Raw genomic sequence first — 72,089 nt, 5'->3', positions numbered from 1 at the left:
GCTAAACAAGTATGGTCTCAGCTTCTTCAAGGACCAAACCACAGCAAAGAATTTCCTCTCAATTGCACTCCAACACTGTTCCCTGGAAAGTAACCCAGGCTGGCCATGGCCATTGTGATTGATTTGGGATAGGACATCTCCTATTCCTCGCTTAGGGGCATCAGTTTGCACAATTAACTGTCTAGAGTAATCTGGAGCTTTGAGAATGGGTGCTGAGCACATTGCCTCTTTCAGGGTGTTAAATGCCGTTTGACAACTCACTGTCCGGCTTACCTTTTTTGGCATCTACTTGGGGGTATGGTCTGTGAGCGGTGCCACAATGGTACCATACCCCTTCAGAAACCTCCTGTAACACCCAGTCAAGCCAAGGAATGCCCTGCCTTGGGTCTGAGTGGTTGTAGCCTCCCAGTCCAGAATTGTCTGGATCTTTGGCTGTAAAGGGTGTACTTGGCCTATACCACAAGGAGGCCCAAATTTACAACTGTGCCTTGCCATGTCTGGCATTTGGATGCCTTGATAGTGAAGCCTGCACTATGCAGGGCCTTCAAAACCTTGCCACGGTGGATGAGGTGATCCTGCCAGGTGGAGTTATAGACAGGAATATCATCAGGATATGCTGCACTAAAAGCTTCAAGACCAGCCAGGACGTGGTTCAACAACCTGTTGAAGGTGGCAGGGGCATTCCTTAAACCAGTGGTCTTCAAACGTTTTAATGCCACGGCCCCCAGTGTAAAACTAAATCATTGAGGTCCCCCTCCAGAATATTTTACATTTATTCTATTTAATTTGCAATGTTTAAGTATGTCTAGACTTATTTAAACATTAGTTATGTTACATTTTTTTTAAATGGTCCATTACAGAGTTGCTGACTGCTGATCGTTTGTTTTCAGATTTAAACAAAGCACTGCTATCAGCATGATGCTTCTTTTGGCCAGAGCCTGGTACCCCATGGGATCATTTAAGGCCCTCTAAATGGACTTGCCACCCAGTTTGAAGACCCCTGCTTTAAACCAAAGGGCATAGCAGCCAACTGATAATGCCCATCTGGGGTCAATAATGCTGTTTTCTCTTTGGTTCCATGGGTTAGGCCAATCTGACAGTACCCTGGTGTTAAGTCAAAGATCCTGAGAAACATAGCTGATCCCAATCTGTCAACCCATCAGCTCTTGGTATGGGGTGACAGCATTGAGACCTCTGTAGTTCACACAAAACCTAATTTCTGGTTTCCCACCCTTGGTGTGAGGCTAGGGGACCAAGACCACTGGACTAGCACAGGGACTGTCAGAGGGTTTAATAACCACTAACTCCAGCATCTTGCTTACTTCACTTTGATGCTCTCCTTAACATGGTCAGACTGTTGATAGTTTTTTTTGACTGGCATGCTGTCTCCAGTGTCCACGTCATGGGTACACTAGTGTGTCAGTCCGGGGATTAAGGAGAAGAGCCCAGCATACTGCTCTAGGACTTGCTACTTCTGACCCATCTTTGGGGATGCCGGAGAGGAGGTCAGGGAGAGGTTCTCTCTCTGATTCTTGATCCTCATCAATGACAATCAGTATAGTCACTTCATCTCTGTCATGGAAAAGTTTCAGGCAATTAACATGAATGAACCTCTTTGGGTTCCAGCTAGTGCCAAGGTCCACCAGATAGGTGACCTCATCTTTCCTCACAAGGATAGGGTAGGGACCACTCCATTAGTCCTGGAGGGCCCTAGGTGCCACACCCATACCTTTTTGCTCTGGTCGGAAGCCTACCATGGCATCTGTTTGGTCATACCAGAGTTTGTGAGCCTCTTGGCTGGCCTCTAGGTTTTTGGTTGCTTTACCCATGTACTCTGCCATCTTAGAATGCAGGACTAGTACATAGTCACAATATTTTGTTTAGTCTCTTTGAGAGGTCTCTCACACCCTTCCTTAACCAGGCAAAGTGGTCCATTCATAGGATGGCCAAACAGAAGTTCAAAAGGGGAAAACCCTACTCCCTCTGTGGCACTTCTCTGCATGTGAAACACAGGCATGGCAAAAGGACATCCCACCTCCTTCTGAGTTTTTCAGGGAGTCCCATGATCATGCCTTTTTTTTACCATTTCAACAGGTCCAATAGTTTGTGGATGATATGGCGTAGTGAACTTGTAAGTCACTATACATTCAAACCACATGTGTTTCAGGTAGCCAGGCATGAAATTTGTACCTCTGTCTGACACCACCTCCTTAGGGAAGCCCACTCTGGTAAAGATACCAATGAAGGGCCCAAGCCACTGCAGGAGCAGTAGTAGTCCTAAGAGGTATTGCTTTGGGGTACCTGGTAGCATGCTCCACTACTCCCAGCATAAATCTGTTACCTGATGCAGTTAAGGAGTCAAGGGGACTGGTAATGTCAATCTCTATCATTTCAAAGGGTACCCCCACTACTGGATGTGGAATTAGGGGGGGCTTTGGATGGCCACCTGCTTTGACACTGGCTCGGCAGATGGCACGGGAGTTGTATAACTCCTTCACCTTCTAGGACATGTGTGGCCATAGAAGTGGCTGACTAGCCTACTCCAAGTCTTGCTCTTGCCAAGATGCCCAGCCAGGCAGATGTCATGTGCTAATGTGAGGAGAAGCACTCTGAACTGCTGAGGCACTACCACTCCCCTAGTGGCACCAGGTTTGGGGACTCTGGCCTCAGTGTATAGGAGCCCTTCCCCCAATAGGTCCTGTGGGAGTCACTGACATCTCCCTTTTACTCTAGAGAAGATTGCTGTCTAAGGCTTTGAAGAGTAGGACAGATCTTCTGCCCTTGGCACAGTTCTTCCCTAGAGGGTCACCCTGGGCTTAGGAGCTCAGCCTTGTAAGGCCCAAGTTCCCGAGACTCAGTTCCCTCTGGGACTGGCAGGTCATCTCCCTGAGGAGAGGGGACCTGAGCTCGTGGCTGCTCAGAAGTTGATTGTTTCACACTCCAACCCTACGTTTTCACCCTGGGCCTTGCTTTGTGCTCAGATTTTTATGCATTTCCATTCATGAATTCCCAGCATGGCAGCATGGGATCTTAGTTCGACAGCAGCCCAAGCTGATAAATCCAGATTATTCTCTAGCAGACATTCTACTGGAATTGCAGAACAGACCACTACCTGTTTCAGGCCAGTAACCCCTACCCATTCTAAGGAAACCATAGCCATGGGATGAGCCTTAGTAACATTATCAGTATTGGTTACTGGATATATCTGCCCAGCCAAATATTGTCCTGGAGATACCAGTTTTCAGTCACCATAGTGACTCTTGCACCTGTATCTCTCAGTGCCTCTACTTTTATCCCATTTATTAAGGGCTGCTGTTTGTATTTTTCCATGTTAGTGGGCCAGACTGCTAAGTTTGCAAGATCCATCCCAACCTCAGAGACTACTGTAGCTTATGTGTGCACTCTGATTTGCTTAAGGTATGCAAGGGATCCTACCTGGAGACTTGTCAATCCAGAGCTAGAGACAGACACAGCATCCAGTTTGGTGCGCACTCTGTTTACAGTTGTGATACCATGCCTTTTTGGGATCCCAATTCTTACCTTGGTACCCAGTTTGTGGATGTGAAGAGTTTTGGGGCCCACACACCTGAGCAGGTTTCTGGGGGGCTTAGAAGACTCTTTACTTTTATCCTTAGGATGTTTGCCCTCTTTTCCATGGGGAGGTTTAGTAACCCCTTTCTTTTGGTCACCGCCACCAGTGGTACATTTGGTCACCCTAGCCTTGACCCGGTGGTGTGCCTTCTTTCCCAATTCTTGGGGAGAAGAAGTACCTAGGTCCACCAAGTATTGATGCAACTGTTTAGAAGCAGAGTTGCTCCACTGGTGTTCTTTCATAATACAATTATACAGCCCATCATAGTCTTGCCCCGGCTTCATTTTAACCAATCACCTAGTGTATTTACTGAAAAATCACCAAAATCAACCCAGGACTGGCTCACGGTTTTCCGAATCCCCAGAACTTAATTCTATGCTCTTAAGTGATGAGCCCAATGCCCTCAAACAGAGTACCCTTCATGTGGTCATAGAACTCTGCGTCATTCGGTGTCAGGAGTCTATCCCTGCACTTACCAGAGGACAGTTCCCAAAGTAGAGAGCCCCAATATTTCTGTCTGAGTCTCATTCTATGGGCTCTCTCGATGGCTGTGAACCTTTTGATGATGTCATCACCCTCTAAATATTTGAGAATAATCCCTTTGAGGATTTTAGGGTCAAATAATTTCCTCTCTGTCCCTAAGTATTATGTTGCTGCTACCATTTATGGGTGCTAAACCCATGCCCAGCCCTCTCCCTTCTATGGCCAGTATTCTGTCCTCCAGGGATTTCTGCGGGCCAATCTCTCCAGAAGAATCTCCTCCTCAGTGAGATCTTCCTTGTACCTTGAACGACCTGAGCCATCCTCGCTAGAGGCTGGTGCCCTTGGCACATTGGGCGGTTGCCAGGTACAGGTACTGCAACCTCTCCTTCGAGTGGGGGACGGTCTAAGTCATCCTACTCACTCACCCCACCCTGGTTTTCAGGATTGGGGGCCTAAGCTCATACTCAGCCATACTCTGCCAACAGCTCTGAAGCGCTGCACTGGTAGGGTGTGAGGCAGTTTTTATCTTGTACCCTTTACAGAGGGTCCTTAGCTGCGAGTATTTAAGCTGCAAAGAAGGGGTCGAGCTCCTAAGCCACACCATCTGAGGTACTCATTATTTGACTAAAGTTGGGATCTTTATGGAGAAAAATTAAAAATGATTCTAACAGAACTTTTAGTCCTAACTAAAGTAAGTTTTCAAATTCTACAACAGTTTAAACTCAGGGACTTAATCAAGGCTGCCACATTTAATTTTAGAAATTCAGAGAAATCAACCTATTGAAAAAAATACAAATTAACTAAAGGCAATTTTTGGATGTACTTGTGTAGTCAATTATTGACCAAGCGATATCAGCACTGGCAAAGTCGTAGACCCCACCTCTGATCCACCAATGTAGGAAACTCGGTCTTTATATAGTGCATTAAAAAGAAGTACACTGTGTAGAGAGTCCAGTGGGTCGCCAATTGTCTTACAGAGGCTAAAGCAGATAATTCTAACTCTCTCTTTTGTGGTGGTGTGGGCGAGCAGTTAGGCTTATCAGAGGGTAGTGCTAACAGTTTGTTGTATTAACAGAGGCAATAAAGGAGACAAACACTCAAAGAATAAATCCGAGAAAAATTAGAAAAATAGCACTTCTTTTAATATATTTTGTAAATCTAGAGCTTTGTTTGAAAGTAAGCATTGTTTTTTTAATAAAAAAAAATAATTCTTCCAACTTTTTATCCCTCTGAACTTGCCTCATTCGAATTAGCTCTGCTCTTGCCAATTCCCGTAAGTCCTTGGCCCAATTTTTCAACGTGGGGGGCACTGGCCCCATCCAAGTAATTGCAATTCTTCTTTTGACAAGCACCAGTCCCAGCTGGAGGAACCTACGTGTAAGCCCTTTCCCTTTAGGTCTGGTGAGAAGACCTAGCAGTACCTCCCTAATGGTTTGGGGTAGCGTCCACCCCATTACCTGCCGTAAGCGCTTCAGTATCGATCCCCAGTAGAGTCATAGTTCCAGACATTCCCATATCATATGTAAGAACTGGGCCTCATTATAACCACATTTGGGACAGCGAGCAGGGCGGTCTGGGTATATTTTGTGAGTACACTTGGAGTCAGGTACGTTTGATGAACAATATTGAACTGGGTACGTTTAAATCTGGTATTGGAACTAATTGGCTTAACCCCTTCATGTACCCTTTTCCATTCCGAGTCCGTTAGTGGCTCTTCCAGTACCGCATCCCATTTGGCTTGGAGTGGGTGTGCGGCAAGGTCCCCCCTTAGCGCCCTGTAAATATGTGAAACCAGCCTACGGCCCCCCACCAAATTCACAAGAGCTTGAAGAGTGGTAGTAATGGGCAGCTCCTCCGAGAACGCTGGCAACAGCTCACGTGCCACAGCTGAAATCTTTGCGTACTGAAGGTACTGCCCCCTGCCCAACTCAAACATTGATTCCACCTCCTCCCCAGTGAGGAATTGCTGCACCGAATACAGATCTCCCATCGTGAGGCAGCCTCCCTCCATCCATCTCATAATGGACATAGTTTGACTGATCTGTTTAAACGGCACCACTGCCCACAGTGGAGCCTCTGGGGCGTAGGGCACTCATTTCACTGCAATTTTAACTGTGTATTTCCAGATTGCGGCCACATGTCTAATAATATATGGGAGCCATTCGGGCACCCTCGCTCCCAGCATAAGGAGGTCAGAGAGAAGGGTCTCTCCGTGAGTACCCTCCAACAGCAGCTTCTCTCAATTGTCGTTCTCGTCTATCCACTGTACGGCGTGTTGAAGCTGTGTCGCCATATAATAGAAACCCAACCTAGGGACCTCCAGTCCTCCCCGCTCCCACGTCCTCTGTAATGTATCCTATTTCACCCTTCTCTTTTTGGACCCCCATAGAAGGCCAACCAACAGACTGTCCAGCTGGTGGAAATACACCCGTGAAATATGATAGAGGGAACTCTACATAACATATAAGCACCACGGAAGGATCACCATTTTTATTAGGGTTACCCACCCCATCAGAGATAAGGGCAGGTCTCGCCAGAACTTGATTGATTTGTGGATACCCTCCACACATCTCCCCATATTTCATTCTAGGTAGGCTACCTGCGTATGTGCCAGCCTGACCCCAAGATAGCGGACCGTGTCTCTGACCCAACTGATCCCCACTATGGGTAACTCGGCATCCTCCTTTTCCACCAGGCTTCCCATAGGGAAGAGTTTAGACTCCCCCGGATTAAGGCAGAGTCCTGATATTACACCAAAGCCAGTTAACTCCATAAGGAGCTCCGGGACTGCCTCCTCAGGATGCCGAAGGTAAACCAGTGTGACATCTGCATACATTGACACCACCTTGACCATTGACCTCAGCCGAATCCCCCATCGTTCCATCCTGCATCTAAGGGTGATCACCAAGGGCTCCATCACTCGGGCAAAACGGAGGGTTGACAGAGGGTACCCCTGTCGGGTACCTCTCTGGAGCGCCAAACTATCCAATACCTGATTGCAAAGGCAGACCTGAGCCGTTGGTTTAATATAGAGCAGTTTCAACCATCTCAGATATTGATCTCCTAATCCCATCCGACCAAGTACCATCCATATGTAGTCCAATTCAACTGAATCGAAGGCTTGCCGAATATATAGGAGACATAGAGCCCAATCCACCTTCTGTAAGTCCGGTACATGCCAGATATTTGCAAGTCTGAGCAACTTATGTGTGGTGTTCAGGTCTGGGATAAACCCAGCCTGGTCCAGGTGGACCAGTCGGGTCATATATGGTAGGAGTCGTGCCGCCAACACGCCACTTAATATTTTCTTATCAATATTCAGAAGATAAATGAGCCTATAGGAGCCCAGGGAGTGGGGATCCCTATCTGGCTTAAGAATTATGGACACTAATGCTTTCATCATGGTATTAGGAAGAGCCCCCTTGGCTAGAGCCTCGTTAAACACCTCGAGGAGGCGATCCACCAACTGTGGGGCAGACGTTTTGTAGAGCTCGGCGGGGAGGCTGTCACTCCCGGGGGATTTCTCTGACCTCAGCTTCTTAATCGATGTTAGTATTTCCTCTCTAGTAAGTGGCACTGAGTTGATGTTGGACCCCATAGGTAGTCCTCATGCAGACCCCTAATGACGACCTTTATTGCCTCCCACTCTGTGAATCTAATGGCTGTGGATCCCCAATGTTCCTTGAAGTAATGTCCAAGGGCCTGTGTCACTGTTTGTATGTATGGGGGGGTCCGTAAGGGCCTCTGCTTGAAGTCGCCATAGTGGAATGGGGTTTGTTCTGGTCCGCTGGATAGAGTCAACAACAGTGGCACGTGGTCAGATACGTATTGTGGCAAATAGGTAATGGCCTGTGTTGTAGCCAAAAGGCTGGCAGAGAGGCAACAATGGTCAATACGGGAGAAGGTGTTGACTGCAGGGGTGAAACAAGAGAACTCCTTTTTAGTGGCGTTGCGTGCTCTCCACTCATCACGTAGCTGCATACCCTGAAGGATACCTGTGAGGGATCTCACCATGCGGGGATTAGTATTCTCTCTAGGGGGCCCCTATCCAGTTTCCCATCGAACATGCAATTGAAGTCTCCGAAAAGGAGGATCTCAGCTCCCATGAACGGCGTCGCTGCCTTCAGGACTGCTGGGTAAAAATCGGGGCAATCCAAGTTGGGCGCATAGACATTAATCATGCACAGTTCCCTCCCTTCCCACCTCCCAAACAGGAAAACATAACGTCCATCTAGAACATGTTGAAGGTGTTGGAATGGGACCCCCGGTTCCACCCATACAAGTGCCCTCCGTGCAAAACCAGAATATGTTGTGGCATATATCTGTCCCCTCCATCTCTTACGTGGGCTCGCTAATGTGTTCCCCCATCTGCGTGTTTCTTGTAGTCCCGCAATTGCTATCCTGTACCCCTTCAGGAAGACATGTATTATGTGACGTTTATCTAGGCCTGCCATCCCTCGGACGTTCCAATTAAGAAACTTCAGGGTTTGTACTGTCATGATAATGTGGTATTAGGTGCCCGATGTGTATCCCCCCCTCTCCAGTGTGTCCACCTTGTCTTCTCCATAGCCTGTGTGTCATGGTGTAATCCTGTGTGACCCTAAAAGTTCCCCAACAAACAAACCAACTTCTAAGAACTAAACAATCACGTACCCTTCCCCCTCCAATGGGCAGCACTATATATTTGTACATGCATCTCGTGATCCCTGTAGCAAACAATACACACCGCCCTACACTCCCCTCTCTCACCCCTCCCCTTAAGCACTTCAATGTCAGTATATCAGGCTTAGGGCCCTGGCCCAGTCCAGCCTTGTCTAAAATGCCAATGTTTATGTCTATTTAGCGCTGTGCAAGAGAACTGGTGATGCCGGGTCGCGAGATTACTCTCAAGCTTCCCCAGCTGCCCTGGTCTTTAGTGGGGTTGTCGCTTCTCCTGCAGCTGCCCATGCTCCGAGCGTAGTTATTATTCAACCTGGCTCTTGACCTGAACTTTGGTTTAAATTAAGGATAGACAGAAAAACTGTAGTAAGAAGGTTGGGAGGCCATACCCACAATCCCAAATTGTAGGTCACCTAGGAACCCCCAAACTAATTTCTCTGACCAGAAGTACCGGGACACCTTCCTATCTACTATACATAGCGAACTTATCTGTACAGTACAGCATCTATTGTTCAGCACGAAGAGTTTATTCACGGCCACTGCCTGGTCCTCCGGCTCCCTGTTAAATATCTGGCGTTGTTTCCACTGAGTCCGGGACAACTTCCGAATCAGAAGCTTGTAGTGTGTCTGCGGCCCCTCAGGGAGGATTGCGAGGAAGGTGTCCCAGTGGAGCTCATAGAAGGAACCGGGTGTCTTCCATCCGGGGCCCTGGTATCCAACCAGTCTCTCGCTTCTCCCGCCAAGAAAAAGAACAAGGCACAACCCTCACATTCCACCCATAGTTTCACCGGGAACATAAAGCTATATTTTAAGTTCAGGTCTCAGAGCCGCCGTTTAACTGCCACGAAGGTCTTCCTCTGTTCCTGGACCCTTTGGGTGTAATCCGGATACACTATTATGGAATGTCCCTCAAAGAAGAACCGTTTTCCACTGCGAGAAAGCTGGATCAAAAGGTCCCTGTCCCTGAAATTAAATAGTTTTGCAATGATAGCTCGAGGAGGTGCTCGAGGTCTAGAGGGGGCCACCAGCGCTCTGTGTGCTCGTTTAACACTGAAGAACTGCGACAATTGTGTAGGAGCCATTTCTCGAGTGATCCAGTCCTCCAGGAACAGGCCCACATCAGGTCCTTCCGCTTTTTCAGGGAACCCCACAAATCTTAGGTTCCCCCTCCTTGAGCAACCCTCTGAGTCCTCTGCCCGGTCATCAAGCTTGATCACTTGTCACTTCAGCTCCACCACCGCGGCACTAAGGCTCTTGACTTCTTCTTTTAAGACATCAGTATCTTTCTCTGTGACCCTCACTCTGAAACTTTCCTGAGATCACATCTCAGTAGATTTACATCTATGGCCACTGCTTCAAACTTCCTGATCATATTGTCCCTAGTCGACTGAACAGCCCGGATAACGTCCATCAGTGTCGGTGCATCCTCGGCAGCCCCCTCCTATGTACGCTTGTCCATTACTTGATCCACGTTTCTGTTCTCTGGACCATGGGATATAGGCTGGGCATAGTTTGATATTTTGTTGGATTGCGCTTTAGCCGCTTTATCTTTCCCTATACTGTCCAGTCATTTACAACTGGGTATGTCCTGTATGATCCTCCCCAGCAACTGCAACCCCACCAAGCGTTCAGCTCTCTCACACGCTAAGTGATCTCCACCTTAGCCCTGGTATGTGTGGGATTTCAGTATTAGCTCGGGCTGCACTTATGTTCCTCAACCTTGGAGTGTTGAGCCCCTGCTCGCCGTAGCGCACCACTGTCTCTCAGTTCGACGAATCTGATCAGCCCGCCTGGAATCTCTCAAATCAGGCTCCCAGAGGGGACTCGTTCAAATCCTTCCATCTCTCTCCATATCTGGTGGCGGTTCCCGGGCCATCCCTCTCTTCCCCTAGCCCACCGTCACCAGACTAGTCAGATCTCAACCGGGCCCAGGCAGCTCTCTATCCAACCACCTCAGCAATTCTTCAGCATGCCACCTTGCAATAGTCCTTCAACCCCGCTGGTCCACCACATGGCAAACACACCCCTGCAATCGGGGGGAGGGGTCTCCAATCAGGTGAGTGCTCCACTGCCTCGAGGACTCACCGGCATTGGGCGGCCCGTGGGTCGAGTAGAACCGGCCATGTTCACTTGGATCCCTCTCAGCTGCTCTCATCTCTCGTGCTCCACCCCTCCACGGGCCATGTGTAGTGCGTCTCTGTGCGTGCCTGCCCAATTCATCCTCTGCTGTTCCGGTCGTGATCCGGTCACCGCTAGGGACGAGAAATGGCAACTCTGCCTCAGTGGGGGCCCGACTGGTCCTCAGATTGAGCAACGCCCTCCGGATACTTTACCGGATCTTAATCGGCAGCCGGCAACCACAGAACCAGGCTCCGCTTCAGCATATGCGGGGTCATCTGCAGTCTCGACCTCTTCAACGGGGACAGCGCCTCTACCTTCGGGGCCACAACCTGTTCCTCCCCACCCTTAGCATGGTCCAGCGAGTCCACAGGCCCAGTGTCTCCGTCCAACCTCGTCGGGCCAATCCCAAAATGGCGCCGGCTTCTCACCCGGATCGGGGCTCCGTTTCCTATGTCACAGGGTTTCGCGCCTCGGTTCTTTGCTCAGGTGGTGGCAGAGGGCCTCATGGGTCCCGGGAGACAAATTTTCGATCGTTTAGGAGCCAGGATTCTTCAGGATATTTACGCGGCCATGATGTCAAGCCACGTCCCGAAGCATTGTTTTTGGTTTCAATTTTTACAGGTAAGCAAATCTTTCAAACCTGTGCGCGTTTACACACAATACAATCCTATGGAAGGAAAAGTCATAAATGAAAAACGGTAAGTACAGTCAGTTTCAGGGGTTCACCTTCTGTTGTAAAGGTAACAGGTCCTGCTCGGTTTTCAACCGGAGCAGGGTGCTGGTGAGGTTGTAGCTGGGCGTGCTACGGTGAAGGGGGGCTACCGGAAACCAGGATGCACAGAGGTACTTGGGGACAAGGGTGAGAGCTCTCAAACGAGGGCTTGGGTCGCAAAGGGTCTTGGAGCAAGGAGGCAAAGCCAGTTCTTTGGTACCCGGGCCAGGCGGCTCAGGTGTTGAGTGGTTAGGTCAGCTGGGCTGGATGTGCAAAGGTGCTCCTCACGATTAGAGACAAAAAGATGGCAGGGCAAAATCAGGAGAGCTGGACCAGTCATGAAGTGGGTCTCCGTGATGCTGATGTCTCTCGACGGCTGCTCGGTCATGGTTCACTGAATAGTTCGATAGGACTCTTGCTGTTGGTTTTGATGCAGGGTGTACGGTACTCCAGGGTTTGGTGCTAAACAGCTCCGGTGACCCTGATATGTTCACACTTGGTGGGGAGACAGATCTCACCTTCCAGAGCATGGGTAACTTCTCCTGGTTGTCTGCAGTGTCTCTCAGGCCAGGGAACTGCAAAGCGGTGGAACGGACTCTGCTTGTCAGTGCCTCTGGGCTGCAGGAGAGTGACTCCTCTACTCCAAGGGAGACTGTAGGTGATTTTAGAATTGCTGACTGGCTACTCAAGGTTCTGGTAGATCCCCAGCTTGCAGGATGAGTCATTCTATCGCAACTGTCGAGAGAATTGGGAGTAGGCAGGGTTTTGCACCAAAAGTTCACAGTTCTTCTGCAGTTCTCACCAGGCAGTGACTCTTCTTTGTCCTTGTTCTCTTGATCCATCAAATCTAAGTTCTTGGGTTCAGATGTGCCATCTGAATACTATATGACCACTTCCTGTGGGAAGTGGGCAAAACCTTGTACCCTAGAAGGCTAATTCTGTCCAAAACAAGACGGAGGTATTTGAAAAGGTGGTGTTCACATCTCCTAGTCCACCTCAGGGGTGGTGCAGTCTTGATGTTGGTACACCTCCTAATCTTACTAACTTTCCCACCTGTCTTTCTGCCAAAAAGTGGGGCCAGGACAGGGGGGTGGCATCTCCGCTATCTGGAGAGGCTTGGATCGCATAACAAAAGTGGCTGGGCCTTTGAAGCTTCCCACCCTGGACTGCAGTTCCAGGATGCAGGATGTGTAAACAACTGTACCCAGACCAGGCTTTGTTCCCAACCTCTGAAATTGATGGATCTCACCTCATGAGGTCAGAAATGTGTCTAGGGAGGTGTAGTACATGGTCTAGTCTTTGTAGAATGCTTTGATGTAATAATCCTTTCACATTCCTGTTCTATGTTTCTCCTCGAATTGACGTTCTGTTCCAAGGCAGTTAGACTCCCGTCTCCTGCTTGGAAGAGTCCACTCTCACCCACTACCGCACTACAATAAAGGATCTTCTATTTTACTCACCCAGTCTGGACCACCTTATTTAATAAAGGAGGCTGGCTGGTTGAGGTCAGTCAGTCACCACACTAGTGGTCGTAGGTTTTTAGGGGGCACCTTCACGGTGCCCACTGGGTGCATTTTTTAATAAATCCAACATTGGCATTAGTGTGGGTTTATTAAGATGAGATGTTTGGTAGCAAATATCTACGGGTAAAATGAAGCCATCATGTAGCTGGGGAACTCGTGATTGCGAGTGTCCAGTCCATGTACTCGGCATGGCTTCTCTGTGCACTTGTAGTATCTAAGAGTGAACTTAAATATCACAGGAGCACATCCACTCACGCAGATATACCCACACATGGATATAGTGCACACTGCCTAAGGGCTGTAAGGCCTGCCGTTAGGGGTGACATACCTATGTACCACATGTAGTGCTTTGCAGGCATGGCACAAAGGAATGTGTGCCATGTCAACTCTTCATTTTTTCTTTGTACCAAGACATGCAGGTTGCAATGGCAGTCTGCATGAGCTTGGAGAAGGGTCCCTTGGGGTGGCACAATTCGTGCTGCAGTCTTTTATCCCTCTTTAGACCTAATCCCCTAGGTACCAAGGGTACCATTTACTATGGACTTACATGGAGTCTAAACTGGTGCCAATTGTGTAACAATGGCACAATTTAGGGTAAGCAACACTGGGTCTGGTTAGCAGGAACCTAGTACACTTTCAGTCAACGTTGCATCAGATACCAGGCAATAAGTGGAGGGTAACCATATCAAAAGGGGCCCTTTTCTACACAATGGTTTAAGCAGTTCTCCAAAATGGGCCTCTTCCTAGGAAGGTTTCAGGAGCATATTGAACTCCCCCAGTATCACAATCATATCATTGGAAAACAGTGTTCAAATCTGAGCTAAATCTCCTATAAAAAGAGTGACTTGATCCAAATTATAAAGTTTTTATTATTGAACAGATTAAACTTGGCAGCATGCAGCAATTTGCTGTTTATAGAAATCTCAGAAGCCTTTTAGCCATCTGGGTGGATATTAAACTAATTAATCCACCTGAATAGCGTCCTGGATTTTTCTGTCCTGTATCAGATCAAATTTGAATAAAAAACAGGAATAGTGGTGTTAGACCTGGCACCATTGGCGTAGGTCTCCCTTCCATTTTTGTCGTTTTTGTCTCCTTCATGGTTGCTGGCGTTAGATGGTCTGGGCGCTGTGCCACTGCCATTCAGTGACACAGTGCGAATGCTCCTTATTATAAAATAACTGATGAACCGGTGTAGTCCTAGTAGTACCAAGGAACATGTTAGGGAAGTCGAATTTAGTATGTTTCCGCTCCAAATATTAAAGGGCATCTGGTAGTAGTGATTGTCTTTATATTCTGCGTGTGCAACTGCCACTTTTGGAAAGTCGGTATCTTTTTGTCTAAGTCTTTCTGTGTGTTTCACTGGTATGTGTATTGGTCGTCTGGTTTAGAGGGCCAGGGCAGCCTGGGGCTGACCTTGGTCGAATGGAGCAATCTGCCGTTGAAGTATGGGGAGGGATGACCCCTTTGATCCGAGCAGGGCTGTGCCTGGCAAGGTGAATGATGGCTCCACCTCCCGCTGAGTGTCTGATGGTGGGTCCCCTCTCCCTAAAAGGGAGGATGCAGCCTCGTAAATAAAGTGACCCAAGTCGACACCAAACTGGTTCTGGCCGGGTCGAGTGATTTGTGACTTTCTCAAAGAACAAAGACTTTTGGGGTATAAAGATCTGAGCTGAAACCCCTTTGTGGTGTGTAACTTCGGGATGCAAAGACGAACCTCTGGCCATGGAAACGAGAGGGAAAGGACTTTGAAACTACTTTGAAACTTTCATCCATCCACTGAAGCAACTACCCAAGGGCCTGAATTGAGCTTGCCTCCTGCCGAAGTCTCAGGGACATTAGACTTCATTTATCAGCAGCCCGGATTCCTATTGAGAGAAATCCTACTCACAGGTGAGGCCCCTGTCAAGAAATCCTAGGCCTCTTGATCTACTTTGGGGAATGCCGCTTTCGCTTGTTTACGGAAACTATTGGTATTGTGGGCCGCTGCAGCTGAGGAGCTGTGCCGCTGAGTGCCCGCACTTGCCTTGTCTACAGAAAATATTGCTATCACCATTGCAGGCCGCTGCAGCTGAGAAGCTGTGCCGCTGAGTGCCCGCATTTGCCTTGTCTATGGAAACCATTGCTACCGCCATTGTGGACCCCTGCAGCTGAGGAGCTGTGCCGCTGAGTGCCCACATTTGCCTTGTCTACGGAAGCTATTGCTATCGCCATTGTGGGCCGCTGCAGCCGAGGAGCTGTGCCGCTGAGTGCCCGCGTTGGCTTTGCTACGAGAGTCCTTGCTGTCACTGTTTTGGGCCGCCGCCATCGAGCAGCTGTGCCGCTGAGTGCCCACCCTTATTTTGCCACAAGAATCATCGCTATCACTATCGTGGGCTGCTACAGCTGAAGAGCTGCACCGCTGAGTGTCCACGCTAGCCCCACATCGGGAACCTTGTCAACTTCCGCGTGCGCCGGTGGGTGCCGCTTTTATGCCCGTCCCAGGATTATCGTGAGTGCATGCTGCGGATCGCCACTGCCCAGGAACTGTGGCCGCTGGGGGTCCGCCTGCCATCCCGCACCTTTGAGGAGCTGTGCCCCGTGCCCCGTGCCCCTTTACATCCTAAGTATCTTGTACATTGTGCATCAGCGGGTCGCATAGAGCCCGGCCCCGGACTAAGGTCGTTTCACCCGCACGCACAAGTGCTTTCATCGTTCTTGAGACAAATCTGTAATTATGTGCATTGTGGTTCTCTGAGCATTTCTCAGTTTCGTGTTTCATCAATATAAAGATAACTATTTTTTATAACTGCTTGTGGTGTCTATTTTGTAGTGTCTTTCCTGCGTTATTTTGTATGGTCCTAAATGCTTCACACACTGCCTCTGAGATAGGCCTGTCTGCTCGTGCTACGTTACCAGAGGGTTGAGCAGGGGTTATCAAAGGGTGTAGCCCCCTTACTCTGACTTAGGAAGAAGGGTCTCTATTCGACATCGGCGCCAGCCACTGCCGACTAGAGAACCCCATTTCTAACATTGGTGGCAGCGGTGGGATCAGGACTTGCATTGGTGATCCACATACAATAACTAGTGTACGCTACTAGGTAGGGTAAACCACGTACGGTTTGACTTTGGTTCTATTACTGACTGTGATTGCCAGCCAAGTATTTTTTGTTGTTCTGTGCTGACTGTGATTTCCAGCCAGGTGACTTTTGCTCTATTGCTGACTGTGATTGCCAGCCAAGTATTTTGTTTTCTCGCTGTTCTAGTATGGACTGTGATTGTCAACCAGGTATTTTTTGGTTCTGTTCTATTGTTGACTGTAGTTACCAGTCATGTCTACACTGGGTAGGCCAACCTCCAATGCTTCTGAGGATCTCCTCTTTGAGGAAGATAGGTTAGAAACATTCACTGCCAAACAGCTAAAGTCTTTTTGCAAGCGATTCACCGTCCCTGTTGCGGGCCTCTCTAGGAAGGAGGAATATCAGAAGGCCCTTAAGGCCTGGATGGAGGCGAGAGAGTCCGCCAGGAATGAGGAAGGGGATGCTGGAGGGCAGCAGGATGAGGAAGTGGGTTTAGTGGGAGGTAAGGCACTTTCCAACCCAGGTACCAGTGTGTCCTCAAAGGGTCTGTCTCTGGAAGAGCAGGAGGACAGAGAGAGAGATAGGAGACATAGTTTGGAGATGACCAAATTGGAAGGTCAGAAGGACCTAGAGAGCAAGAAATTGGATATTGAGAATAATAGGTTGGCATTTGAACTTGAGAAAATGAAACGTGTGCATCAGAGAGTGTTGAGGGAGTTGGAGATCAAGGCTAAGAGTTTGGAGATCTCCCCCTCTGGTGGCAGCATACCTTTAGTACCTACCGAGAGTAGAGTGTACATACCCAAGGATGTCATCAAGGATTTCCATAAGAGTGAGGACATTGGTTTGCCCATATGAGATAGCCATGGTGTCCCACTGGGTCCCTGAGAAGGATTGGGGAGCGGGGTTGTGGGGACGCTTTGTGAGTGATGGGAGGGATACCCTGTTGGACCTGCCTGAGCAGAGCAGGATGGTATATGCCCATATGAAAGAGGCCTTGATGACGCGTTATGATTTGACCACAGAAATGTACAGGCAGAGATTTAGGACCTGCAAGAAGTTGGAGGGTACCACTTGGGTTGAATATGCGTCTTTTTTTTGCAGAGCATTGGATCGCTGGGTGAAAGGTAGCAAATTGGAAACCTTTGAGCAATTGTATGATTTGTTCGCATGGGAGCATTTATCTAGTAACTGTTTTCGAGAGCTACGCCAGCACCTTGTTGATAGCAAGCTCACTAACCCTAGGAAACTTGCTGAGGAGGCGGACCGCTGGGTGAGCACCCGGGTTCGCAAGCGTCCTGTGGGAAACTTCGCCAAAGGTGGGCAGGGTCCCCAGCAGAGGAGTGGAGGGGACAGGGGTAAACAGAGGGAGTTCCAGAGAGGGCCCCAAAATAATTCCCCAGGGAACCAAGGAATGGTGTCCCAGCCTCCCCTGAAAAGAAGCCAGTGCCCCCGACAGGTAGGCCTGTTCAGAGGGGGCACCTTACTTGCTTTAAGTGTGGTCAAGTGGGCCACAGGTATCATGATCCTCAGTGTCCCCTGAGAGACACCAATGCACCACCCCGAGCACCACCCCCGCCAGATTGCCAGTGTAGCCCTGGGAGGGGAAGAGATCGGTGTCCAAAGTGGGTGGGATCCCGTAGAATTGACCCTTGTCTCGCTAGGAGACTTTGAGAAGGTCCCTAACCCCGCACTGCCTGCTAACACTAAGAAATACAGGCAGTGGGTAACAATCAATGGCCATAGGGTGGAGGCTCTGAGGGACACAGGAGCTTGAGTGACTGCTGTCAGCTCACGGTTGGTGTCCAAAGAGCAGATTGTCCCCCATGCATTCTGCCCAGTAGTGTCAGCAGACAATTCTGAGAGCCAGTGTGAAGTGGCTCAAGTTCCCTTTGAGTGGGGGGGGGGGGTCTCAGGAACTCTCCAAGTAGCTGTGAGGCCAGCCATGCCTGTAGACTGTCTGTTGGGCAACGATTTAGAGAACTCCCCGTGGGCTACGGTGGAGAGGAAGTCTCATCTGGAAATGTTGCGTCTGCCTGAGTGGGCGTGTGCAACCACTCGGTCCATGGCAGCCAGTAAGGACGTTCAGAAGGACCTGGAGCCTGAAAGTATGGCCCAGGCCCCTGCCTTAAGGAGAAGGGGTAGGGGGCACGGGAAACCGGCCCCCATGGTTCCCACAGTCCAGGAAGGAGCAGACCTTGAGGGGGATGCCCTTGAACCTACAGGGGAGTAAGTAGCCGAACTGGGGGACCTACCAGAGCTGACCCATTGGCAGCAGGAAGGAGGGCCCACCAGGGACGAATTTTGTGAACAGCAGAGAACATGCCCCTCTCTTGAGGGACTGCGGCGGCAGGCCACAGCCTAAGCAGCAGGTGATCAGTCAGGATCACATCTGATCTATTGGGAGAATTACCTCATTTACAGCGAGCCTAAGGCTGCTGAGCCTGGGTCAGCCCGTGTGCTGGTGGTACCCCAGCGCTTCAGAGCCTTCCTACTGGTGTTGGCTCACGATGTGCCATTGGCCGGACATCTGGGGCAGACCAAGACCTTTGAGAGGCTGGTCACCCACTTTTATTGGCCCCAGATGCTCCCTGCAGGACATGTGAGACTTGCCAGGCAAGTGGAAAGAGCGGGGGGAAGATCAAGGCCCCGCTCCAGCCCTTCCCAGTTGTCAGTACTCCATTCGAGCGAGTGGGCATTGACATTGTAGGGCCTCTGGACCCCAAGACAGCCATGGGCAACAGGTTTATCCTGGTCTTGGTGGACCATGCCACCCGGTACCCTGAGGCCATCCCCCTCAGGACAGTGACGGCCCCCGTGGTGGGACGTGCACTGATGGGGATTTTCTCCCGTGTGGGATTCCCCAGAGAGGTGGTGTCCAATAGGGGTACTAACTTCATTTCCAAATATATGAAGTCTCTGTGGGAGGAGTGTGGAGTAACTTACAAGTTCACGACTCCTTACCACCCCCAAGGTAACGGGCTGGTTGAGAGATTCAACAGGACCCTTAAGGGCATGATTATGGGCCTAGAGGAGCCCATGAGGCGTAAGTGGGACATTCTCTTGCCATGCCTGTTGTTTGCTTACCGTGAGGTGCCACAGAAGTCTCTAGGGTTCAGTCCCTTTGAACTGCTCTATGGTCACCCGGTAAGAGGGCCTCTGAGTTTGGTCAAGGAAGGCTGGGAGCAATCTCCCAGGAAGCCTCCCCAGGAGGTGTTTAGCTACATGCTGGCCTTCAGGAACCAAACTCGGCGTTTCAGAAAACTTGCTGAAGCAAATCTGGAAGCCAGCCAGGAAGAGTTGAAACGCTGGCACGATCAGAATGCCACTCTGATCTAGTTTCAGCCGGGTCAAAAGGTTTGGGTCATGGCCCCAGTGAAGCCCTGTGCACTCCAGGATAAGTGGACCGGCCCCTTTGAGGTGGTGAAGCGCAAGAGTCCTGTTACCTACTTGGTGGACTTGCTGTCTCCCAGGAACCCTCTGCGGGTCCTGCATGTCAACCGCCTGAAGCCCCACTTTGAGAGGTCTGAAGTGGGCATGCTTCTCGCTACAGATGCTGGAATGGAAGAGGAGAGTGAGCCTCTTCCTGACCTCCTGTGGGCAGAGGAGAAAGATGGGTCAGTGGAGGGTGTGGTCCTCTCCACCACATTGACCCCTGAGCAGCAGAGTGATTGTCGCCAACTGTTGGGGCAATTCAGTGATCTGTTCTCCCTGGTGCCTAGTGTCACTGATTGGTGCGTCTATGACGTGGACACTGGGGATAGTCCTCCTGTGAAGCATAAGGCTTACCGAGTGACTGACCGGGTCAGAGCGTACAATAAAGAGGAGGTCTCCAAAATGTTTGCTTTAGGGGTGATTGAGTCCTCTAGTAGCCCTCGGTCCAGCCGAGTGGTCCTGGTACCCAGGGCTGCGGTGCCTGGTGCCACCCAGGAACTTCGGTTCTGCGTGGACTACCGAGGTCTCAATTCAGTCACCAAGACTGACGTGCACCCCATCCCCAGAGCTGATGAGCTCATAGATCGGCTAGGGGCTGCACGGTACCTCAGCACGTTTGATTTGACGTCTGGGTTCTGGCAAATCGCCTTTACGGATGGGGCAAAGGAGAGGTAGGCGTTCTCCACGCCTGACGGGCACTACCAGTTCCGGGTGATGCCCTTTGGGATGAAGAATGCCCCTGCCACCTTTCAGAGGTTGGTCAACAGAGTGTTGGTTGGGCTGGAAGATTTCAGCGCCGCCTACCTGGATGACATTGCAGTGTTTAGTTCCTCCTGGGAGGACCACCAGCGCCACCTCTGGGAAGTGTTGATGGCACTGCGAAAGGCAGGCCTCACAATCAAGGCAAGCAAGTGCCAGATTGGGCAGGGTTCTGTGGTGTACTTAGGACATCAGGTGGGGAGCGGCCAGGTGGCGCCCCTACAACCCAAGATTGAAACCATCCTGGCTTGGGAGCCCCCAAGGACCCAGACACAGGTGAAATCCTTTTTAGGACTCACAGGTTACTACAGGAGGTTTGTCAAGGGGTATGGCAACATTGTTGCACCCTTGACTGAGCTGACTTCTAAAAAGCAGCCAAAGATTGTGAACTGGACTGACACCTGTCAGAAAGCTTTTGATGCCCTGAAGACTGCCATGTGCTCCGCACCAGTACTCCAGGCGCCCAACTTTTTAAAAGGAGTTTGTTGTCCAGACAGACGCTCCCGAGCATGGTGTGGGGGCCGTTCTGTCACAGATCAATGAGGAGGGCCTAGACCAACCTGTGGCTTTCATTAGTAGAAGGTTGCTCCCTCAGGAACAGAGGTGGAGTGCAATTGAACGTGAGGCATGTGCTGTGGTCTGGGCATTGAAGAAGCTGAGACCATATCTGTTTGGGACTCACTTCCGGGTTCAGACAGACCACAGGCCCCTCAGATGGTTGATGCAGATGAGGAGGGAGAATCCAAAGTTGTTGAGGTGGTCCGTTTCTCTACAGGGTATGGACTTTACGGTGGAACACCGCCCTGGTACAGAACACGCCAACGCTGACGGTCTGTCCAGATTTTTCCGCCTCAGTGATGAGAACTCCCAGGGGGTGGGTAGTTCTCCCCACATTTCAGCTGGAGGGGAGGCGTGTTAGACCTGGCACCATTGCGTAGGTCTCCCTTCCATTTTTGTTGTTTTTGTCTCCTTCATGGTTGCTGGCGTTAGATGTTCTGGGCGCTGTGCCGCTGCCATTCAGTGACACAGCACGAATGCTCCTTATTATATTATTATTATTATTATTATTATTATATATATACAAATATTAAAGTGCATCTGGTAGTAGTGATTGTCCTTATATTCTGCGTGTGCAACTGCCACTTTCGGAAAGTCGGAATCTTTTTGTCTAAGTCTTTCTGTGTGTTTCACTGGTATGTGTATTGGTCGTCTGGTTTAGAGGGCCAGGGCAGGCTGGGGCTTACCTGGGTCGAATGGAGCAATCTGCCGTTGAAGTATGGGGAGGGGGGACCCCTTTGATCCGAGCAGGGCTGTGCCTGGCAAGGTGAATGATGGCTCCACCTCCCGCTGAGTGTCTGATGGTAGGCCCCCTCTCCCCGAAAGAGAGGATGCAGCCTCGTAAATAAAGTGACCCAAGTCGACACCAAACTGGTTCTGGCCGGGTCGAGTGATTTGTGACTTTCTCAAAGAACAAAGACTTTTGGGGTATAAAGATCTGAGCTGAAACCTCTTCGTGGTGTGTAACTTCGGGATGCGAAGACGAACCTCTGGCCGTGGAAACGAGAGGGAAAGGACTTTGAAACTACTTTGAAACTTTCATCCATCCACTGAAGCAACTACCCAAGGGCTTGAATTGAGCTTGCCTCCTGTCGAAGTCTCAGGGACATTATTAGCAGCCCGGATTCCTATTGAGAGAAATCCTACTCACAGGTGAGGCCTCTGTCGAGAAATCCAAGGCCTCTGGATCTACTGTGGGGAAAGCCGTTTTCGCTTGTCTACGGAAACTATTGCTATCGCTATTGTAGGCCGCAGCAGCTGAGAAGCTGTGCCGCTGAGTGCCCGCACTTGCCTTGTCTACTGAAACTATTTCTATCACCATTGTGGGCCGCTGCAGCTGAGAAGCTGTGCCGCTGAGTGCCCGCACTTGCCTTGTCTACGGACACTATTGCTATCACCATTGTGGGCCGCTGCAGCTGAGAAGCTGTGCCGCTGAGTGCCCACACTTGCCTTGTCTGCGGAAACTATTGCTATCACCATTGTGGGCCGCTGCAGCTGAAGAGCTGTGCCGCTGAGTGCCCGCATTTGCCTTGTCTACGGAAGCTATTGCTATCGCCATTGTGGGCCGCTGCAGCCGAGGAGCTGTGCCACTGAGTGCCCGCGTTGGCTTTGCTACGAGAGTCCTTGCTATCACTGTTTTGGGCCGCCGCCATCGAGAACTTGTGCCGCTGAGTGCCCATCCTTATTTTGCCACAAGAATCATCGCTATCGTGGGCCGCTGCAGCTGAAGAGCTGCGCCTCTGAGTGCCTATGCTAGCCCCACATTCGGGAACCTTGTCAAATTCCGCGTGCGCCGCTGGTTGCCGCTTTTATGCCCGTCCCAGGATTATCGGGAGTGCACGCTGTGGATCGCCACTGCCCAGGAACTGTGGCCTCTGGGGGGCCGCCTGCCAACCGGCACCTTTGAGGAGCTGTGCCCTGGGCCCCTTTACATCCTACGTATCTTGTACATTGTGCATCACCGGGTCGCATAGACCCCGGCCCCGGGCTAAGTTCGTTCCACTCGCACGCACAAGTGCTTTCATTGCTCTTGAGACCAATCTGTAATTACGTGCAGTGTGGTTCTCTGAGCATTTCTCAGTTTTGTGTTTCATCTATATAAAGATAACTATTTTTTTATAACTGCTTGTGGTGTCTATTTTGTAGCGTCTTTCCTGCGTTATTGTGTATGGTCCTAAATGCTTCACACACTGCCTCTGAGATAGGCCTGTCTGCTCCTGCTACGTTACCACAGGGTTGAGCAGGGGTTATCAAAGGGTGTAGCCTCCTTACTCTGACTTAGGAAGAAGGGTCACTATTCGACATCGGCGTCAGCCACTGCCGACTAGAGACCCCCATTTCTAACCGGTGGTTTACCCTCTGAAGCCAAGTTTCCTGGAGACAGATATCACCCTTCTCTTCAAGCATGTTTTCCATGGAGTCTGAGTGTGTCAAGGAATTTAACCCAAGAACATTTCAAATGAATATCGAGAGGGTCTCTTGGGGGATCTTATCCTAATATAGATCACTTAGTTTACTAAACTCCTCCCATGCTTCACCCTTTGAATTTATGAATTCAGATCTATTTGTAACACTCACTTTAAGGGTCATTTGTAGATTATCTTTGTCCTGTGCACCTGAGCTGTATGGAAGATTTCTACATGGTTCTTCTGCAGTGGAAAACATTGCTTGTCTTGACCCAAGCACTGTGTGAACATTTTAAAAGGGGCTTGTGTGCTGGCGTCAGAATGCCGAAATTGGTACTTTTCGGGTTCCCTTAGGTAGATAATTCTTTTTCGGCTACTAAAATGACTATCTTAATCACCTGGGAGAACAGCGTGGCTTTGTTATTTCATTAGACGATTGTCCCTCAATAAAGCCCTCTTGCTTAAGGTCACTTGATTCAATATCCTTTAGGGCAGGACAAAGGTTAAATATCCCCAGCAAAGTTGATCTGTTTATGGGTCTGGCCTTCTTCCCTTTCTTCCATCCTTTTGGCTTGTCAAAATATAATACTAATTGGTCCCCTTGCGTTTAAGAGCCCCCTGGGAGTTTAACCATCTTCCTTGAAAAATGTATTTTATGTGTAACCATATCTTCTTGAATGTTGTTTTGTTAATCCTGTTTCACTGCCTGCATTCTGTACTCATGCAACATTGGGTGGGAACTGCGAGGGGCCAACATTAGTAGACGACTTCTATTGCCTCTTCAGTTCTTCCTACCAATTGTTCAGGAACCATATATATTATTGGGAGGATCAAGGGAATTTCACGCCTTTTGAGGTTTCCCAGGATTTACATTTTTTTGCAGTAAATACATTCCCCTTTAACTGCAAAAGGGTTTTGGAGCTCTTTATAACTCTCTCTTGTCCCCTTTCCCCCAATATGCTAAATGTATTCTTTAATATTTTAGGGCTAATTCTTTAAACTTGTCTTTCTGTTTACTCTATAGTTCAGAGTATGTTTTTTAAAATAAATTACACAATTTCCTCTTTTTTGAGTAGCATTGGGATCTTGCGAATACAAATATCAGAAACTACTTCCATCTCTTTATGCTCATCCACACGACTTGTTCCTCCTTTCTACTATCCTTAGAAACCTCCATTGGATGAAGGAAAGAGGGCATACATGTATTAATTGCCTTAAAATTATCTAAAATGATTTTTGAGAACCATGTGTGTTTTTTGACTTATCATTATTCAACCGCAGATTCAAAAATGACATGTACATTTTTCTGCATAAATAATAACACATCCAAAATGGAGGCTCTGGGAACAGTTGAAGTGTCAATGTGTGACTTGAGAAGCTGGCAAGATTGGCTTGATACAGGATTGCCTTCAGAATTAACATTATCAGTAAACTTACTATTCCAAGCTACCAACCTATCGGTTTAACACTGACCTTCAAGAGACTTGGGGGCATATTATCAAGGGCCATATCGCCACTTTTGCGGCACTTTTTTCCGAAAAAGCAGCGATATTTCCATCGCCCTATTATCAAGCCTGCACTAACATGCGTTAGCGCAAGCTTTCACGCGTTAGCTGTCGCTTTCACTAGCACCTTGCATGTCAGCGATATTTATCGCTAATGACATGGAAGGTAGGCGTTCCTAACCAAAATAACACATAAAACAGTCGCTAACAGCACTTCGCTTTATTACCAATGTTGTCCCGCGATGACAGAATTCGCACTAAACCACAATGAATGCAGGTTTTTAACCCCTGATTAAAACCTGACTTAGCCAACTTGTCAATGGCAGGTGGATTGTCAGGATAAGTCCACTATGGCTTATTAGCAATTATTTCTCTATTGCTGCTTTTTTATCGCGGGATTTTCAGCGGCATATTATCAACATGCCGCAATTATTATCGCTAAGTGCGCTTAGCGCAATTTGAAATATCGCCGCTATCACTGGATTTTTTATCGCTTTGGAGTTAGGCGTTGATGATAACGCGCTAACTCGGCGATGTAATCCAGCGATAGCTGGCGATATTTCAAATTGCGCTAAGCGCACTTAGCGATAATAATTGCGGCATGTTGATAATATGCCCCTTGGATCCTCCAGACCCTGCAGACTCCACTGTGGAGGGGCATTCTAAAACAGGTGCTTGGGGAAGAAGGAAGACAAGGCGCTAAATTGCCTACAGGTAAAATATTGATTAGATCCCAAAGTATTGGACTTGCTTCCAATTGTTAATGGCAAACTGCCCAATGACTTGAGTCTAGATTTTTTCCCAAAATGGTTCCACACGAAATGTCTTATGGATGAGATCAACCGGGCAATGTTTTATACTAACGGGGAGAGCTGAATATCCGATGAGGATTTCCAGGCCTCTCACAGAAAGGGGTGTTCTTGCAGCTTTCACCTGGTTAGTCATTTTTGGGGGGACTTGGAATTCTGGCTGCCCTGGCACTACTCTTTTCAGCTGAGTGAAGCATTTCCCTATGTAGTTTTCTCTGTTCCTCACAACGCACACAAGTTCAGTGGCTCAACTCACCATTTTATGATTGTTGGTGGCTGCCTTTTCTCTCTAGTGAAATTCCTCGAAGACTACTTCCTCCTGAGCAACCAGACAATATGCTGCAAACGCAAGTCCAGAGCAAAATGCCGGGCTCCAGTATCCTTAGTGTCCATAATAGTCACCCACTCGTCTACCCATCTTCTCCCCCACCCATCCATCCTTTCATCCACCTTTCTATGTATCCTTTCACTCACATCCATCTATTCTTTCATCTACCCATCCTTTCACTCACTTATTTAGTCATCCTTTCACCATCCCATCCTTTTACCCACTCGCCCGTTAATCATTTTAACCCGCCCATCCATCCATACATTCTTTCTCCCACCCTACCATCCTTTCAACCACCAAGAATTCAGTCACTCATCAGTCCATCCTTTTACCCCCATTCTTTCAACAACGCACCCATCCACTCATCTTTCTTTCCCTGTTATATCACCCCATATTTTTGTTCTTTTTAGTGTGTATGTTGAGCTTGTATATTAAGTTGAAGTCAGAGGAGCCCATAAAGAACCCCATCCTTGTGGTAGCAGTTAAAGAAGGAGCGAGGGATGGGGGTCCTTCATGATGCCCCTGGAGTCAAATTTGTAGCTTTTGAATAAAGACTTGTTTATCTGTTGTGTTTCCTTTGATTCATTCCTGATCCCTTTCCAAATTCCTTGCCCACCTCCTGGTACAGTACCTACATAGTATCAGGTGTAAACAGTGGAATTGCAGGCGTTGGTGGTATAGTGGTGAGCATAGCTGCCTTCCAAGCAGTTGACCCGGGTTCGATTCCCGGCCAACGCAATCTTGAGTTTTGTTTTTAAATATACCATTTTTTTCATTTAAAACTTTGCTAGCAAATGTGCAAGCGGATTTCTTTAATTTAGAATATAATTTGCCGTTACGCATGCAAATTTGTGTTCAAGCTTTGCTTTTAAACATACAAAGTGATGTGTACTATCAATGCGAGGTATCAGCTGTAAGAGACAAGGGCCGTTTTGTAGACAGCGGGTTTCTTTCGGCTAAAATGAAGCAAGTTTTGAGCGTGGCTTTCCATCTGTCCGTCTTCTTTTGCTAAGGTACCCTTTCTCGACGCTTTGATGTCCATGGCCGGCTGTGTCTGTGTTTACCCGGTGGATGCTCAATCCATATTTTAGTGGTGCTCGTGAGGTTTAAAAAAAATCAGACTAGCGTGTATGTAATAACTCATTATATAGAGCCCAATGTTCCCTAAGCATGGAATACTGAAATGCGGAACGTGTACATGGTGCTGGGATGTCTCCCTAGAGGGCTACATAAGCAGGAGCTGCGAATACTGCTGATGTGTGTTGAAGATATTGGGGCAGATTTACAAGCCCCTTGCGCCACTTTTGCATTCCCATGTTAAAAGTGACGCAAAAGTGGCGCAAGGGGCTCATAAATCTGCCCCTCTGTGTGCAGCGGCTGGAAAGATTTGGGCTGAGGGGACACCTTGCAGAGATGCAAAACGATCCCTTTAGGTGAGCCACCACCAAGGAACCTGTTTTTCCCAACAACAAAAAATGCATACTGGAAATTGTAGTTTCCCTTATATAATTTTATATGTGTTAAAAAACTAATTTCTCAAATGCATAATGGATAAAAAGCCGAGGCTGACTAAAGGTACCACGCAGGTAAAAAGCCGTTTGCCTCACTGTGTTATGTGGCAGCTTAGTCTTGCACAATGTGTACAATAATATTAGCCCAATTAAGTTCAGAAGACATATCAAAACAGAATCACATCGGTTGCTTCGCTACATGTATTGTGTTTCACACACATAGTGAAATATGAAGCATTGGTGGTTCAGTGGTAGAATTCTCGCCTGCCACGCGGGAGGCCCGGGTTCGATTCCCGGCCAATGCAACATCGCATTTTTGGGATTTTTTTTGTAAAATTAACTATTTAATTATTTTTTTATATAAACCTAAAGACACGTTTATGGGAACAGAGCGCTCTGCATTAATTCTTTTTTATGTCTAACCTAGAACAGCTCACTTAAATCATTCATTGGAAGCAGCAGCAGGGTCTCCCGCCAGCGCCCCTGGTGTTTCATGTGGAAATGTTCAACCCATCATGCCACGTCTGTAACTCAGTGCTACAAACCTATGGTGGACCCGTTTACAAAGATGTGTTCCTGTTTATGATGGACTTGATATATGAATAATTCAGAGGTCGAAGTTCATTTAAAAAAAAAACGTATGGAAGAAACTGTGATGCTGTGCTCAATGGAAGCAGGGTGAGTAAACGTAGGGTGTGGTCAAAGGCATGGCTAAAAAAACAAAATATTCTGTATACTGTTTAGTCTTTCATCTTCAGGTAACTACTTCCGAAATAACACACAGTTTAAATGGAAAACTAATGTAAGGTAGGGTAATTGGTAGGAAATGCGCTATTGTGGATTATGAAACCTAAATTAGTTAATGAACTGCACCAGAGAGCGATCCCCAGAATGGAAACCTGGTTGGTGCTGTGGTGAACAGTGACTTGTGTAGATTTAGCACTACAAGGTCCTAGTCTGGGACATAAAGTGCTTTATACATGTAACTCATTATTTTAAACTTGTATTACGCAGAGCATAATATAGGTTGCTAAAAATGTGGGAAAAAGATAGAGCTAATAAAGTGGTTCCAAAATATAAATATTAGTAATACCGGGACTATATGCAGTGCAGTTTTTTTTATAACTGTCTTTTAAAAGCGCACATGTCACAGCTAGGCTGGTAGCTCCCTCACAATACCTCTCCAAAAACATAAATGTGTGTCATCAAGAAGCAGCTTTTTTTTAATACTGTCTTAAAAGCACACGGTTCATAATTTCGCTGGCAGCTCCCTTAAAATACCTATCAAAAAGAATAAATCTGAGGATTCAAGTGATTCCATCAATTAAAGTCAATACCGGCTTCCACTCACCCTTTACATTTGCAGATTGACTAGTTGCGCACATTTATATTTCTTTCAGGCAGCAGGCACCCTAGCAAGAGGGCTTGTTTAGCTGTCTGCTGCTCCCTCTGTTTCGCAGCACAGGAGACCCCCTGCGTTACCCTTCAGCTGAAGCATTAAAACATAAAAGAGGGTGGCTAAGCCAACTGTCTGCACATCAAATAAAAGTATCAAACTGTTTACAGAACAAGAATCAGTTTGTTGTTGTAACTTGTATCACAGCTAATGATCAGGAAAGAACATGACAGTCCAATTGTGGTGCTCAGGTGGTGACAACACCCAGCAACCCTACACACTGATAATCCGTACTGTGTGAACAGTAGGAATAAAACTTCAAAATAACACTGCAGCACTCACCAGTTGTTAAAAAAAAATCCCCACAGTCCTGGTGGGAATTTTACGCGGATGCAAGACGACATGTTGACGCATGGGCTTATCATGATCCGGATGTATTTTTTGAACGCATTGTGATTTTAGGAGCGTGTCACTTTTGTCCGCTCCTCGTGCGGCTTGGGGTCTTGATTGGGACCCCCTGACAGATTCAGACTTTTGGCGTTTTTCCTGTGGACTATTTCAGTTATACATTTTCCAACTTGGTTTTTGACTTCGGTGCAAGACAACTTCATTGTTCTTAATTAATTGTTTGGACTCCGCTTAGAAATCTTTCTAGCCTTGAAGAAGTCCTGTTGGAAAAAACATGTGTTGGCTGTCTCAAAATATAATCCAACTGTCTACGTAACGATGTACATGGAATAAGAAATGGAGACACTTTTTTTAATCAACAAAGAAGTGCTTGAACTTTGCTCTTATCAAGGGTTTTTTTTTTTTTTTAAGACTAGTGTGTGCTTTGGTGTTATTTTGAACTTTAGCTGAAGCAGTTCAACTTTCTGAATTAACCATCCCCGGGCGGTCGTCTTTTCACAAAAAGTAGGGAACTGTTTTTCTAAAATTAAAAAAGGATGGACACGTCGTGTCCCTCAGATCCCTCCCACTTCGACCCCTGGAATAATTACAGTAAAACAGTCATTAATACAGCAAACAAGAAAGCATTAAGGACAATTGCTTTTTGGGAATTTAATAAGTTATTATTACAGCTTCCTAAATCAATGAAGCCACATTATTAACAATAGAATAGAAGATAGGGTTAAAATCTGATAGGACTGAAATATATGTTCTTTAGGTCGCATGCAAACATTTTCGAGAGCACAAAAGCCTCTGAGTTTTTTTTATTATCATGATATGCAAATAATGGGTAATGCTGTTGAGCTATCTGACATAGAATACAAGCCTGCAACAAGCTGGCTGCATTCAATGCAATGAATAAGACAAGTTAACCCTTCACGTTGTTCTATCTTTCAAACCTACTACCTGAGACCTATTAACAGTATTATAGATCAGGTGACTCAACACATTAAACTATCTTAAAACATAGGGGCATATTTACAAGGGCTTTATCTCCGCTTTCTTGGCTTACAAAGTCAAAAAAAGCGGAGATAAAACCAGCGCCCCATTTACAAGAGGGTGCTAACATGCATAATCGCATGTTAGCACCCTTTTTCCCAACACCTGGTGGGTCATAGGCAAATTTTCATTGACTCTGCTCCTCGGGCCACACTTATCATGAGGGCAGTGTTTGCTCATTAGGCCACAGGACTTAAACTGCTCCTCACAGGTGTGCTCCAAGCTGAAACTGGCCCAGTTTATCCAGACACAGGCCCTCTCATTGCTGTGTCATAGCGCGACAACAACTTCTATACATCTATATATTCTAGACACAAGTAAGAAATTGGCTTCTGGTCACATACACACAATATAATACTATACCGCACGCAGTCTTCCTATAAGAACAACGCGATGCCCTCGCAGTCTCTGTGGCGCAATCGGTTAGCGCGTTCGGCTGTTAACCGAAAGGTTGGTGGTTCGAGCCCACCCAGGGACGCATTCTTCTTGTTTTTTAGGTGTACCTCAGCTTTAGATACGAACATGTTTTCTTCACATTTCCAAAGTATATTTAAAACTACCCTTATACTGACATCAAAGATGAGTACGAATGTAAACATTCACGTGATCCACTGGAATTTGCGTGAGGAGCAAATTGTCCATATAATATTGCTGCTGGGTGACAGCTCCTGGTTGCATTAGGAGACATATAGTGACAGTATGAGCAGTAACCTCCAAACTTAAATTATACATGTGTTTGTCTGTTTCCAGGCTGGTCTCTATTCTGTGCACTTCACCTGCCGCAGCAGGGCATGGGCTTTCAAGACATTGTTTATTGGGTGTAGCACAGCGACATCTCGAGGCCATTTATGGAATTGCCACCGGCTAGAAAGATAGCTAATTAAATGCAAAAATAGAAAGAACTGTAAAGGAAAGATTTACAAGTGAAAAATGAGTTTAAAAATAGACTAATAAAGCCTCAGTAGACAAGGAATTGAGGCCAGAGTGAAAAGGAGAAGATTAATTTGGTCTGCAGAGTATGCGAAAGGTTAAGATGTCCGTGGAAGGGATTGGACTGGTTGAATACACTGAACCCTCTTCCCCAATTACTTTGTGACACTGAAGGTAAAGGCGGATTTAAATGAGGGGTGCATTGGTCTTCATGAGCTGCAGTGCAAGACGTGAAAGGGCGACTGTCCGATGCAAGTCCAGGTAATGCTCAGTGCGTGACTCAAGACCGCGCCTGAACGCCAGAGCTGACCGGTGGCCCTCCCTATGCATGACCCCATCATAATACTCTTCTTTCTTTTTAAGCAGCTAAGAACACATTTCGTCCTGGGAAATGTTGTTTCTCTCTGATAAGTGTAACATAGGCCCTAAAACACCTGTATGTAAAATGATATTGGTGTTTGTACCACTTTAAAGGGGCGTGTCGAGTTAGGCAGATACGGCGGGAAAATCGTTCTATTTTCTTTGCAGCGACATGGAAAGTGAGTGGTCAGCTGTTAGCATTATTTTAAAAAGAATATTCTTCACATGTATGTGATTGCAAAAGAACGCCGACGAGAGTGGGATTCGAACCCACGCGTGCACAGCACAATGGATTAGCAGTCCATCGCCTTAACCACTCGGCCACCTCGTCCTGAATGACGGGGATAATTATTAGACTTTTATTTGTGTATGCTCCACAGGGAACAGAGTGTTCTATGTAACTATTTAGTGAAAAGTGGTAGAGGTACAAAATGGAGCACGGTGATTTGACAGACGGAAAAATCCCTGCAGTGAGGGGCGCAGCGCCCCCCTTGTCTACCTGGACAATATTGGTGATTCGTGGCAGCTCACCTGCTGGAAATGAAACCAGTCCGAGTGTGTTATTCGGGTAATTTAAGTGTGGGTAAGATTGCCGATCCTCTAGAAGAACATTACGCCACTGAGCCCAGGTGAGGTAGGTAACTGACAACACGAGGCACGGATGTCACTGACTCTTGGAAGTCAGTGGCGGATGTACCACTGGTCTGTCCCTCAGGCAGTGATGACACCGAGATGAAGTGGTCTAACTGATTTTAGCACTGAGCTGTTAACACTGAGATGCAGTCAGGTCACTGCCAGTGGAAGACACTCATGTCACTAAACCTATCGACAAGCGGCCGCGTTGCAGTGTAATAAAAAAATATATTTTTGCGAATCTGTCCCTGAGAGGAAGTGATGTCCCTGAGATCCAATGTTCTCATTGGCCCTGTGACCTAAAAGCCAGTGTGTGGCCTGCCATTGAGAGGCACTTATGCAAATAACCCAGTCGCCCAGAGCCACCGATCACACACGCCCTCTGGCTGACAGGCAACCGTGACACAGATCTTGTAGCTAAAAGACAGCAACGTTGCTCACCCTCTCGGAGTCACTTACAGAAATTAACCAGATTGTACATAAGCGTAAACAAACTCATAACCCGGAATAACTTTTGCACAGCACATCTTGTGAACATCTGTACACATCAAACAATCAGTAGCCCATATGTCGGCTCGTTGGTCTAGGGGTATGATTCTCGCTTCGGGTGCGAGAGGTCCCGGGTTCAAATCCCGGACGAGCCCCATTTTATTTACCCTCTTCTTTTTTATTAATTTTATATTGATTTCAACCCTTTCCGATCACATTTGTAAACATTCCTCACTCCTACTCTGCATAAAAACGCGTTTTACATTCCACAGTGAAGTTCATTATCTTATGAATTACGCAGTTATAAATAAGACCGCGGGCTAACTATATGCTTTACGTGAGTTGTAAACTTATGTTATGGAACATATTTCCTTTTTTGTCTATTAGCCGTCATTTATTAGTCTAATTACTGGGCACTGACAGTAATAAACGCTTCCTACCTATGCGGTAAACTGTTTTGTGACTTTAAACACAAACACTTCTTTCTTTAGTTCAAAGCGCTGAAAACATTAACTTTGTCCACAATATGGATTCTTTTGTATTACCCGAAAGGAGAGGCATCCACGGGTTTGTGCACTTAATGACAATAGGCCATCGTCTTTGAGAATAAAACTTTTCAGCATAACATGCATTTAATCAATGCAGAGCAACCAACTTGAATGTCAGAGCTGTGTAAAGAGTGACTGATCATTTCTGAAAGAGACAGAGTGAAGCACTTCTGTAAAAGCAAGTTAAAAACAAGCATTGGCATAGCCAATAGGTCTCGCCTTTGGGACCTTATAAGTGTTTAGCCATGCAACAGTTGTATAACTAAGGGGCATATTATCAAGAAACTGCGCTAAGATTTTCGCCGCTTTAGCGGCAGAAAACTGCCGCTAAAGCGGAGATAATGGGCTTGATAATATGCCCTGGAGAATTCCCATAGAAGCCCATGTTCAGGTGTCAACATGGGCTTCTATTGGAATTCTCTGCGGCATATTATCAAGCCCATTATCGCCGCTTTAGCGGCAGTTTTCTGCTGCTAAAGCGGCGATAATTTTAACGCCGTGCTTGATAATATGCCCCTAAATACTTATAAGGTCCCAAAAGCGAGACCTATTGGCTATGCCTTCGAGGCCGTGCGGCCGCGAAAGTGAAAGTAATCGCTGTCAAGCGCGGTGCGCACATGCACTGTAGCTCTAGGCTGGCCTGGTAGCACTTTTTGGAGCCCTCTCAAAAAGTCTCGCCAGACCAGCACATGCGCTGGGTCAGGCGAGACCTAGAAACTACCCAAAGCAGTCAGACTGTACTCGCCATAACGCAGAATTTCCTAATTAAGAACGCTTGACTTTGTTGAGGCATGGGGCGAACGTAACAAACAGGTGCTCGTGCTATTTAAGACTAAAAAAAAATATAGGGAGATAATTCATGCGTTATTGGACCTGTTCGAATTCCCCATTCTGGTGCCTCCTTGCGTAGCCTCAATGACAGCGGCTCCAGCGCTAACGTGAACAAAATTGGAGATGGAGGACACCCTTGCCTTGTGCCTCTTCTCACTGGTAGGTTTCTGATAGGTGCCTACCCGTACTTGCTCTCTCTGTAGGAGAAGTGTACAGTAGTTTTACCCATTTTAAATATTTAGAAGGGATACCAAATTTACTAATAGCTGCTAACATGTAACTCCAACTTAGGGTATTGAACACCTGGTGTCAATCCAGGTATTTGCACCCGGCCCCTTTGAGCTCAGTGGGAGCTGCATCCATAACATGATATAGTCGCCATATGTTAAAGGACGTGTTGTGCCCTGGTACAATTCGGCACTGGTCTATGTATATCAGTCGCCGTAATAATGGGAGCAAGCGGCGTGCAAGCAACTTACGTATTTTATATTTCGTATTTAATAATGACAGTGGACCGTATCCTGTGATATCTTTCAGGTCCCTGCCTGGTTTTGGAAGCGAGGTCACTAATGCCTACATCATTTTAGAGGGTAGACTGCCTCTTTGTAAGGCTGTTTGGTATAATTGTTCCAGGTAGGGGATTAGTTGGGCTGAAAGGGTGACATAGAACTCCACTGGAAGCCCATCCAGGCCAGGTGCTTTATTACATGGGAGCTTGGTGATGGCCTCCTTTATCTCTGCTTCAGTGATTGGGGCCACTAATGTTTTTTGGTCTTTCTCCGACAGTTGTGGGTAATTGAGGTTGTTCAAGAAATCATCAATTTCTTGACTTTCTGGTTCTGGGGGAGCATCATATAGGGGACTCGTGGTAAGTAGAGAATGCAGAGTTAACCTCTTTTTGTGTGGTGACTGTAGTCATGTTTGGTGTGGTAATTTCTAGTATGGGGACTGGTGTTGGGGCATTTCATAGGATCTGTGCCAAAAGGGTGCCTGCTCTATCAGCTTCCGTGTGAATTCTCTGGGTGTATGCTTGGTGGTCCATATTGCTGAGGCGCTCTAGCAATTCAGCATAGTCGATGCGCGCTGTTTGGAGTTTCTTTGCTTTTTCACGGTCATTTATGGCCGCTGGTTCTAGAACCACTAGATTATACTCTACCCGTTTCAGTTCATTATGGACTGTTTGCCGTGCTCCCACTACAGCACTGATGGGTGCACCTCTGATGACCGTTTTAAACGCTTCCCATTCAATTAGTCAGGAAGAGGCTGTGTCAGTATTTTCTGTGAAATAATTACTAATTGTTGTGGATAGTGTGTCTCGAAATACCGCATCTTCTAGGGCTCGCAGGTTTAATCTCCATTGGGGGGACCGGTGTGGGGATGCATCCCCAGGTCAGGGTAAGTTCCAGTGGGTTATGGTCTGATAATGTCTTCCCGAGGTTTGTAGTCTGTGTGACTTGTGGCATAAGATTGCTAGAGCAGAATGTGTGGTCTGGGCGTGTGTGCAGTGCATGCGGTGGGGAGTAGTACGAGTATTCTCGGAGGTGTATGTGTTTACTACACCATACATCAGTGAGTTCCCAGGTCTTGGCCCAGGTGCAGAGATCTTTGGCTTGTCGAGCGGCCGCTGTTCCCTGTATTGGGGGGGGGGGGGTGAGCGGCCCAGGTCAGTATCTAATACTCCATTATAGGTCACCCCTAACACCCAAGGGTACCCCATCCAGTCTGCTAGTATCGTATTTAAGTGATCCAGGAATTTGTCTTGTTCGGTATTTGAAGCGTATATACTGCCTAGGACCATATGTTTCCCATCTAGGGTGCCAAGCAGCAGGGCGTATCTGCCATTAATATCAATTTGTTTCTCTAATACTTCAAAGGGGAGGCCAGTTTTTATCTATATTTCAGCCCCTCTTGTAAATACTGAATATGATGTGTTGTATATCTGCCCTCTCCAATTTTTCTGCAGTTTAGTCGCTTCTACATTAGTGAAGTGCGTTTCTTGTACTATTTGCGCCTGTCGCCTACGTCGTTGGGCATAAACCCTGTGTCATTTATGAACCGAGCCCAGCCCCTGAAAATTCCAGGTAGATATGCTGTATAGACCCACGGAATCCATATGTGTATGTATGTTTTTCCAATCCCTCCATGCACAGGGAAAGAGACGGGGACAAGTGTCAACCAATATGATTATTGCATTGTCAGGTGAGCTAAGTACATGAACTATCTTGCAACTCCCCAATACTATGTCTAACAATTGAATTATGTTCGACCAAACTAACATATGCAACGTCAGCCATATTAGCGGTAACCAATGATTTGCATTCGCCTTTGGGGTCATGGTTTGTGACGCGTCGATAAGCATAATTGACGATGTTGTAGTTGTGTAGTAGTGATGGGGAGTGACCCTATAACCGTAAAAAAGCTGTTTCCTAGTTTGTTGTATGTCGGTAGTGAGTGAGCATGTATCACATATAGTAATGGGCACCCGTCTACTTCCATGAGTGAGACCTTCATAACATATCCATGTATTACACTAGTGACAGATCTGTTTTACAAGTTCAAACCTTATATTTTCATGTACTTATTAAGTCTACTGCATTAAGAAGATAGTGACATGCAAGGCGTACATTAACACCCTTTGCCAATGCATACAGCTGCTAGTCCCTTATCATAATAAATTGTTCACCATCTGTGGCGTAATGGAGGGGAACAAAGTAAGACTGTTGTCAGAGTCGGAATGCATTGTCGTGTTCTCTGAGGACTCTTCTGCTGAGGGTGGTTCTGTATCCTTAAACACCACCGCCGCTTGTATTGCCGTTCTTCGCCCTTCCAGTACCTGTTCCAGAGATGGGGCCTTGTCCGTCCTTTTCCGAGGTTTCTTGCTGTGCCGTTGCTTCCCTTTTGGTGTCTTCTGTGAATTTGAAGGAGCGCTTTACTGTGTCCCCTCTTGGCTCCGGTCCGCAAAGACTTCTTCTATCTAGGTGCGTCCTGCTTCAGGGTTTCTGCTCATGGATTTTTTTTAGCTGGGCTGGGAAGAGCAGGGCGCACTTGAGGTTTAGTATTGTAGGTGCTGATTTCCATCTTGGTATGAGGCACCAGCATTGTATAGTCTGGGGAAAGCGAGATCCCTTTATTTTTGTGGTATGGGAGATTGTTCTCTGGCGCTGCGGAGAAGAGTATCTCGATCCTTGTAGTTAAGAACCCTTGCGACTATAGGGCGAGGTGGCGGGCCCAGGATTGGTCTTATTGTCGGTACTCTGTGTGCTCTTTCTACACAGAACATTTCTGTTAGACCCTCAGGGCCCATCACATCAAGTAGCCAACGTTCTATGAACTCAGTTGCGTTTGGGCCTTCGCTGTTAGAGAGATCATCTATCCTGCCCTGATTCCCGTTCTGAAGCCTTTGTCTCCTGATCTTTCCCGGGGGACCCTTCCCAACTCCTTTGCCAGGGGGTTGGTTTTCACACCATTCTAGGTAAAGTTATTTTCGTAAATGCGCAGATGTGCTTTTCTCTCTATCCTCTCCTTTCTGAGCAAAGTCATTGCAAATTGATATATTTGTTTGAATGATTGATTAATTTAATGTTCCTTCCTTTGAGAGACGAAGACCGTACTGTGCTTTAAAATGGTTCACATGAAAATAATTTAGATAAAGCCTTAAAATTTTCCCGAGTCTGTGGTCATTTCATTGCCAAGAAAATTAATTCATGTCATTTCACCATCAACTAGTTCAACTAATGGTCTATTGACCAGAGGAAAGAACTTTTTGATCAGTGAAAGATTGGTTAGGAATGATAGCTAACTAATCTTGGAGAAACAAACAACTCAAACCTTGACTCCAGCGGTTTTACCGGCCTGTGCGTGTACATGTGTGTTTTTTTGGGCCCAGGTGAGAATATGGTGTTGGAGTATCTGTTGCTGGTACAACGCTGGATCAGTGTCACCCATCGTTTTTTTCTTGTACGTTGGGATTTTGAGGCGAGGTGTCACTCTTTATAGCGGTTCTAAAAAACATAGAAGTTCTGAACTAAAATAAATCATGTTCTTTAACTTGTGATCATACCTGTTTCTAATTTTCTGAATGGAATAACTGTGCGGGTGCTGTGAATATGAACACGTTTCATCCCTTTCCCATATAGTCACGCATGCTTTAGCTCTGTATCTGATACCCGGACAATGAAGCATATTTCAGTTTCATTTACTCCCCTTATTATTGGAAGTGTACACATGGTAAAATAAATTGTATGCAGTAATGCTGTCTCTGCTGTGTCCATGTCTGCCTGATCCATTTGCAGCTGAGCATGTATCTTGTTTATTTCATGCACCTGCTAGTTTGTAGTGCTGAAGTATTTGCCTACATGTACATGTTTGCTGTGTATACTGTTTGTTCCATATAAGTGTGAAGTATTATCAAGGCTTTGTCAAATTTTTACTTTTCATTGTTTCATCGGCATGCTTGCTCAATTTATATAGATCCAATACATCCTGTTAACCTTTGATACTCCATATTATCATTTTAATATTATTATGTTGCACCAGTTTGGTAAATTGGGTAATATCGATCTTGGGACTCTTTGTGTTTCCATTTGTAATATAGGTTTTTGAGCCTTGAGAAATACAGCCGAAAAAACATATAGAATCCACTGTTTGCAGCTGTGTGCTCTTTTGAAATTAGTCTATTTCCTTTCTCCGCCCTTCGCCCACAGAGATAACATTAGTTCGATTAAAAGAGCCAAGGAGTATTTTGATTTGTCATTAGACTTTCCTCTATACTTTAATACATATGTTGGATCAGGATTACTGCACATTTGCATTTCACCAGATCTGACCTGACTGAGGAATTTGTTTTGCCCTTTGTTGACTTCTAGATTTCTGCCTAATGTCTGCCATAGAAAAGCATGGCCTGTAGCATATCTCAATAAATAGGGCAAAGTGTACCATGGAAGTGCCTGGGGGTGGGTGAATTCTAGGTGCAATTAGGGCAGCAAGGACTGCATAAAAGGGCTGAGTGTTTCTCACACCCATCGGTACTCAATAAGTAGGAAGGACCCACTTTTTAAAAATAGTCTGCATTGTGGAACCTTAGCAATTATTGCAAATTAAAAAAAAAAAATTATGCACATATTTGGGTTTCAACACGACTTAACCATTTATGGATTAATAACAATCTTTCATTGGGGTAATACATTGAGTTTTTTTATTTGTTATTCGTGCAGGTGTTAGAGCACAGGAAAGATTAAAAATACAAGGTGCATTACGTGTTGCCTGTTTGCATTTTTTATCCCAACACCAATTCACCTCCCGGACAAAACAAACTTAACATCCCTTACGAGACAGTGCTTTCGCAGCATCCAGAACAGGAGGCGACACGAACATATCCGGAGCAAGATCCCTTTTAGATTAAGACATCCTTGTGCACCAATGAGCATTTAAGCAACAAAGCGTGACAAATATGCTTTATTCCCAAATATTATTGTTTAACTATACCGCGCCTTAAACTAACACGGTCCACAGCAACTCAAAACCACCTTCACACCTCAAAGAATCATAGTTCTTCCTCATGAAATGTCATAGTGCCCGCATGTTTCATGTAGTCTCTGTGGCGCAATCGGTTAGCGCGTTCGGCTGTTAACCGAAAGGTTGGTGGTTCAAGCCCACCCAGGGACGGGTACTTTTGCTACATTTCTACCTTTATGGAAATGTATTTCCTTTGTATTTTTAAAATGACATTTAAAAATATCTCTCCATTAAGCAGAGATAAACGAGACAGCAAAAATGCAAGTTATCTACTAATGTACATTGGAAATGACTGAGGAGTAAACTATGTCAAATATTGAACTGGGGTGACTAGTACTGGATGCAAAATCAGTAACCCTGGAAAGGTTAAGTGGTGTGTGAAACCTATGGTGGTCTGTTTCCCATCTGCTTTCACCTCGGTGTTTATTTCCGGACCCGAGGATTAGGTTTCACGACGTCGAATACAGAGCGTAGCACAGCGACACCTCGAGGCCCTTTATGAAATTGGCATGTGCTGGAAAGGTTGACAATTCTGTGCAAAACGAGAAAGCATAGTAAATAAAATATAATCGGTTATCAAGTTAACTGTCTTTAAATCATGGAGGTATAAGTAAAAACCAGGACTGAATTCCTTTGGCTCAGAACATTCTATCGTTTCGGCGTAAATTGTATGAATATCACTGCCAAATGGAATATCGTTCTCTTCCTCCTAGTGCCTCCTTCCAAGTAATGCTTCATCAATTGTTTTTTTATAAGAGCACGGTGCGTTATGGGACATGTAGTTCCAATTTTCCAATTCGTAAAAAAAATAACTCAAATCCCAGCATTGAAAGTGATATTGACTAAAAAACACAGGGGTTAGATAGCCAATATTTATCTGTGTAAAACAAGAAGAAAACGATAAAAATCCAACATACAGTAAACAAGATATCAATTTTGCAAGAATAAACTTAAAATACAATTCCTTGAAGTCAATAGCTCCATCCGGGGCTATGACGGCGTAAGAACAAGCAAATCCAACAGTTCAGGCTGACTGCGGCGTCGCAGGCAAGCTACAGTGTTGGGAAGACCCGCAAACAGTACCTTGGAAAGTCAGGGCGTCATGGACCTTGCGATGATCTCCGTAGAGGCGTTGGCATCGACGTTGGTTTGGAGGTCAGTGCAGTAGTTGTGAGGCACACGTTGCAGATTGAACTCCGTTAGGTTGAAGTCAGGAGCGCCAGTGTCGACAGGCGTCGGGGCTGTGGTGCACAGTGCAGCTGTGTGATGAGCAGTGCCCTCAGGTCGCGTTGCAGTCAGCGGCTCTTTGACGGCGTCCAGTGGCATCGGTGAGACCAGGTCTGCGGTGCGAAGTGGAACGGTGCTTGTCGCGGTGCTGGCAGGTCGTTGTCGTTGCTGAAGTGCTGTCATTGGTAGATGATCTGGAGTCGATTTCACCGGCGTCAGTAGATCAAGGCTGCGGTGTGAGACGGGGCTGTGCATTGAGTGACTTACGAGCTGTGCCCCCAAGCCACAATGCAGGCAGCGGCATCAATGTTGGCGTGAAGCGTCGTTGACAGGGATACAAGGGCAGTGATCTGAAACGAGCCATTGTGAAGTTCGGTGCCCTCAGGTCGCAGTGCAAGCATGTGGCTCGGTGGTGGCATCGGTCGGCGGTGTCGGTGAGATCAGGGTTACAGTGCGAAGTGTGCAGTGCTCTCTGCGGGGCCAACAGATCACGGAGCCTGCAGCGGAGTCGTAGACGGTGTCGGGTTACTTTTTCTTCTGTTGCAGCACAAAACACATAGTTCCCAGTGCTGGTAGCACATGAACTTGAAGTCTTTGCTGTTCCTGTGACTTCTTGACAGGGGCCAAGCTCTGTGTCAAGTCCTTGGAGTAACTCAGGAAAATAAGTTGCAGAAAGACCAGTCCAGTCTCTTCACTGCCCAAGACAGAAGCAGCCACTGCAGGCCAACATAGCAAATCACGCAGCAAAGTGGTAGTTCCCCCCCATAGCTTCTCCAGCTCTTCTTCTTGGCAGGTTCCTTAGTCCAAAAGAGTTCTAAAGTTCTGGGGTCAGGGCCGCAATATTTATACTACTTTTCACTATGAAGTTTTAGGCAGCAAGTCTCTAAATTCAGTGAGAACCAGTTCTGTCCTCCCTGATCCAGCTTCACTCCAGAAGTGCATTGTGCAGAGCAGACACAGCCTATTCAGGTGCTAGTGAAAACCCCTCCCACCACTCTAAATGCAGAAAAGGGCTATTTAGCCTGGTCATGAGTCTTCCAGGAAAGGCAGGACACACCTCAATCCCCCTTGATGTGTTATTAAGGGCCAGATATATCAAAGGGTTTTACCTATCGGTGTCTATGGGAAAATGTGTTCGAACATATGGCCCTAAATTCTGAGCTTAGGGAGCCTAAGCTCAATTAATCTATATTTTCCCAATTGAAAGTTACACTTGTAAAGTGTTACAAGGCAGTTTCAATGATCACCTATGGGAAAGACAAGCTTCCAATAGTGAAAAACGAAATGCAAAATAATTCAATATCAGGACATGTGAAACACACTACTACATGTCCTACCTTTCACATACACTGCACCCTGCCCATGGGTCTAACCTGGGCCTATCTTAGGGGTTCCTTGCATGTAATAAGAGGGAAGGGTAGGGCCTGGCATTTGGTGCACTTGCCAGGTCGACTTAACAGTAAAAACTGTGCGCAGACACTACAGTGGCAGGTATGAGACACCTTTGAAAGGTATTTCATTTGCAGGCCCTGGGCACACATGCAGTGCACTGTACTAGGAACTTACCAGTAAATCAAATATACCAATCATGGCAAAACAATCATAACGCACTTTACAGTAGGAGCACTTGCATTTTAGCACTAAATAGCAGAGAAAAAGGGCACAGAGACACTAAACCAGCAAAAACAATGTCCAGCATACCATCAAAAACAGGTGGTCAGAAAACAAAAAGGCAGGGAAACGCTGCAAAAATGCCAGGTTCAACACTAGTGATTATGGTGCAGATCGGGGTGTACAAAATCTCCCTACTTCCACGGATAGAGTTAATTCACAGTTACACGCACATACACTCATCATACACTAGGGCCCATTTCACTAACATACACTCAAATACTCTACCAGCACTGAACCTGTGGAAAGAAAACTCCTAAACACCCTGCATCTACACTGAGGTCGATCAGACCTAGTTATTGTAACTGTCCTGAGTCATGATCTAAACAATCTATACAACAATAATCATAATAGAGTACTCAATAATTGACAAGAAATAATCACCAACACTGTATTTAAAATTATGGTACTTTATCTAAAAATTAGTCAAAGAAAATCAATCCGAGTAATCATTTTTCTCATAATTACCTATTCTAGCTAAATGTCAGAACGGGTCAGGACAGGTCTCTCAGTAGAAGTCTCCCAAGTCGCCGTCCTCACAGCATAGATCCTCACCAACGCAGGTTTGGGAAGAAGTGGCCTTAGACCCTCTCTAGGCTAACAATATTTATAATGTTTTAAACAAAAGAAAGCAACATAAAATGTTTTAGATATCCGCTGAACCGCTGAGCAGAGCGAGCAGGAAAGGATGTAGCATCGCTACATTTGGAAAATCTCCGCTCAGAAAAATCACAAAAATAAAAAGACAGAACAGGAACTAAAAATTAAAAAGTATCCCTTCACGTTCGTATTTCCTCGGAACCAACATCATGATTTCAGAGTTCATTCATTATGGCTCCTTTGTCCTCCAAGGTTGCTCGGATGTATCTGGATGCTTGCCCAGAACTGCTGCTGTCCTCACGGAAAATTTTAACCAGGCGAAGACTGTAGTCAGATGACTCTCGACCATGTTCAGCAAAGCCTTCTCATCACAAATCCCTCACTCGAGGCCAGGCTGCAAACGGCAGCCATTTTATTCTAGGCCAAAACGTACCATCTTAATTTAAAGAGACAAAAACAACGTTACCACAGCATAGTGATTAAACAGTGTTAACCCCACTAATACCCTTATGTGTATGTAATTATCTAGCCTTTGCAACACAGAAAAGCATTAATTCAAAAAGCGTTTTGTGCTTTAAAATAAACAGCACTCAGCAACGTTTATTTAATAAAACATGCACATAATTAATAAGCAAACAAAAGCATTCCCACGTGTCGTTTTTCTCTCATTAGTACGTATTGGTTAGTTAAAACATTTACACAAAACAAATAATTAATAATTATTAATTAATATTTTTAATTATGAAAAATAGACAAACCAGAGCTTAAAAACCCAATAGATTTACATCAGAAAACTCTGCTCCAGCAATCCCCCCTTTGGTGATATTATCACCAAATAAACAACCCAAAAAAAAAAAATTTGTGAAATTGTGTCCCATTTTAGGAGAAATTGGAAATGTCTTTTTCTCCTTACACAACACTACACACCAGACACTCTTTCATCATCCCTCTTTGTTTCCAAATAAACACTCTCCCTCAATTCTTCTAATTCAATTTCTTGTGGTTCTCTTTTCAACCTTTTATTTCTCTTTTCATTATTTCTTTTGATTAATTTCTTTTTCCCTCCCCTGTTTTTACAACACAAACACACCAATCTAAGTATCAATAAAGCAACAATTATACAAGTTAAAGGAAACAATATCTTACCTATAATAGTACTACCTATTTTTGCAATAAAACTCTTAACAGCTATCACTTTGTTAGCTATTTTAGTCCAAATACTTTCAGCTTCCAGTGGTACTAATTCTTCATGCAAATCAGTAATATTTTTGATATAGACCTTCAGGTCTTTGCTTTCGTCTGGAATGTAAGTGCAACAATGTTGAACTTTCAGCATTCCACAAACTCCACCCTCTTTAGCTAATAGAATATCAAGGGCAAGTCGATTTTGCATAGACATGGCACGTACGGCAATCAATTCCGTATTTACCAAAAGAAACCCTCCAGCGGTATTTGTCGATAAGCGATCCACCACTGTTGACAGTTTCCGAATTCCATAAGCATTCAAAGAAATTCCCACTGCTGGAATTAAAGCTCCAAAAATGTCACCCACTATTTCAGACCAAGTTTCTCTCTTAAAACGCGTTAGTAAATTAATATGTTCTACATCTTCTATTCTATCTATATGAAAGATCTTTGGAAAGACCAGGCCCACATAACACGTGCCATACCAATGGTCAGGCAACCTGTAATAAGCCTTGTTCCCACAAACATAATACACTCCTGGGAAAATTGTATCTTCTCCACCTCTGAAACCCCATCCTGTGGCAATGAAGTATGTATCATGACACTCACTAGTCCCAACAAAATATGTATCATATTGGGATTTCTGGCACAATAGGACAACATGCCACCACAATTTGGTTAACTTTTCTCAAATCTTGTACAATTCTGAATTTCCCATTAGGCTTCTTTAGCCCCATTATCGGTGAATTACACGGACTACTCAGTAGTTCTCTCAACACTCCTTGCTGAATCATTTTCTCAATTATAGGAGTTATTCCTTCAATTATTTCTGGTGTCATTTTGTACTGAGGAATGTTAGGATACGTAATTCCCTCTTTCACTGAAATTTTCACAGGATCTACATTATTCATCAATCCCACATCCTCTCCAGTAAAATCCCAAACTGTCCTTTTCACTGTGTCTCTCAGCTCTCGAGGCAAATCCTCCGGATCAAACACAGCAAATGCACCAACCATTTCACTCTCTCTATTTCCTAGAGTCATTCGGTACAAAACATCCTCATCTGGTGTCTCAAAAGCTATTCCATCCGGTGTACAGAAAATTGTACAGTTCATCTTACACAATAGATCCCTACCTAACAGGTTCACTGGACTAGTGTCACAGACAATAAATCTGTGCATGTCTGAAAATTTCCCTATTTGTACTCTTACTGGTTCAGTAAGACGTGTCCTGATTTGTGTATTGGCTACACCAACTACTTGGATTGCTTCATCCGAGAGAGGAAGATTTCTAATATCTGTTGACCTGACAGTTGATCTTATCGCACCTGTGTCTACTAACAAAGTAACACTTTCTTCATTTATTTTTCCATCTACAAATGGTCCTGCCTGGTCTATTTCTAGAGTTGCACCAAGTATGCACTCTTCTTCCTCTCTTCGGCACCGTCAATAATCACCTTCAGACTCACTCCCTTCATTCTTTAACAAGTACTGTTGTACCTGGTTAGAACGCCTTTGTTTGTTTACCTGCTCATCATTGTAGAATCCTGAATCCTGATTGTACTTTTGTGACCCTCTATTCTGCGGCAAGGGCGGTTTTGGCTCTTGACTCTGCTGTCTCACAACTTTCTGTTGCTGCTGTTGATTATTTCCCTCGTTCTGCACCTGTTGATTTAAGGTTTTACCTTCATTATTCACTAATGGTGGATTGGTACGCTCAGATCTCCAATGTCCCAGTTGGCCACAGTTGTGACATGGGAACTTCTTTTTGGCTTCCTCAAGATTCCCCTTTCCTTTCCCTGCATACCTGGGCCTATTTCCTGCATTATTTCCTGCACTATTCGCCTGTTCCACCAACTGTGCTTCCTGTCTTTCCGCAACTTTTACTTGTGCCCACATTGCTTTTTCTTTCAGCTTTCTCTGTTTTGCTTCAATTTCATCACTAAAATATTTTGCATGTCTCAGAATCTCATCTATTTTCTTACTCTGCCAGTCCACTGTGTGCTCACGAATTCTCTCACTAATCTCAGGTCTCAGGCCATATACAAATCTGTATACAAAATGACTCAAATCTTTGTCACCCAGGTGTTCATCTCCACTGAATTGTTTAAACGCCAGTATCAGCCTCTCGTAAAAAGCATGATCTGATTCTTTTGCTTCCTGTTGTGTTCGATCTATTTTAAACCAGTCTGTCTCTTTTGCAGGTACTTTACTTTTCAGGTATACCATCACCTGATCATACTTTCTCATTACCTCTGGATCTGGTGCTCCTGTTCTCTGATCTCTTGGATACTCCTCAGTAGGCCAACTCACAACTATTTTACACTCAGTCCACAAGTCTGCTGGAACAATTATATCAAACAGACTATTCAGGTCAATCCACAGCACTTTTGACAATTTCACAAACCTATCTACCTGCCTATACCACTCGACGGGATTTTCTCTCAGTCGAGGGAAATCATTCGTAAATGATAAAATATCCTGTCTGGTCCATGGAACATGTACATATCCTCCTCCAGGTATTTCTCTCATAGGATAATTATCCACTGGTTTCTCCTTTTCTCTCACAGGAAATGCTGAATAAGTTCTATCTCCTGATTCTTCTCTTTTCTTGTACCACCTATCCTTCCACTTCTCTACATCACCCCATCTTCGCAACAATGCGACCATTTCTTTAATCTGTCCTGTTCTACCAGTACTATTCAAATTTTCAATGTCTTTATCTGTAAAATCCATCCGGTAAGACTTCTGCAAAGCTTTCACCTTATCAATGTCAACTCCCTGTTCATTCGCTATTGCTCTTAACCTGTCATGTGTATTTCTCGCTCTCCAGGTGATATTTTTACACATAAATAACAGTTCACCATCATGATGGGTTTTAAGAATCTCTGTAGGAACTGTCCCTGCAACAAGCTCTTCTAATTCTACACGTAACCTAGCCACATCAATTGCTTGTGAATCTTTATCCCTCTTTTGAAGAACTTTCATCCAATCATTCAAATCTTCAGCTGTTATTTCAGTCGTTTTTCTCACTGGAACCACTTTCTTCTGCGGTTCTAAAATCGGCATTCCTGAACAACTAGCTTCACTAGCATCCAATCCTTCACTACATGTGTCATGTCTGGATTGTCTCAGATCACTATTCTCTGTCCTTCTTCCTGAATCTCCTGAGGGACCAGCTAAACTTGCTATCTTATTCCCAACATATGGAATCACCAAACCATTTTCACCTGTCCTCTGCTTGTCAAACACAGGCATAACTGGACCTATGGTTACAGGCACCGTAACAGCTTCCAGATTCTTTGTTAGCTCTCTAATCTTTTCAGTCAGCTCTGTTGTAGTCCCGGCTAATTCTCTTGTATTTTCGTCACCACATCGACTCTCTCTCTCCCTGAAAGGATTACCACTTCTTAACTCAGGTGTCACATTTTCTGTCTCAATGATACGCAATGTATCTCTTATCGGAGAAACAACTGGTGTACTCTCGTCTGGTTCCGGTCTATATGGAGGTGGTCTCTTGTAAATCATGTCATTCAAGACCTCATCCTCATACTCATTAACTCCATATCTTCTCACTTCTGCCTCAGGAACCCTTTCTGTTCCCTCTTCAACTGCTCTCATAGGATATAATCCCTCTGACATGCTAGCATCTCGCCATCTTTTCATTCGCTCATGATGAGTTTCACGATCATGTCTCCTACCAAACATGTACCTATAATTTCCTCCAGACCTCTGTTTTTCTCGCTCATGTACTTCCTCTTCCCATTCCACTAAAGCCTCAAACTGTGTCGGCCTTGGTCTTGGGTCAAGACATAACATCTTTTCCCGTAAATATCTCAACACGGCCAAATTAAATGAACAATGTTCTGGAAATGCTAGAACACCATCTTCCTTTGTATACCTAACCCAATTCTCCAACCATATACAGGTATGATACCCATATCTCGCAGCCATGAAGGATGCAGGTGTTTTCGCTGGAGGTAACAATTCACCCTCTCTCGTTTTAACATCTTTATCCTTGTCAAACCAGCGCTTTATTTTTCCGAACAAAGATTTTTTCTTTTTCTCTTCTTGGTAATACATTTTAGCGTTTACCAAAACTTTCTAATCCCTTCCGTATTACAAATATACAATACGATTTTTAAACCAATAACAGCGCGACTCACACCAACGCACCAATCCGGAGCGTCTACGTCACTAGAATAGCTCTTCCAATCCTTGCGCGGCTCACACCAACGCACCAATCCTAGCGTGAACACTATTCTGATCCAATATCCAATCAGAGCGCGGTCTGTTTGACGTCAGCAGTCGCTGCAGTCGCTTCTGTCTCCTGTCTCCTGTCACTCGTCTACCCCTCCTTTACAAAATTTCTCAGTAGACTTCGTGTCAAATTTCTACAAAATCTATTAGTTACAACATATAAACAGCTCCATTGTCTGCTTCGCTAACCACAGAATAGTAAAGAAAATCTATTTTATAAGAATCCCGTTGACACAGTAGCACATCCCTCTACTCTGCCCTTCTAACATGCATTCATTAACTGTTTCCTCTAGGACTGATCCAAAAGAGTTTTACAATCAACTAAATGCTTATACATTCACGCACATTCATACATGAAAATGTAGTACATACACACAGAATCCTTCCCGAGAACAGCGAACAATCTGTCCCGCTACAGAATTATAACACACGTTAACCAAGCAGCTTACCTCTGCCCAGTTCCTCAAACAAGCTCAGAAAATACCTATTACTTCTCCCGCGATAAGCTTTAACAGTGAAGCTTACGGATCCCTGGGACTTAAGACCAGAGTTTCACAGATAACCTTCGCTACCATACGCACTCCTTTTATACCAGAAATATATTCTAATAGTAACATACAACAATGTCACTGATTCCGAACCCAGACAATGTGACGCGCAACTTCAATTGTCACACGTTTTTCCTACAATCCCGTCTTTCCCGAGAGCAGTATATACTTCCCTCTGCCCTACTACGGAACTGCTACTAGCTCCCAAGTTCCAGAAGCACTACATATAACTCAACACGACGACTCCAACATATAGTATTAGTACATATACCAACATCAATCAATAAGCCAATATACAAGCAATCTAATCAGATCAAGACAATCATCAATAACCATCAAATTCTGCTACCAGGAAATCGTTGCAGATCGGGGTGTACAAAATCTCCCTACTTCCACGGATAGAGTTAATTCACAGTTACACGCACATACACTCATCATACACTAGGGCCCATTTCACTAACATACTTACCCTTCTGTGGTGCATCTAGAGCTAAAGTTGGACTAACTCCATTTCTCAATTCTTTTCCCATCTCAATGTCCCAAATTGTCTCACTCACTTTATATTTCCCTGCTTTTTCATGCATGCTCATTCTCCTTTCCTCCACCATATTTAGGAAAGCTTTCTCCTCTTCTTTCAGACTGCAAGTTAAATTATTCTTAAAAATGTAATCTAAAGTTAATTCTTCTTTCTCAATAAAAATCTCACCAAAAATGTTAGCTTCTTTAGCTGGATTCAGCTTTTTGTTCATTGGCAATTGCCCAAAAATACTATCTTTGTTAGACATCTCATAATCTATTTTCGTGTGCATTTGCTGGTGATATGTCGCTTGTTATAACTGAGGAGGTCCTCCAGGCATTGATCATGCTGCAGTATGCAGGCAGGCCAGATTTACTGGTGACTGGGGCGTCGGTGGGCATGCCTTTGGAGGCCCGGCCCTGATGGCAAGCAGCAGCAGGCGTAGTGGCAGTAGCTTTGTCCAGCACTTCTCCTGCTATACAGGTGAGGAGCGAGGGCATGCAGGCGATCAGGGTCACGGCAGGCCATCAGTCTCGGGCTTTCTTGCTACGTGGTGGGAGCAGACAGTGTGATGAAGCAGATAAACTGCTTAATCCCTTTAGCTGACACATTAAACCAATTGTGACACTTTTGAGAGGAAAATGACAAACGTGCACCATCTGTGCTAATTATACATTGAAGAAACAAGAGAAACAGATCATGAGCAGACTTAATTACTGCATTGGAAAAGCATGCAGATAAACTGTAGAGTAGATGGAAGCATGTACATTAAGTACTATAGGTTCATAGTTTAACCTGTTTCAGTTGTTAATCCAATGCATTAATAAACAAGGGATAAATGTGATGTATTTGGGGATGACGGGAAGGAGAAGGAGGGAGTAGGGGCAAAATCCAGGACTGCGGGGGTACGGGTCGATGAGTATAAAGGAGAGGGGAACAAGAAGGAGAGTAAGGATGTGAGGCACCAAAAACTACCTTACAAGGATATTATGAAGCCTTTAGGGGTGCATTTGATGGTAGCGACCAGGGAGCGTACATGGAAAGGGGAGTATGTTGAACTGTTCAAGTTTGTACATCAGTAAATACGGATGAAAGAGAGCTCCAGAGAAGAGGAGTACAAGCTGTCACACAAGCTCAGGATTCCAGTTAATATCGAGAACTAGTCCATGCCATTTCTTATAAATGCAAGTGTGTATTGTGAGAAGTATTCAGAGAGGTGTGTGGCCTTGTTTAAATACCTACATGTTGTACGGAAGGCACAGGTTCCTTTTGGAGGGTGGGCTTTGGCCCGTTATGATGGTGGAGTTTTGGGTTTGTCTTGTGGAAGATGCCAATGAGTTCTGGGGGAGTTGAATTATGAGCTGTTCATACAAACTATGATACCATAAAGGCCAGCCCATTGACTTGTACAGCAAGCGGGGGCATTCCACCCCGGTTGTTTGGGTACAGTAGGGAGAGGTAAGGTGGGGACCGGAAGGGCGTGTGCTCTCTGGAGTTCTGTAAATACAGACACGAGTGTTCAAAGTGGTGAGGCAAGCATGTGCTCACACAGGATGGTCCCAAGAAGGGTGGGTTTAGCCAACAGAGAGGTCTTTGGTCAGGTCCCGGTGAACGGGGTAGAGACAGGGGAGGGCAGAATACCATTGGCAAGGCCACGTACGCCAGTTAAAGTTGAGAGGTTGCAACATTGGCCTGTCTTGCTGGGTGCACCAGAGGAACGGGATTTGTTGTTACCTGGGTTTCAGTTTGGTTTTTGTTTGTGTTATGAGAGTCCCAGGGTGAGCCACAGGGCGGACAATTTGAAGTCCGTAAAGGTCAGGAGGAGTTGATATGGAACAACTGATGAAGGAAGTGGGTAAAGGGAGGATGGAGGGGCCTTTTGCCAACTGGCCGCTTGAGAACTTGCAGATATCGCCTATCAGGGTGGTCCCCAAGAAGGAGCCTGAGGAATCCTGCCTGATCCATCACCTTTCTTGTATGGAGGGATTGTTGGTGAATGATTTAATTCCTGAGGCATGCAGTAGGGTGCATTATGCATCAGTTGACACATTGACCAGGCTGGTGAACGTCTGTGGCAGAGGCATGTTGATGGCTAAATGTGATGTGAAATTGGCATTTCGAACTCCTGCCAGTTCACCCTGAAGATTATAAATTGTTGGGCATTCACTTTGAAGGACAATTTCCAGTTGACATGGCTTCATGTTTTTTGTTTGAAACTCTTAATTCTTTCTTGCAGAAGTTGTTCAATCACGTGTCGGGGAAAGACAACATGACACACTATTTAGATGATTTTTTTGGTGGGTGCGCCAGCCTCCCAGAAATACCAGGAGAGTTTGGTGCGATTTCAGGAGTTGATGGAGGATGTGGGTATCCCCTTTGCCCTGGAAAAGACAGTTGGGCCAGTGAAAGTCATTACTTTTTTGGGGGTGGAGTTGGACTCCCTCCAAATTAAAATCAGGTTACCAGAGGACAAGACGTTTATGATGCTTGCAGCTTGTGATCAAGATTTTGGAGAAAGCAAAGGTACGGCTGAAGGAAATTCAAGTTTTGCTAGGCCATCTGAATTTTGCCTATAGGGCGGTTTGAGTTGGCAAAACTTACTGTAGGAGGTTGGGCTCTAGCAGGGACGGGGATTGCACACCATTGGGTGCGGCTCAAATCAGGGGTTAAGGAGGATTTGAGGCTTTGGAAAATATTTCTTACTGAATGCAATGGCATCCCCATGGATGGTTTGGAGGAGAAGCTTGAATGGTCCATTCAGTTGTTTGCAGATGCAGCCGGAGAGCATGGCTTTGGCCATTTTTGCAAGGGCACTGGTGTACGGAAGAGTGACCAGATGCTTGGAAATGGGGAATTGGGGGCGGGCGGGCATGAGTATTGACTTACTCAAGTTTTTTCCCTTGGTGGTGGCCTTGTGTTTGTGGGGCCGGCAGTTTGCCAATAAAACAGTGCTGTTCAATGTGGACAACATCTCAGTGATAAATGTGGTCAGCAGACAGTCTGTGAGTGATCCCCATGTTTGGCGGTTGTTACAAGTGTTTGTTTTGGATTGCTTGTGTGCAAATGTCATTTTTAATGTGCATCATATAGCGGGAGTCCATAATAATTTGCTGAGGCACTCTCTCATTTTCAGTGGGTGAGGCTCCCTGGTCTTCCGCCGTGGTCTGACAATATTTGTGGTCCATCGGCGGGATTGTGTGAAGCAGCTTATTCTGGGCTCATTCTCTGCATCCACTCGGAAGGCATACAGGCTTGCATGGGATGAGTTAGTCCAGTGTGCGACTTGGCTACAGCAGTGGGCAGAAACAGAGACATAATGTGGTTCTGTTCATTAAGATCTTGGTTGATAGGGGTTTGTAAGCTGTTACCAAGGCAGATAAGTTAGCAGGCATGGCATTTTTAGGAAAAATGCTGTGGAGTTATGATTTGTTGTCTGGTGGAATGGGGAGGAATATTAGAGGGGTGATCCAGGGAGAGAGGCGCGGGGACCAATCACGCTAGACATTTTGAAGAGGATCATTGGCAGCCTACCTCAGGTGTGCAGGGACGACGGGAAGTGTTATGGTTTGTTGTGATCATGATGTGGCTGTTTTTTTAAGACGTTTTGGTTGGCAGAGGTGGTAAGAACCAAGTTGCAGGTGGGAATTCGCTGGCAGGATGTTCGCGTACTTGCAGGGGTGGTGCCAGTCTGACTTCCATGGTCAAAAAACAACCAGTCCGATCACGTACATGTGTAACACTGAGAGCATATCCAGATGGCAGGGTTTGTCCTAGAGAATTGTGGCAATGACTGGCATGGCAGGGGGGAGTTCGGAGGGATTTGTCTGGCATGCTGATGGTGTGTAATTTTCTGTGATGCAGGCGTTGTGGGTTTTGAGGAAGGCCCTCTAGGTTTTGAATTACAAGGCACATGATTTTGGGACACATTCCTTTCGGATTGGGATGGCGACAGAGGCGGAATCTAGGGACGTTGGCGTAAGGACTGCTATCAACGATATCTGTGTTTGGATTGGGTTTTTAATGATGTTCAGTAACGTAGTCTTTTTGTATTAGTTTGTGTTGCTGGCCCGTCAAGGTGACATATTGAGGTTTGGATTTGGGGCAATTCATTTGTGAAATGGGCAGTGAGGCATACTGACAGCAAGAAGGGAGGACGCCAACTTGGACTGCCTGACACCGTGGTTCAAATAAAATGGTTTGGCAACGGTGGCATGAAGAGGCTTGAGCTGCTGCTGAAATTAAATTCTCTTACAAATGGCCTCACTTGTCTGGACATCCTAAGGGTGCACCTGGGAGGAAATGACTTGGTTCAATTGAAAGGTTTGGTGAAAGGTTTGGCTTTGATAAAGAATGTAAATCTGATCTGCTAGAAATCTAAGCATTTTGGTCAGGTACCACAGTGATACTCAATGAATTCATGCCCAGGAGAGCTTGACGGGGGGCGCAGAAAAACCATGGGCAATTGACGGAGCAAGGTGTAAGGGGTAAAGAGACCTGACAACATTTTGCAAAATGGAAGGTTTCTTTTTTACTGAACATTCAGACATTTGGTTTGAAGCAGTGGATGTTTTTTTCGTGAAGGTGGGGTCCATCTGTCTATTTTTGGCATAGAATTGTATTTGATGCAGGCGTGGGACATGATGTCTGGTTTGCTACATTTACCAACAGGAATTGAAGCCCTATTTGGGGGGAATAAAAAACTCTATGGTTTTCTCGATAAGTGTTTTTAGATAAGTTTTAAAAGTTATGGCCACAAAAGGTTGGTCAGGTTCAGACCAGGTTCAGAATTCAAGGGGGGTAAGGGTGGAGTTGCAGGAACTGAATAAGATGACAACAATTGGGAAGGCATGATGGGGATGTGAGAGCTGAAGGAAGAGAGTTTGTGGTTGCATTTTGGTTGGAGTGGTTTGTGAAGGATTGTTTAGGGGAGGGAGAGATAGGGTTATGAAGAGTTACCAAATGTATAGTGATAACAGATTGTTTTAGTATATAAGGCTTTAGAACCAGTGTTTGTGATCCCTTGCGCACCTGTTTCATTAAAGGAGCCTTTTGCACACTATAAGGTAGTCATTTCATTCTTGCTTGTGACGTACTGCCCAGTGGGGGTTTTGAGGGGGTGGGCAAAAGGCCCTACCCCCTCAGGACCTTCGGGCGGGTGCTAGGGTCCTGGACTGAGGGGCACGCCTGATTGGTCAGTGGTGCAAGCGGCTTCTAAGGGGGATAGTTAGGTAGATACCAACAGTTGCCGTGTGCCATTTTATATTTAAGAGCACCCCAGCTGAGAGGGGCAGATAGGAGGTTTTTCCCCACTCTCCCTCCCTGTTTTTGATGAGGCATGTGCGCTAGGAGTATTGTTTTATAATTGTTTATGTCGCTAATTATGAGCTGGTGTAGGAAGCTGTCTCTCTATATAGTGTACTAAAATGAAGTACAAAGTGCAGAGAGCCAAGTGGGTCCCAAATTGGTACACAGGGCAAAAGTAGATAATATGAGCGCTCTATTTGTGGTAGCGTGGGTGAGCAGTTAGGCTTATCAGAGGGTAGTCCTAAGCATTTGTTATACTCAATGAGGCAATAAATGAGACACACATTCAAGAAAAAATCTGAGACCTATTTGCAAAAATAACAAAAAAAATTATATAATGTTTTAGACCAAGAACTTTTTTCCAGAGTAAATACATTGTAAAATGTGAATTTTCAAAGGTTGCAAAATAATCCACATTTGTACTCGAATAGGCACAATGATAACCTATGGGATAACATTTAAAAATGCAGGTAAAATCGTACAATTGGTTCTCGGGGCTCCCCCTCGGAGTTGAGGGTAGCAGCAGGCCAAGGTTCAATGTTCCACCAGCAGATCGTCGGGAGCATACCAGATTAAGCTGGAAGCAGGATGCTGAGGTCGTGATTGTGCCGCTCTCCCAAAAGATTATTTCGGGAGAGTGGGGGGCTCAAGGTAGGTGCGGCAAGCGGCTCGCACTCAAAAACCTTCAGCATGCCAGCTCTGAACCTCTGTCTCATCCCATGGGGCATTGTAACACCCTGTCTTAGGTTGGGCATCCAACACCAACACAAGTAGCTACCACTGTTAGGGTATTATTTTTTGACACAAGTGTGGCGTAAGAAACTCACCCATATATTGTCCTGAAGAAGCGCCACAGATCCTTTTTGACCACGAGGGACGCGAAACATGTTGACCAGAGTTTGACTCTATAAAGGGTGCCAAACCAGACTGAAGGGGGTACATTTTAACCCCCTTAGTAGCACTAAACCATGAGGCTTTTTAATTTGACAGGATAATCCATGTATTAAAAGTTTAGGTGATATCCCCTAATCAGTTGTAACTCACATCACAGCACACTCAACACCACCCCACTAAGACACCACTTGCATTCATCAAACGGCAAAAAAAACAAAAGATCTCCGCTGAAGTGACCCTTCAGGGAACCGTAGGGCATTGCAGCGCTGGCCCAACGAGGAGCAACTGCCCAATGATGAAGCATGGCATCCCTCGGGATGTGTAAGGTTAACACGAAACAGTCTCATTGACTGTCCCTCATGATCTGTCCCACTCCAAGAGAGTTCTGCTTTTTCTTTCCCTTTAGGAACAGTGACCCCTACCTTTGCATTTATCTGTACTCCAGGAGCACGGGTACTGGACCTTTTTTTAGCTCCCAGTCCCCCTCTTATATTTTTTGGATAGACAGTACACTAGCGCCATATCCTCCGAGATCTAGCTTTGCTGCTCTATCCCTAGCTGTGGCACACATTATACTGCCTTGCACCTGTGCACAGACCTTTCCAAGCAGCCCAGGACAATGGCGGCCGCTTCTTTGAAATTAAATAGGTCTTGCAATTACATGAGTTTGAGCTATTGGCATTGTAAATGACAACATATTTTATTTATGTGTTAATTATTTAAACAGATAAATAAATGGCATTATCATTTACAATGCCACTAGCTTAAAGCTTCGGAAATGCAAGACCTATTGCATTGCAGATGCTTGTTGTTTTGAGAATCTGGTCATCCAATAACAGTGTGCAGGATTTTGTTACTGTACATTTAGTAACAGTAAACAGGCATGCTGCTGTAGAAACACACGTACGGTAAACAGACATATGCTACACAGTACATGCACCGAACACATACTCGCAGGTTTGCTACAGTAGACACGCACTGTTTTTTTTAAAACGGCAAATCGAGTGTGGTAGGATGCAGGCAGTGGGACTTAGAAACGGGATGTATGCTGTTCCTTTGCCCGTGCAATTGTCTCTCTATATTGTAATACAGTCTCTAGGCGCTGCGCATTAAGCAAAATAAGCACGTGTGTTAACGTACGCACTATCTTACTGTGTACAGCACACATGTTTTCAGTATGCCTACCAGTACTGCTTCACGTGTTTTACTGTCATTGAGCCAGTGTGCTCAGACTGGGCATGACTGTAAAAACGTTGGTCCAATTTTAGGCAACAGTGTTACTGCTCCGCATGCGTTAACCGTCGTTTTAGGAAAATAATTTAAAGGGTAATCATTTTTTATATAAATCCTTATAACTTGTACAATATAATTATGGTAACAAATAATTTTTTACAAAAGGTACGAAGGGGGCACCCGGATTTGAACCAGGGACCTCTTGATCTGCAGTCAAATGCTCTACCACTGAGCTATACCCCCGTTGTGGGTTACGCTTTGGGATTGGCTGAATTGGATATCACTGACGTGTGTCTTCCACGTGGCACTTCCCGTTCTACGGACTGTTTCTGAGGCAAGCTGCTGGTTCAATGCAGGGAGGCAGCGGCGCAGCCTGGCTGCTGACCATTAGGGGCGGGGCTGTGACTGTCCTTCGCTAATTGTGAAATATATTTATTTAGAGCATCTGAAGTCACCTGCTGGTTCAAATGTGAGGGAGGGGTTCGAAGTATGGCTGCTGGTCCTGGGGGAGGGACTCTCCGTGGCTAAACATGAAGTATGTTAATGTATTGGCACTTATAGCGTTGTACCTCGGCGTCACGAGGCCCTGTAGCAGTGTACCCCGTGGGAATCATACTATAGCATTCAACATCGGAGCGTTTATCAAGCATACGGAATTACTGATTTTTCGTGCTGAACTATTGCATAGCTGTCATGCGTTTTGTGAACATGTCTTGTCGATTACCGTGCACCATAGCGACCCCAATCATGTACGCTTCTTACCAGGGCTTTAAGTGGGCCGGGTCTCATGGGGTCTGAGCTCCGGCATTTTTTTTAAAAGGGGCCTCGAAATGGGTTTCTATCGGGCTCTGTTTTGTGCCCTGGCACAGGCGGTCCGTTTGTTTTTTTCCGGACTGCAGTGACAGGCACATTGATGTGCGCGTGATGAGCGTTGTAGAGGAAGGGGCATCTTTTAAAGAAAGTCACTTTCTCTCTGGATTTCCCTTCTCTTTTTGAAACTCAGGAGCAGCAACATTGTTGTGGTGTCACCAGGGCTCCCCTTCAGCGCGGCACGGATTTCCGCGCGGTGCTGAAGGTTCTGAGCGCGGGCGGGGCCATGACGGGGCGGTTCCGTCATGCGCACAGCGCAACCGACGCTCATGACGGAACCGCTCCGTCATGAGTGTCGAAGGGGTTAAGTGGACGTTTTTATATACAAGCCATAGTTGCTGCTTATTTATCTTTTTCAACTAGCAACCATTGACAAACGCCAATTGTCCTGACTCGTAGGTATGATGTGACTACTTGTATCATATATCTGGATGCCATGCAGGCGCGCAACACCCATTGGACTCAAAGGGCTTCAGCCCCTCCCCACGTGTGGCAGCGCAGGATGAGACAGCTTCCCAGGCACACACACAGCCGCACCCGAGCACTTCACAGGTCTTTAAGAGACCATTTGCATGTTAATGAGGCCTCGCTGTTGTTTCACCCCTTCTAAGAGCCCCTGCAGCTCCACTCTGCCTATTGCTTAAAGATTCAGCCCCCCCCCCGAAATCAGCTCCACTCTGCCTATTGCTTAAAGATTCAGCCAACCCCGAAATTTTTTCTTAGCCCCTACCCGAAAATTGGCTCTAGTTGCGCTTCTGATGCCATGAAAGGAACATCAACATACAAGTCGGCGGCACACTGTACTAAACACAGATTTTTAGCTTATGTGTTTTTAAGCCATGCCCTTAATTACATTGACCACGCCCCTTTGAGAGACCCTCCAGTTTTTTCATCCCACTTAAAGCCCTGCTTTTTACCATGTAAAAACCTTGCCGTGCAAGCGGGGGTCATCGTGGGCGGGATCTACATTGAATGACCTGTATTTTTTTTTTTTTTTTAAATTAACCATGCAAAAATATTTTTTTGTCAAAAAAAATCTGACATTATATAAATGTAATCTGGTGCTCATGTAAAGCTCTCTCATACCTTTGGGTCAAGTTTGCGCTATTGAAAAACGGTTAAAAATGAAGTAAATAAATACATCTAAGGGCACTTGAGGCTTCATGGTGCCAGGGATTTACCTGCTGAGTTCTGGAATATTCGCTTCTAATGGACACAAAATATCTATATACTAAGACAGTCTGATTGTGTATTACTAAAATATATATTTTCAAAGTACTTGCTTCAGCTTAAGCACTGAATCCTTTGCACATTTTGAGGCAGCCTCACATATGTTGTGTGCAATGCGCTGTTTAAATAATGAATTACTTTTGCATAGTGTTTTATGCCTCTGGGATCTCGTAGCACTATAAATAATCAAATCACGGTGTATCACTGCGCCAACCAGGCTTCATTGCTGTGACTCTCTGGAGCTCTGCTGCTGGGAACAAGGAGGACTTCTAGCCCTACACTGCCCCGGGGGGAAGAGGGGGGGGGAGGTTTGGAGGAGAGATGCCAGAACCCCCTTCAGAGGGCCATGGGGCATTCAGGGGTTACTGGGCCCAACGGTGGGGGTTGAGGCCTTTTTCTCCAGATGTTTGGGCCCAACAGTGGGGGTTGAGGCCTTTTTCTCCAGATGTCCGGGGCTCGACCTACTACGGATCCTGCTCAACTGGGCCAGGTACCCCTTCTGCACTTGACCCTCAGTGGTAGCTGTCATCGAACAGCCAAAGCTCCCTGGGGGGGAAGTGTGGATACAGGTTAGTGAACAGACTCATAACTCAACAAGCATTTACAATGCAATAGGTCTCGCATTTACGCAAGTTTGAGCTATTGACATTGCAAATGACGATGCCTCTTATTTTTGTTTTTGTTAACTTAAGCGTGAGTAAATACAGAAATTCAAATTCCCTCGATTTTTGTCTAAATGCAAGTTTTATCTGAATGCTGCATGTATTCACCCCTCCTCGTCCTCCCTTCCGATCTCTCTGTGTGTGTCTTCTCCGTTCCTCTGCCGCTCATCACTCGGTGTTATTCACCCCCATGTGAACCCCCTCCAAACTCCTTTACTGCTGGCACTCATAAGCTCAGCTCCCCCTCCGGGGCGGGCGCTAGGAGGAGCCAACTCCCATAGAATGGAGGGGGAACCGGCGGAGAAGGCAGGAAGAGCAAAGTGGCTGGGTCCGGGAGCGGAGGCCGGAAAGCCAGGAAGGGGTGATCTATGGGAGACCCCGGTCTCAGGTACTGGGGAAGTCCCGTGGGAGGAGCGGGTAACCGGGAGGTAGTGACCACTAGAGAACGCGGCCTGGTACAAAGCAGGCCCGAGAGGGAGGGCCAAAGCACTTCTGTACAGCCTGGCTCCCCGCCCCCAGGCCCACACCCCTGCCTGTTCCCGAACTCCAAGGACTGGTCCCTCACACAGCGGCCGGCCCGAAAGTAAACCCTGAGCCCAGCTCCCTCGTCCGCTAGCTTGCCTGCTCACTTACCGTCTGCTCACCAGCCGGTCTACACACTGGCGTGCCTGCTCGCTCACCAGCTAGCCCCCTTTAAACGGGTCCCTTAATCAGATAACCAGTCTCTCACTCACCAGCCTGTCCCATCGCCTACGGGCTTACGGGCTGCAGCACGGCACTCCTCTTTGCTCCTCCAAAAAGGCAGCTGCTGTTCAACATGGCGGCATCGGTTTGTGGCAGTTTGGTGGCGGGTGGCGACCGCGGGCACGGAGCAGATCGCCATGACGTATTTGCTCGTGCTTTTCTCTGCCGAGCCACTTGGACGGCCTCACCTCACCTGTTAATGGGTTTCTTGTCTTTTATGGGGCCATTTGTTTGGCCTCATTAAGATAAGAAACCTTTTGCGACGAACACAAAGCAGGCCAGGCCGTCCAAATGGGACGGCACAGAAAGCCAAGCAAATACGTCACCAACACCTCTTTTCCAATGGCTGGCCACCGTTTAGCATAAACGGTGACGCCAGCCAATGGAAACGAGGGGCGGGGCTTAATGCACCTTACAGAAATACCCACATCTCATTAAATCTCGCCAGCGAGACTGCGCATAAGCGCAGCCTACGCAGGCGAGACCTAAAAAGCACACAGTAACGACAATAAATCAATGTTCGTTTGCATATTTATTTTTATCTTTAACAGGAAGATTTGTTTTCTAACTCTACGTATTCAATGTTGTGATATGACATTCATAAGCAATAGCACAATCCCCTTGAGGTCGGGCTCTAGTGTCTTTCTGGCATTTCCCTGTCCTACCTTCATAACAAGTTCAGGGATATTCCTCGATCACTGGTGGCTGCATAAGGGAATGCTCACCAGTAGGTCTTACTGAAGAGTCCACTCTGAATCTTAGGAAGTAGTCAAAAGATCCTGTGGTTCTGCAGCACCTTTAACAGAAGGTCCCCGGGGCCCTGTAAACCTAAATAAAGTCTTACCCATTCCAGCGGCAAGGAAGAATTTAACGTCTCAGCGGGTACCTCAACTGTGGTCATTGCTCCAGTCCTACTCGATTGAGTCTGGATGAACGAGGGAAGCGTAGCAGCAGCCAGCAGGCAAAGGCTCTCCAAGACCTTGCACGGCCAGTTCCAGCAGTGATCGGAGTTGCTATGGTGCTTCCTCCTCCAAGGTAAGTTCAGCACACCCCACAGGTGGAAGAGGGTTGATACTGGTGCTCTCAATCTTGTCCCAGTGTGGTCGATGCAGTCACAGCGGCGTCCTCTGTCCCCGGGGCAGCTGAGGGGAAATTTCCTCACTGCATGATCTCGACCCACGCGTTACACTTCAGTTCACGGTTGGGGGTCTGAATTCCAAAAATTAATTAGCACGGACAGCCCCTCCTGGTAAACGGGGTTGCCGCTAGGCCTGGCAACCGTCTTGGTACTTGTTGGCAGTGTTCACTTCCACAGTGGTTCCTCCTGGCATACAAGGATGCCACAACGGTGGAGTACGGGCTTCACACTCCCCCCACAGCACTTTTCTCATGGCTATCCTCACAGCTGCCCTTTCCATACAAGGGTTGTTGACCTGTTTCTGCACACAGGCAATGACCCAGTCGGTGCAGCAGCCATCTCCTCACACCTCAAACCGGTAATCCTCTCAAAAGGGCTTTCCAATGGACCTCACTCCCTCCAACGCTCTCTTCTCCCTCACAGTACGCACTGGTCTTGACAGGCAGGAAGACGCTGGTGCTTCAGGCTCAAGAGCAGGTGCTTTTGGTTTCCATGGGTGATGTCCCCTCTCCCAGCAGGGAGACTAGCGGGTCTTGGCCCCCATTCCTGGTCACCAGCAGAAGTCTGACAGAGATGCCCCTTCTCACACAGCCTGTCTTGCTACTTGGCAGATGACAATTTTTGGGGTCTCAACCTCCCTTTCTTATAGTCCATTTCCAGACCCCAAATGTGATTTAGGGTCTGGGTCTTTGAAGTTGTATGTTGGGGTTCTGCTTCTCTTGAAGTGCACCTTTTTTCTCTCCCTTCCACTTGAAAGGCAGTGTTAGACTTGGCATCTTTTGGCCTCTTTCCCCAGAGTTTTTGCTCTCTGCCCTCACGTTTTTGACTCTGTTTTAGCTGGTGTAAAGTTTCTGCGCACTTTTCACACTGCTGATCAGTGGTAAAGTGCTGGTGCTCCTGTGGTAAATTGTGTTATGATTGGATTTTTGACTTACTTGTCAGTCCCCAGTAATGGGCACTGCGGGTGCCGGGGCTTGTGAGTCAACCTCTACTCGTGGGCCTACAGGACGGATTGTGCCACCTACGTACGTAGCCTGAAAAAGGTATAAGTGAATGAAGTTTGGTATGCCTGAACTCAGCGTCTAAAGATGCAGCCTTTAGCAAGGGTGCCCTTTTCATTCTGAGTTCATAAAGGCCACTTTCAGAAAGTGGGTATTATATTGCTCGGTCATCCCGTGTGGCCTGCTGCAATGTGGATTTCCTGTCTGGGTTTTGGATGACAGATAGCTAGGAAGCAGGGTGGCTCCCGATATTCTAGGTAGGTCAGGAAAGGGCTAAATAGACCTGGGTTGTGATGGGCGGAAGAGGGAAGAGATTTCCTTGCACCTCAAAGGGCCTGGTCTGCCTCTGACAAAGCCGTCTCCACCTCCTGCCAGGAATTCACGCCAGAGAAGGCCCAACTGGTTCTGACCGGACACAGACACCCTCTGCCTGGAAGATCAAAGGATTTTTAGATACAAATACTAGGTCCCAGACCCCTGAACTTTAGAACTCATCTGGATTAAGAACACTGCCAAGAAGAAGAGCCGGAGAAGCTGCAAGAAGGAACGACTGTTTTGCTGCATGCTTTGCTGGACTGACCTGCAGTGGCTGCTTCTTTCTTGGGCAGTGAAAGGCCTGGACTGGACTTTCTGCAACCACATTGGTGAGACTCTCCAAGGGCTTGAAGTAGAGCTTGCCCCCTGTTCACAGAGTCTCAGGAACAGACTCCAGGTTCTTCGACCCGCAGCACTGGGGACTATGTGTTTCGTACTGCAACCCGAAGGACACCACCTCGACGACGACCCTGCCGACCCTGTGTCCTGAAGGCACCACAGAGGTCACCGCCATAGCGCCGCACCGCGACCCTGGTCTCATCGACAACGCCTGCTGACGCCATCACCGAGCCGCTGCTCGCACCGCAACCTGTGGGCACCGCACTCTGCACCGCCTTGCTACAAGACGACGCCATGGGCTTCCTGACACCGCCACTTTCCACCGAGATCAACGCCGCTGCTGGCACCGTGGTTCGGGGGCACCGCTCGTAAGATACACGACGCACCACTCTCATCCCACACCGCAGCCTAGGCCCACCGAAGCCGGTGCCATCGACTCCTGCTCGTCAGCCGACGACAGTGCTTCAGCAACAATGATGCTGCTGCTTGCACAGTGACCTGCTAGCACCGTGACGAGCACCGCCTTCATCTCGCATCGCGACCGTGGTCTCACCGATGACACCATTTGACGCCGCTGCTAGCACCACACCCCGGGGCACTGCACGCCGCACCGCTGACCTTCGCACCGCAGCACTCGACGCCTGTTGGCGCCAGCGCTCCTGATCCCATCAGACAGTAGCTCGACCTGCAACGCGAGTGACTTCAAGGGCCCCATCGCCCTGCATCTCTGAAAAGTACTGTTTGCGGGTCTTCCTGACATCGTAGGTGGCCTGTGACCCCGCGGTCAGCCAAAACTGGTTTTGGAATTGTGTGTTCACGACGCCGTGGTAGCCTGGACGGAGCTATCCACACAAGGAACTCTTTTTAATCTGTGTATTTTTGAACTGTGAACTTTTAAGTATAGTATTGTGGCTTTTTATCGTTTTTGGTCTTGTTTTAATTATATAAAAATATTGGATATTTTTCTAAACTGGTGTGGTGTCCTTTTGTAGTGCTTACACTGTATTACTGTTGGTTATGTGCAAATGCTTTACACACTGCCTCTAAGATAAGCCTGGGTGCTCATGCCAAGCTACCAAGGGGGTGAGCAGGGGTTATTTTAGATGTGTAACTCCCTTATCCTGACTAGAGTGGGGGTTTTTGCCTGGCTTTGGCCCCCGCCCTAGCCTACCAAATATCCCAATCCCATTTCTAACAGGCAGTCTGGCACAGCAGGCGAGACTCTGAAGCTGATAGTCCCACAGCACAGGCCATGGGAGGGTCAAGAGTACACGCCTGGATGTCATCCACAGTCATATGTACATCAAAAGGTTAATACGGAGCTCCCCGCCCTAGTGCCTATAATTTCCTTATCAGTCCCATCTCTGTCCTGAGATGTGTTCAGACCCCTTTGTTAAGATCTCTCACTGAATCAAAGAGCATCCTTTAAAGTGTACACGGAGAGTCTCTCTCTCCCCCCCTTCTCCAGTGTGTCCGACCCAGCTCACAGGAAAGCAGCAATACACAAATCTGTCTGGGGGATTCCTGTACTCCTCATGTCCTCATCAGGCAGGCCTCGGCTTCCCAAAATGGAACCCAGTGTCCTCCTTGTAATGTACCATTACAGGCACACTTGCACTTAGTGTATATACACAGCACACACACTGTGCAGTACTGTTACCTGCATTTATTGTGTTCTCACAGCCACACATACACGCAGTACACACATTCGCTTTGCGTACTGTTCAGTACTGTAGCCTTTCTGTTTGTGCCGTGGTTTGCTATTTGCAAACACACAGACTGCTGGCACCCATAATTCACTGTCAGCTTGCTGAACAGCACAACACCCTTCTGGTATTGTGCCTTTTGCGAGCACACATTCACTGAGCACAGGCTTCCACTGCACACGCACTGCACAGCCCTCCATCTCTCAGACAATATATCCCTCGTAGGTATACATACACCCAGTACATGCACTGACATGCATATACTGCTCAGCACGGCTCTATCCCTGCATTTTACACTTCGCAGGCACACATACATTCAGCACTGTTACCTCTCCTGCACTACACCGCACTTCACACCTAACTAATGTATGCTAAGGGTGCGTTAAGCACTCAGCAGCGGAACTTTAAAAAGGTGAGTGAGCCTGTAGGTCTCACTCTGGTGACAGAGGTTATAAAAGACCTGTTCACTCCTACTGATCACTACGCAGTTTGCTGCCACCACTGAACTAGTACTGCTTAACTCTCGGTGAAGCCAAGTTTGGACATTTCTGACCCTGATTGGCGGTCAGCTGACAATTCCTTATTGAGAGCACATACCTTCCTGCACTTACCCTCCATGTTACTATTCTTAAAAAATGTCTCCCCCTTTACGTACTGAACAATCTAAGGTCTGGCCTGAGTTGAAGAAGAAGGTAGCACATTGGTTAACTAAACAGGAAGGTAATAATATCTGGCACCTGAGTAATGATAATATCAAGGTGAGAAAAGTTGCATGGGTTGGCCTTAGCCCTAAGTCTAGTCCAGTGGGCTCCATTGTAGTGAATTGTAGATCTCCTACCACTGTGGGGGTCTTACTAGAATGCTTACATTCCCCTTCCTTAGTACAGAGTAAGATTAAAGTACTACCACTAGGTTATTGCTATAGACTGGGGAATCTCAAGCAGTCTCCACAAAATCGTTTGCAAGCGAGGACTTATGGGCAGGGCCACTGGGATTATGTGAATGTGTGGCCGCAGCGATTTTTGCATAGTTATAGATTTGCCACATAATCCATCATCTGCAACATAATCTGACAATTTTAACAAAAAAAAATTGTTTCTAGCTCAAACGGCTTAAAAGTTACTAAATACAGTGGCACATGTTGCCGCAGGGAGGAAGACCCTTTGCAAAGCTGGACTGGTCACTTTTCGGTTGCTTATTGCTATATTAAGGTGCTACACCAGTACTAATGAGGTGCAGCAAATCCCCAGAACGTGTTATCAAGTTTAAAAATGACAAAATAATTAAGCAATACTATTACAAAATGCGTCGCATTATGCAGCACAATTTGCCTTTTCTTCCCGCGTAATTTATTTAACCATGCTGCATCATTTGTCCCTCTCCTGCCGCATAATTCCAGTGGCCCTACTTATAGGGTATTTTTGGAAGGCTTGAAATATTGTGACTTCTAACAGCTTTGCACTTCTTGACCAAGTTATCGAAATTGATGGACTTACTCAAGTACATAGTGATCCTATTAGAAGCCCCATTAGCAATCTGTTGTAACTTAACCTGCCTTTTTCCGGGTTATTTTATTTTTCTCGATTACTAGCATAAACAAAAGGTAAATGCTTATGAGGGCGTGTAGTAATGAGGTCACGCAGGTAGGAAGCAGTTTAAGGTGTTTTATTGTAGTAAGTTACAGGTTCTGTAGATCAGCCCCACCAGGAGCAGCCTGCCTGCTGCTCAGCCCATTCTCAACTGTAAGTCTACCGCTCGGGCACTCAACATTCCAAAGCGCATCATCACTCCAGCGTTCCATGCAGCACAGAGCGCAACACACTGGCTGAGCCAGTGGTGAAAATGGCATAACATTAACAAGAACCGGATACTACATATTCCCCTTTCTTATATAACAGAAGCAGTTAATCTGGTAAACTGAAAGAAGGTGCAACAGGGAAAACCAGAAACAAGGAAAGAATAAGAGGAATACAAAAGCAGCATAAACAATGCAAAGAAGTGAACAACAAGGAGGGAGCAGAAAGATAGGAGGGAGTAATAGAAGAAGAAGCGAACAACAAGGAGGAAGCAGAAAGATAGGAGGAAGTAGAAGAAAAGGAAGCAACATATAAATAAACAGATAAATATAACCCATCCTCCCCTTCTATAAATAACAACAGAAAGGAATAGAAAGATACGGCAAAGGAAAACAACGTGAAGAAGGATAGACGTGAAAGCACTAATGACTACCCCCCCAAACACACCTACTGGCCAGACAGGCATGCAAGGAGGCAAGGCATAGCACAACACAACAAAACACTTGACTACATACAGACACACAACATGGCGAAGGAAGAGTATCCTCCTAGGTAAGGAAGAACAAGAAACACATTACGATATGGGAAATACAGAGGACAAAGAAAGAATAACAGCAAGAATATAGTCCAGAATCCACAGATGACAAAAAGAAAAGACATCACGAGAGGAACTGAAAAAGCGAGAAAACAGAGAAAATGAGAAGAAAATACAATATGATCACTCATCCTACCCCGTAATAAAATTGACAATGTAATATAATATAAACATAACATTGCGTTGCAAAATTGACAATGTAATATAATGACAACATAACGTTGAGAAAATAACAGCAAATGGGACGGAGACCCATGAGACACACCCTATGTAAGGGTAATGATGTACCCAAAGTATGTGAAAATGGGACTAAAACCCATGACCAACCCCTACCTCGAGAAAAAGGGGTGAGAAGCTTCTGTGAATGGGACTAAGACCCATGAAATGATAGTCCATGTAAGGACAATCCCCGTGTTGAGGTCACATACTATGCAATGTAGTAATGGGACTATAACACATACAACACACCTTGTGTGAGGTAACAGTGTAAGAGAAGATTGGACTGAAGCCAGTGACCTACCCCGAGACGTAAAGGAGGTTAGCTACAGTAAATGGGTCTGAACCCATAACCTGTCCCTAAGAATAGGGTTGGTTAGCTAATGTAAAAGGGACTAACACCCATACATCGATGCCCTGAGAGAGGGTGGGAACCGTAAGCAGCCCATGAAGGCAAGTGTATTGTAAGCAAATGAGGCTAGAATCCATTGCCATCCCTATGTAAGGAAGAATAAAATGTAGATTGCATGCATGTAAAATGAAATAATGAACCCCTGAAGGTGTGTACCCAGAGTCAATGTACGTAAAATGTTGATCCCAACAAAACCCACCATACAATCCCATGGAGGATAAGAGTGAGAAAAACAGAAACCTCATGAAATGTACTACAAGCCAAAACATAGATGCATAAGGTAAAATCACAACTATTCATAACACAGGCTTAAATTACAATTCACATTAACATTTTGTATGCTGATAGTTACAGCGATATGTGTGTGTAACCGCCTATCCATGTGACATACACCGGTGTTTAGCCAAAATATCGAGTTTTAAATTTCGACCTACAATAATATCGTGTTTTTAATATCGTAGGTACAGAATATCGAAGTCAAGAATATCGAGGGACAGAATATCGATCCCAAGGTAAGTAATATCGAAGTTAATAATATCGAGGTAATTAATTTCGATGTAAGTAATATCGTAAGTAAAAATTTCGATGTCAATAATATCGATATTTATTTAGTGTAATGTCATTTAATATGTATTTTATTTGTATGTTAAAGATAATTGTAATGTATTTTAATACATTTAAAAATAAATGTTTAGAGATTAATAATTATTTTAAATTTAATTTAGCGTTTTAGTATCAGAGCGGGTTGTGGGTTTATAGGGGAATAGGGTGGGAAGTAATTTAATTATAATTAATGAATTAATATGTGTTGTTTAATTGGTATTTATGATTAATTAATTGGTATTAATTAATAATTGGTAATTAATTGATTAATTAATTGTTAATTAATTATTAATTGTAAAAACATTTTATTAATTGGTTAATTATATACATTATAATTAGTTTAATATTAATATTTATTTATTGTTATTGTTAATTAATTAATTGTTAATTAGTAATTAATTGGTGATTTAATTTTATTAAGTGATTAATTGATAATTAAATTAATTATATGAATTTGTATGTGTAGTGGGTTGTGGGTTTATAGGGGAATAGGGTGGGAAGTAATTTAATTATAATTAATGAATTAATATGTATTGTTTAATTGGTATTTATGATTAATTAATTGGTAATTAATTAATAATTGGTAATTAATGTGATTAATAGATTAATTAATTGTTAATTAATTATTAATTGTAAAATTATTTTATTATTTGGTTAATTATATACATTATAATTAGTTTATTAATAATATTTATTTATTGTTATAGTTAATTAATTAATTGTTAATTAGTAATTAATTGGTGATTTAATTTTATTAAGTTATTAATTCATAATTAAATTAATTATGTGAATTTTTATGTGTAGTGGGTTGTGGGTTTATAGGGGAATAGGGTGGGATGTAATTAAAATAAAATAAATAATGATATATTGTATTTATTTGTAATTAATATTAATTAATTGTTATTAGTTAGTTAAATATAGTAAATATAAATAATTTATTATTGTATTTTATTTGTTGTTATTGCTAATTAATGTATTGTTAATTAACAATTAATAGGGGAATATTTGTAATTTCGTAGTTAATATGTATTAATTAGTCAATTAATAACTATATTAATTATAAAGAATGTATTATTAATTGCAAATAAGAGAGAAATTGATATATAAATCTATTGTGTATTTTGTATGTGTAGTGTGTTGTGTGTCAAAGGGGGAATAGTGTGGGATGTAATTTAAATTTATTTATTTAAATATTTATTTTACATAATTGGTATTTAATAATATTTTTTGTTTTAAAACATTGTTAACATGCAAATTTTTTATAAGAAATTATTGAATTGGTTATAATGTTCATAGAATCACTATGCTATCTAGTGCTTTCACAACTGTTTTACTATCTGGAGTGGGAATAGTAATTTTTACCCCTACGCTATCCAGCGCTTTCCCTACTGTTGCACTCTCTGGAGTTGGAATAGTAATTTTTACCCCTACGCTATCCAGCGCTTTCCCTACTGTTGCACTCTTTGGAGTTGGAATAGTAATTTTTACCCCTACGCTATCCAACCTTTTCTCTACTGTTGCACTGTCTGGAGTGGGAATAGTAATTTTTACCCTTACGCTATCCAACACTTTCCCTACTATTGCACTCTATGGAGTGGGAATAGTAAATTTTACCCTTACGCTATCCAACACTTTCCCTACTATTGCACTCTCTGGAGTTGGAATAGTAATTTTTACCCCTACGCTATCCAACGTTTTCCCTACTATTGCACTCTTTGGAGTTGGAATAGTTATTTGTACCCCTACGCTATCCAACGTTTTCTTTACTGTTGCACTGTCTGGAGTGGGAATAGTAATTTTTACCCTTACGCTATGCAACACTTTCCCTACTATTGCACTCTCTGGAGTGGGAATAGTAATTTTTACCATTACGCTATCCAACACTTTCCCTACTATTGCACTCTCTGGAGTTGGAATAGTAATTTTTACCCCTACGCTATCCAATGTTTTCCCTACTGTTGCACTCTCGGGAGTTGGAATAGTTATTTTTACCCCTACGCTATCCAACATTTTCCTTACTGTTGTTTTTGTTGAAGTTGGACTAGTAGTTTTATTGTGTCTGATATTAAATATGTTTTGTAATATTTTAGCTATTGTAATATATAATAAATAATAAAAATTATTCAAATTAAAATTATTGATTATTATTTGCTATATGTAATTATTTAATATTTATTAATGTTATTGTTTTATGTGTATAGATGTATTGGTAACTTAAATAAATATTTAATAATTTATATGTTACAGAAATTATTATTAAAAGTAATTATTAAGTAAGTGTATATAATATATATTATATATATATGTTTAATTAAAGTTTCATTTAATTATATATATTTATTATAAATTTTACATATTATAAAATATATTTAATTATGTTTCTTTGATTTATAAGTATTATTTGGTTTATTTTACATATATTTTTAAACTAAAAAAAAAACGATATTTTTGAATTACGATATTTTTGACATCGATATTAAATTATCGATATTTTTGTACTTACCATGTTGTAGATAGGATGTCGATATTCTTGACCACGATATTTTTGTTGCGATATTTTTGTAGGTCGAATTTTTGTCTTTCGAAATTATGTCATACAATCACATACACCAGTGTTTGAACAAAAACACATAGAATATATAGCCCGGAGTGGACTATAACTAGTGAGTTTCTTGTGCACAGACAGGTAAATGTGGAAGGAAGAACTACACATCACCCAGGTTAGGGCTGTCTGACCCAAGTTCGTAATGTACTCACACAAATCACCCCACGTCCCACAGGAAACAAGGAAACAAGGAAACAACCATGGGGTGAGCACCGAAAGATGACTAGATGCAGCTGGAGGATGGCTCATTATCCGGTGCCTGTAGTAGTTAACAGTGAGCTTGTCACTGGGAATAAGAGAGAACACAGGTTTCCACTGTCCAGTGTGCAGTCATAAGACAGCATGCGTCGAGGACGTAAAAAAACATATAGTGCACACATTTATGGAGACCTCTGAGTATTTGAGACCGACGTCATATTATGCACAGACTTGCCACACATTATGGTAACTAAGCAGTAAGACAAGCAAGTCGACTGTCACCATGCAGCTAAACGAAAACGTTCATCCTCATCGCCAAAATAAATGTAGTAATGAGGTCCCAGCAGGTAGGAAGTAGTTCAAGATGTTTTATTGTAGTAAGTTACAGGCTCTGTAGATCAGCCCCACCAGGAGCAGCCTGCCTGCTGCTCAGCCCATTCTCAACTGTAAGTCTACCGCTCAGGCACTCAACATTCCGAAGCGCATCATCACTCCAGCGTTCGATGCAGCACACAGCACAACACACTGGCTGAGCAGGTGGTGAAAATGGCATAACATTAACAAGAACAGTATACTGCATAGCGCTTCCCTGGTCTATAACCAGGTTGAAATGCT

General features: G+C 45.3%; 6 non-coding genes across 6 annotated transcripts; 5 read left to right on the top strand and 1 right to left on the bottom strand.

Annotated features, from left to right (window-relative positions):
* The first annotated feature begins 26,614 nt into the window (after positions 1–26,614).
* TRNAG-UCC (transfer RNA glycine (anticodon UCC)) lies at positions 26,615–26,686 on the top strand. Its single transcript has one exon. It is a non-coding gene; the product is annotated as a tRNA-Gly (tRNA).
* A 1,007-nt stretch (positions 26,687–27,693) lies between these two features.
* Positions 27,694–27,764, top strand: TRNAG-GCC (transfer RNA glycine (anticodon GCC)). The gene has a single exon. It is a non-coding gene; the product is annotated as a tRNA-Gly (tRNA).
* A 2,941-nt stretch (positions 27,765–30,705) lies between these two features.
* TRNAN-GUU (transfer RNA asparagine (anticodon GUU)) lies at positions 30,706–30,779 on the top strand. The gene has a single exon. It is a non-coding gene; the product is annotated as a tRNA-Asn (tRNA).
* Positions 30,780–32,796: 2,017 nt separating this feature from the next.
* Positions 32,797–32,868, top strand: TRNAP-CGG (transfer RNA proline (anticodon CGG)). Its single transcript has one exon. It is a non-coding gene; the product is annotated as a tRNA-Pro (tRNA).
* A 6,814-nt stretch (positions 32,869–39,682) lies between these two features.
* Positions 39,683–39,756, top strand: TRNAN-GUU (transfer RNA asparagine (anticodon GUU)). The gene has a single exon. It is a non-coding gene; the product is annotated as a tRNA-Asn (tRNA).
* A 17,459-nt stretch (positions 39,757–57,215) lies between these two features.
* Positions 57,216–57,287, bottom strand: TRNAC-GCA (transfer RNA cysteine (anticodon GCA)). Its single transcript has one exon. It is a non-coding gene; the product is annotated as a tRNA-Cys (tRNA).
* Positions 57,288–72,089: the final 14,802 nt, after the last annotated feature.

Source organism: Triturus cristatus, chromosome 12 (genome assembly GCF_964204655.1).
Source record: "Triturus cristatus chromosome 12, aTriCri1.1, whole genome shotgun sequence".
NCBI lineage: Eukaryota > Metazoa > Chordata > Amphibia > Caudata > Salamandridae > Triturus > Triturus cristatus.
Note: the sequence above shows the minus strand (reverse complement) of the source record. Positions and strands in the feature narration are given on the sequence as shown.